At 48.7% G+C, this 72,089-nt stretch overlaps 1 long non-coding RNA gene across 2 annotated transcripts; it reads right to left on the bottom strand.

Moving 5' to 3' along the window:
- Positions 1-23,870: 23,870 nt before the first annotated feature.
- LOC128827605 (uncharacterized) lies at positions 23,871-65,553 on the bottom strand. 2 transcript variants are annotated; one of them, XR_008443024.1, is made up of 3 exons: positions 65,287-65,553; positions 63,807-64,385; positions 23,871-23,943 (listed from the first exon to the last, which is right to left on the bottom strand). It is a non-coding gene; the product is annotated as an uncharacterized LOC128827605 (long non-coding RNA). The 2 variants fall into 2 exon arrangements; XR_008443023.1 differs by lacking the exon at positions 23,871-23,943 and adding an exon at positions 40,941-41,377.
- Positions 65,554-72,089: the final 6,536 nt, after the last annotated feature.

Genomic DNA, 72,089 nt, shown 5'->3' with positions numbered 1-72,089 from the left:
CTAACACGGCTACCCCTCTGATACTTAACTGATTAAAAGAGCTTTAAACTAGGAATTCAGGGGAGACAGGCAGTAGAATGACTGCACTCAGTTGCGTGAGGAGTCTGGGCGAAGCCAAGCAGAAACAACTAAAAGTATAGCACTGCAAGGAGCCTAGGTAATAAAATGGAGGAACTAGAACTACTGGTGCAGGAAGTGAAACCAGATATTATAGGGATAACAGAAACATGGTGGAATAGTAGTTGTGATTGGAGTACAGGGATTGAAGGGTATGTGCTATTCAGGAAAGACAGAAATCAAGGTAAAGGTGGTGGAGTAGCAATGTATATTAATGATGAGGCAGACTGTAAGGAAATTAGACGTGATGGAGTGGAGAAAACAGAGTTTGTTTGGGTTAAAATCACTTTGGGGAAGAACGTTACCAGAGGCTCCTCTGGGATAGTGCTTGGGGTCTGCTACAGACCCCTGGATCTGATTTGGATATGGATAGAGACCCATTTAATGACTTTTAATTAAATAAATACTACTGGGAATTGTGTGGTTATGGGAGACTTTAACTTCCTAGATATAGATTGGCAGATAAGTGCTACTAATAATGGTAGGGCCCAGATTTTCCTGGATGTGATAGCAGACAGATTTATTCACCAAACAGTTGCCAAACCAACTAGAGGCGATGCCATTTTAGATTTGGTATTGGTGAGTAATGAGGAGCTCATAGAAGAACTGGTTGTAGGGGACAACCTTGATTCAAGTGATTATGAGCTAATTCAGTTTAAACTAAATGGAAGGCTAAACAAAATTAGACCTGGAGCTAGGGTCCTTGATTTCAAAAGGGCAAACTAAAAAATGAAGGGAATTAGTTAGGGAAGTGGACTGGGTCTGAATGTGGAGATGGCTTTGAATGACTTTAAGTCCAAGTGCAGAAGCTATCTGAAGCCTGCATCCCAAGCTAGGGGAAACAATTCTTAGGGAATGGTTGCAGACCAAGATGGATGAACAAGCATCTCAAACAGGTTGTTAAGAGAAAGCAGAAAGCCTACAAGGAATGGAAGAAGGGATGGAACAGCAAGGAACACGACCTCTTGGAGGTCAGAAAGTGTAGGGAAAAAGTGAGAACTGCCAAAAGCCAAGCAGAGTTGGACCTTGCAAAGGAAATTAAAACCAATAGTAAAAGGCTCTATAGCCATATAAATAAACAAGGAATGAAGAAACTAAGCACTGACAATGGGGTGGAGATTAAAGAAAAGCTAGGCAAGGCCCAGCACCTGAAGAAATACTTAGCCTCAATTTTGAATAAGGGGAATGAGAAGTTTAGGGGGAGTGGCTGAGTGGCTAATGAAAATGAGGATATGGAAGTAGAAATGATCACATCTGAGGTGGAAGTCAAATGAAAAAAGTTTAATGGGACTAAATCAGGAGACCCGGATAATCTCCATCCAAGTATATTAAAGGAACTGGTACATGAAATTGCAAGCCCAATAGCAAGGATTTTTAATGACTCTAAACTGAGGGTCATACCCTATGCCTGGAGAATTGTTAATAGAGTACCTATTTCTCATACAGGAAGATCTAGATGGCATTGAAAACTGGAGTAATAGAAGTGGGATGAAATTTAATACTACAAAGTCATGCACTTAGGGACTAACAACAAGAATTTTTGCTATAAACGGAGATGTTATCAGTTGGAAGTGACAGAGGGGAAAAAAGAGCTGGGTGTATTGGTTGATCACAGGATGACTATGAGCCACCGATTTGATGTGGCTGTAAAAAAGGTGAATGCAGTCCTAGGATGCATCAAGTGAGGTATTTCCAGGAGAGAAAGGGGAATGTTTTAGCTATTATACCAGGCATTGGTGAGACTTCATCTGAAATACTGTGTGCAATTCTGCTCCTCCATGTTTAAGAAAGATGAATTCAGGGTGCAACAGGTGCAGAGAAGGGCTACGAGGATGATCAGAGGAATGGAAAACTTACCTTATGAGAGGAGACTCAACGAGCTTGGCTTGTTTAGCCTAACCAACCAAAGGCTGAGGGGAGATATGATTGCTGTCTATAAATACATCAGAAGGATAAATACCAGGGAGGGACAGGAGTTATTTAAATTAAGGGCCAATGTTGGCACAAGAACAAATGGATATAAACTGGCCATCAATAAGTTTAGGCTTGAAATTAGATGAAGATTTCTAACCATCGGAGGAGTGAAGTTCTGGAACAGCCTTCCATGGGGAGCAGTGGGGGCAAAAAACCTAACTGGCTTCAAGACTGAGCTTGATAAGTGTATGGAGGGGATGGTATGATGAGACTCCCTACAATGGTATGTAGCCGATCTGCAGCTGCCAACAGCAAGTATCTTCTACAGCCAGGGATGGGACACTAGCTGGGGAGGGCTCTGAGTTACTACAGAGAATTCTTTCCCAGGTGCCTAGCTGGTGGGTCTTGCCCATGTGCTCAGGGTCTAACTGATCGCTATATTTGGGGTGGGGAAGGAATTTTCCCCTGGGTCAGATTGGCAGAGACCCTGGGCATAGGCGCCTGCTTTCTAATTTCCCATAGGCTGCTCGACCCCTACCCCACCCTAGGCCTTGCCCCCTCTCTGCCCCTTTCCCTAAAGCCCCACCCTGCCTCTTCCCGCCCCACCCCGATCCACTCCGCCTCGCCTCTTCCTGTCCCGTTCCACCCCCTTCCCCCAGCACGCCCCGCCCTTGCTCTGCCCCTTCTTCCCTAGAGCCTCCTGCATGCCACTGAGCAGCTGATCTGCGGAGGGCGGGAGGTGCTGGGGGGGAGGTGGAGGAGCTGATCAGGGGGCTGTTGGTGGGTGCTAAACACCCACTATATGTTTTTCGTGGGTGCTCCAGCCCCGGAGCATCCTCAGAGTTGGTGCCTATGACCCTGGGGGGGTTTTCACCTTCCTCTGCAGCTTGGGGCATGGGTCACCAGCAGGTTTAAATTAGTGTTAATGGTAGATTTTCTGTAACTTGAAGTCTTTAAACCATATTTGGAGGACTTCAGTAACTCAGCCTGAGGTTAGGGGTATCTTACAGGTGGGCAAGGTTCTGTGGCCTGCGATTTGCAGGAGGTCAGACTAGATGACTACGATGGTCCCTTCTGGCCTAAAAGTCTATGAGTCTAAATGGAACCATCCAGGTCTCCCCAAGAGGTCTGGGTCTGGCCGAGAGCCGCAGTTCCTCTGGGGAAGGTGTCAGTCACTGACCTACCTGCAGATACTGTTGTGCAGTATTACTGGAGCAAAGTGGCTACTGAGTTCCAGCTCAGAGGCAGCTGTTTTCAGGCCTGGCTGATGTGCTCCCAGTACACAAAGTGTTTTAGGATCCCTGGGATGAATGGAGCAAGGGAAATTGCCCATTAAACCTGGGTCTATTCTGACACCCTCTGAATAGAAAAGAGACATCTGCTCTGTCCACTTTTACCTAGAATGCTACAGATAACACAAGTAATGGATTCTGGAGACTGGGAATCCCAAGATGTGGCATATTTTATTATACATTACCCAGCTATTTTGCTTCAGGACAGCAACTCTGTCCACATAAGGGAGTATAATGTAAGTGAGCCAGTTCAGTCAGAGCTACCTTTCTCATGAAGGGTGGAGAGGTATCATGGTGGCACAACCATTCATCTCCTTGCTCGGCTCAACACGACAAGCGATATTATAAAGATTATATGTATCACCTTGAGCTTAGCTCCAGATTCGAGCTGGCTGAAAATGATTTTTTTCCATTGGAAAATGCCACTTTGTCAAAAGGGCAATGTTTCTGAATGCACGCCACTTTCTACAAATTGTCACTGGGCAGCTTCCTCAGGTGAGAGAGAGACACATGCCTCACCCCAAGCTATCCAATAGCCTGTCAGGAACAGGGCAGCCATGAGGAAGATGCAGCTTCAGAGACCTCTTTTGGAGGGGCGATTTGAACGTGGGTCTCTCATCTCTGAAGCTGATACCCTAACTGCTGGGAAAATAGCTACCCTGGGGGGAGAGCCCTCTGGCTTGCTGGGCCAATGAGTATTAACGATTTATACAAAGCAGTGGGACTGTAGCACCGGAGTTCGACTTTGCAGCCTTGTGGTCAGACTGCTCCCCTGGGTGACCCAGTGTCAAGTCCTTGTTCTGTAGCAGGCAGAGCTGTGACTTCACCTTGCTGTTTACCCTGGGCTATTAGCTGCATGGGGCTCTTATTCACCCTGCCTTGTGTGAAAAATTTCAAAAGGTCTCAGATTCATTCTTCATCAGAACAAAAACAAATTCCAGAACCTCAACGTTTTTTGTGAAATGGCATTGTATTCAAGCCAACCCTTCTCCAGCCCCAAGCCAGCCATGGGAAGCACAGGAGAAGAGCTGGTCTTGTTTAGAAATATATTAAAATGTAAATCAAGGTGTTCAGGAGTAGTAGAGCAGGGATGGGGTGGGAGCGAGGGTGCTTTCCCTCAGTATGGCTGGACTCTTATCAACACAACTCCCCTCCGCTCACAGGCCATTGCTGCTTGCCCACTCGACTCCAGCTGTTGTAACAAGACCCCAGTGGAAAGTGTCATAAGCCAGATCAAGACTGAAAATGTCCCCAAAGGCCGGGTCTCTGGGTTTGATTAAGGGCCAGCTCTGATAGCTTGGCTGAGTGAGTGGGAAATGGTGACCTCCAGTGATCTGGCCCACAGAGCCTCAAAAGGAGCTGTTTGGGAGCTTTTCCTTTAGCACAAGTAGTTGAAGCCTGCCTTATTGGTTGCTAAAGGTCAAGGGATCTAGTCCTGCTCCCCACCTGTGTGTGTAATTTATTTGGTAAATGGGCTTTTTATTTGCAGCTCATGAATTCTCTGCAGAGTGATGGAAAGGGCCTATTAATTCACTAAGTCTAACCCCCTGGAGAGCACAGGGTTCTCAGATGTGAGACTTGTTTAGTTTTAAATATGGGAGGTGAAACTCCCATTGACTGCAGTGGGTCCAGGATATGACCAAAAGTTCAAAGCTAGCGCTCCACAGTGAGCTGGGACGAGTGATCTACTTGTGGACACTGCCTTCTGGTTTAGTCAAAAACATGAGGTGAAAATGTAAATCCTTTTTGCTTTCCCTCAATGCAGTCAAGCCCAGGCTTTATCCCTGGGCAAGCGTTTGGAATCTGGGTTTTGCGTAACCTGACCCAGCCTCCCGCTGATTTGCTCTGCACAGAGGATTTGCCTTCTGTTGACATTGCAGCCATTTCCACAGCAAGGTGCCCTTGGGCCAGGAGAAATGGGAGGATCCAAAGGTCAAGGCACGGGGGAAACTGCAGATTTTACACTATAACCTTTTGGGATGGAAAATAGCTTTGACCATCAAAGAAGGGAATTTTAATGATGCATTTCTTACGTCTGAATGAGCATCTCAAAGCACAAGATCATTTAAGACCATGTGATTAAGTCCAGCCAGTTAGAAAGCCCATATTATCTCATTCTACATTAACACATATATTTACATTTTGGAGCTTGAATTTCACTGTTATGCTCTTGGAACGAGAAATTAACCTTCTATTCTCTCAACCCCCCAACCACCCATGAATATTAAAGGAAGTGGCCAGAAACAGATCCCATTTGCGGAGAAATTATGAATTAATTAAATGTAGTTTCCCTTCCCTGCAGCTTCATTCAACCTTTATATCAAAAATGATATGAAATGCATCTGTATTAATTTGTTTTAAAAAATCCTTTAAATGTATTTCCCTCTTCTTTTAACTTAAAAAATGACTTGCAAAGAAGATAACAAAAAACCTTCTGTACATGAATACAATGAATAATTAACTTCTAATCAGATCTGCATGAAGATTGTCAAGTTAGATATTGGTTTTCCATATGACCTGTTTTTTCTAATTATTGTATTTTTCCTGGCTCTGATTTTATAAATAGTGGCACCTCTCCCCTTCGCTTGCTCAAAAAGAGGTTTGTTTAATCTTTGACATTTCGGATTTCACAGGCTTTCTTGCAAGTATCACACAATAGGGCTTTGTTGGTTTCAGTTTAATTAAACACAATCACTGTGCTTTAAGTATGAGGAGCTAGCACTTAAAAAAGTTCTGACTCAAACAGTTCCTGTTCTACTTGAGAAATAATACAGTGTCAGGGAATAATTAAGAAGTAATCAGAATTAATTAACATCTCGCCGCTTTTAATTTTCTCAAGTTTCTTTACTTCTGAACTTTTCTTTTTGGCGACTGCTTTGTCTATGACATCATACATAGCCATGGATAGAGACCCTCTGATGTCCTACCTTTCCAAGCAACAGTGATATGTTTTTAAGCTATAAAATAATGTTTCAAAGCCACATGTACTATCAAAGGCTGTGCTCCCTATTCCCTGTGCATATGGAGAACTTGGGCTCCTAGCACCTTCAACTCCCATTGAAGTCAGAGTGAGCAGAGGGCATTCAGCACCTTGCAAGTTTGAGCCCCTAATGAGCCAGAGCTATTCTAAGGCCCCGTCTACACTGGGAAGTTTGTGCACAGTAAAGCAGCTTTGAGCGCTGTAACTCCTGAGGTCTACACACTGCCAAGCCACGTAGTGCGCAGAAACTGCGCAGATGCAGCGCTCTAAAAAACCCACCTCGACGAGAGGCGTACAGCTTTCTGTGCCGTGGCTACAGCACTGCGGTGCCAGTGTAGACACTGTGGTAATTACAGCGCTGCCATTGGCCTCCGGGAGGTGTTCCACAATGCCTGTTCTCACCCAGTGTTTTCCCCAGGAATTGAAATGGGGGGGGGGTGAATTTACGGGGGGGTGTCAGGGTCGATGAGGGGGTGAGACAGTGAGGGTGACGGTGGGCTGAATGGCACCATAGTAAAAACTGAAAAATGTGTCATGACCATTTTATTAGATTTAACTCGTGTTTTAAAATCATCACACAAATTAAAGTTCGCTACTCAAGCCTACTATGAAGCACTACAGCTACATCCTTCTTGGTTTCTTGTTATAATGTTGCACAACTCTGTTAATGAACTTCTTGAAGCAATGCGTTCATCTTCGGTGGCTTCTCGTGTGTCCGATACTTCCACTCCTTCAATTGATAGGCTCATTAGTTCATTCACATGATCAGGCAGAAGACTTCTTTCAGAACACAAAATTCTAATCAATGATGAAAAAGAATGCTCAATTGTAGCCGTTGTGACTGGGAGTAGCAAGAGATGAATTCCTACTACTTTCATCCCAGTAAATATAGCACAGAGAGCGGGTCGAGCCACTAGTGATGATAAAAAAGACGTTGAAGGCAAATCTTAGAATCATAGAATCATAGAATATCAGAGTTGGAAGGGACCTCAAGAGGTCATCTAGTCCAACCCCCTGCTCAAAGCAGGACCAATTCCCAGCTAAATCATCCCAGCCAGGGCTTTGTCAAGCCGGGCCTTAAAAACCTCCAAGGAAGGAGACTCCACCACCTCCCTAGGTAACGCATTCCAGTGTTTCACCACCCTCCTAGTGAAATAGTTTTTCCTGATATCCAACCTGGACCTCCCCCACTGCAACTTGAGACCATTGCTCCTTGTTCTGTCATCTGCCACCACTGAGAACAGCCGAGCTCCATCCTCTTTGGAACCCCCCTTCAGGTAGTTGAAGGCTGCTATCAAATCCCCCCTCATTCTTCTCTTCTGGAGACTAAACAATCCCAGTTCTCTCAGCCTCTCCTCATAAGTCATGTGCTCCAGACCCCTAATCATTTTTGTTGCCCTCCGCTGGACTCTTTCCAATTTTTCCACATCCTTCTTGTAGTGTGGGGACCAAAACTGGACACAGTATTCCAGATGAGGCCTCACCAATGTCGAATAAAGGGGAACGATCACGTTCCTCGATCTGCTGGCAATGCCCCTACTTATACAGCCCAAAATGCCGTTAGCCTTCTTGGCAACAAGAGCACACTGTTGACTCATATCCAGCTTCTCGTCCACTGTGACCCCTAGGTCCTTTTCAGTAGAACTGCTACCTAGCCATTCGGTCCCTAGTCTGTAGCAGTGCATGGGATTCTTCCGTCCTAAGTGCAGGACTCTGCACTTGTCCTTGTTGAACCTCATCAGGTTTTTTTCTGCCCAATCCTCTAATTTGTCTAGGTCCCTCTGTATCCGATCCCTACCCTCTAGTGTATCTACCACGCCTCCTAGTTTAGTGTCATCTGCAAACTTGCTGAGAGTGCAGTCCACACCATCCTCCAGATCATTAATAAAGATATTAAACAAAACCGGCCCCAGGACCGACCCTTGGGGCACTCCACTTGAAACCGGCTGCCAACTAGACATGGAGCCATTGATCACTACCCGTTGAGCCCGACGATCTAGCCAGCTTTCTATCCACCTTACAGTCCATTCATCCAGCCCATACTTCTTTAACTTGGTGGCAAGAATACTGTGGGAGACAGTATCAAAAGCTTTGCTAAAGTCAAGAAATAACACATCCACTGCTTTCCCCTCATCCACAGAGCCAGTTATCTCATCATAGAAGGCAATTAGGTTAGTCAGGCACGACTTCCCCTTCGTGAATCCATGCTGACTGTTCCTGATCACTTTCCTCTCCTCTAAATGTTTCATAATTGATTCCTTGAGGACCTGCTCCATGATTTTTCCAGGGACTGAGGTGAGGCTGACTGGCCTGTAGTTCCCCGGATCCTCCTTCTTCCCTTTTTTAAAGATGGGCACTACATTAGCCTTTTTCCAGTCATCTGGGACCTCCCCCGATCGCCATGAGTTTTCAAAAATAATGGCTAATGGCTCTGCAATCTCACCCGCCAACTCCTTTAGCACCCTCGGATGCAGCGCATCCGGCCCCATGGACTTGTGCACGTCCAGTTTTTCTAAATAGTCCCGAACCACTTCTTTCTCCACAGAGGGTTGGCCACCTTCTCCCCATGCTGTACTGCCCAGTGCAGCAATCTGGGAGCTGACCTTGTGCGTGAAGACAGAGGCAAAAAAATCATTGAGTACATTAGCTTTTTCCACATCCTCGGTCACTAGGTTGCCTCCCTCATTCAGTAAGGGGCCCACACTTTCCTTGATTTTCTTCTTGTTGCTAACATACCTGAAGAAACCCTTCTTGTTACTCTTAACATCTCTTGCTAACTGCAACTCCAAGTGTGATTTGGCCTTCCTGATTTCACTCCTGCACGCCTGAGCAATATTTTTATACTCCTCCCTGGTCATTTGTCCAATCTTCCACTCCTTATAAGCCTCTTTTTTGCGTTTAAGATCAGCAAGGATTTCACTGTTTAGCCAAGCTGGTCGCCTGCCATATTTACTATTCTTTCTACACATCGGGATGGTTTGTTCCTGCAACCTCAATAAGGATTCTTTAAAATACAGCCAGCTCTCCTGGACCCCTTTGCCCTTCATGTTATTCTCCCAGGGGATCCTGCCCATCTGTTCCCTGAGGGAGTCAAAGTCTGCTTTTCTGAAGTCCAGGGTCCGTATTCTGCTGCTCTCCTTTCTTCCTTGTGTCAGGATCCTGAACTCGACCATCTCATGGTCACTGCCTCCCAGGTTCCCATCCACTTTTGCTTCCCCTACTAGTTCTTCCCTGTTTGTGAGCAGCAGGTCAAGAAAAGCTTTGCCCCTAGTTGGTTCCTCCAGCACTTGCACCAGGAAATTGTCCCCTACACTTTCCAAAAATTTCCTGGATTGCCTGTGCACCGCTGTATTGCTCTCCCAGCAGATATCAGGGTGATTAAAGTCTCCCATGAGAACCAGGGCCTGTGATCTAGCAACTTCTGCTAGTTGCCAGAAGAAAGCCTCGTCCACCTTGTCCCCCTGGTCTGGTGGTCTATAGCAGACTCCAACCACGACATCACCCTTGTTGCTCACACTTCTCAACTTTATCCAGAGACTCTCAGGTTTTTCTGCAGTATCATACCGGAGCTCTGAGCAGTCATACTCCTCTCTTACATACAACGCAACTCCCCCACCTTTTCTGCCCTGCCTGTCCTTCCTGAACAGTTTATATCCATCCATGACAGTACTCCAGTCATGTGAGTTATCCCACCAAGTCTCTGTTATTCCAATCACATCATAGTTCCCTGACTGTGCCAGGACTTCCAGTTCTCCCTGCTTGTTTCCCAGGCTTCTTGCATTTGTGTATAGGCACTTAAGATAACTCAACGATCGTCCCTCTTTCTCAGCATGAGACAGGAGTCCTCCCCTGTTGCGCTCTCCTGCTTGTGCTTCCTCCCAGGATCCCATTTCCCCACTTACCTCAGGGCTTTGGTCTCCTTCCCCCGGTGAACCTAGTTTAAAGCCCTCCTCACTAGGTTAGCCAGCTTGCTGGCGAAGATGCTCTTCCCTCTCTTCGTTAGGTGGAGCCCGTCTCTGCCTAGCACTCCTTCTTCTTGGAACACCATCCCATGGTCGAAGAATCCAAAGCCTTCTCTCCGACACCACCTGCGTAGCCATTCGTTGACTTCCACGATTCGACGGTCTCTACCCCGGCCTTTTCCTTGCACAGGGAGGATGGACGAGAACACCACTTGCGCCTCAAACTCCTTTATCCTTCTTCCCAGAGCCACGTAGTCTGCAGTGATCCGCTCAAGGTCATTCTTGGCAGTATCATTGGTGCCCACGTGGAGAAGCAGGAAGGGGTAGCGATCCGAGGGCTTGATGAGTCTCGGCAGTCTCTCCGTCACATCGTGTATCCTAGCTCCTGGCAAGCAGCAGACCTCTCGGTTTTCCCGGTCAGGACGGCAGATAGATTCATTTGTCGTATGATATTCCACTCTGTGTTCAAATTCTCTATTCTGTCCTGAGCACATGGCAGCCCCATTGCTGCTAGTGCCGCACTCCACTCAACTGTTGGTGTTTTATAGGACAGGGATCTGTAAAACCTATGTAGAGGCTGAGTAGAATCTAGAAGTCGCTGTTGTAGATTTTTAAGAATTAAGTCTGTGTACTTTTTCAGTTGTCTTAACAAACACTTCTTATCCTCTTCACTTCAGGATTCAATATAAATGCCTTCATTAGTCAACTTCTTGTCTGAAGTCTTTGCTTCTTCCAGTACTTTTTCAATGGATAGCTCTCTGATTGATCCAAATGTAGCTTCTATTGCTGGACAAAGATCTACTACTGTTGTAGCAGATGCCTGGATGGCATTGTGTAATGATCCAAGTGGTTTCAACAGTAGAATTACATGAGAGAGAATGGCAATAGTCTTCTCTGAACATAGTAGCAAAAGTAATCCACCAGCCTCACTACTTAGATCCATCCCATCTTGGTAGATAGTTTCCAAAGCCAGTAATAACGGCTGGAGTAATTTTAAGACAACAGCCAAGGATCACCCATGAGAAAGCCAGCAGGTTTTCCCAGGTTGGACTAATTTGAACTTCAGTCCCAATGTATTGTCTATATTTTCCAAGATATTCAGTCTTTTTAGACTCATGCTGAAAAAAGAATATAATGAAGACATTAAATTTATAGCTTTTTTAGTGTCTTTTGAAGAGTCTGCTGCTCATACTTGTGCTAGTTGGAGTAGATGGCCTCTGCAGTGTGTATAGGAGAGATTAGGGTTACACTTTTCTCTGAAAAAAGAACAGGAGTACTTGTGGCACCTTAGAGACTAATAAATTTATTAGAGCATAAGCTTTCGTGGACTGCAGCCCACTTCTTCGGATGCATATAGAGTGGAACATATATTGAGGGGATATATATACACATACAGAGAGCATGAACAGGTGGGAGTTGTCTTACCAACTCTGAGAGGCCAATTAAGTAAGAGAAAAAAACTTTTGAAGTGATAATCAAGATAGCCCAGTACAGACAGTTTGATAAGAAGTGTGAGAATACTTACAAGGGGAGATAGATTCAATGTTTGTAATGGCTCAGCCATTCCCAGTCCTTATTCAATCCTGAGTTGATTGTATCTAGTTTGCATATCAATTCCAGCTCAGCAGTCTCTCGTTGGAGTCTGTTTTTGAAGTTTTTCTGTTGTAAGATAGCCACCCGCAGGTCTGTCATTGAATGGCCAGACAGGTTAAAGTGTTCTCACACTGGTTTTTGAGTATTAGGATTCCTGATGTCAGATTTGTGTCCATTAATTCTTTTGCGTAGAGACTGTCCGGTTTGGCCAATGTACATGGCAGAGGGGCATTGCTGGCACATGATGGCATATATCACATTGGTAGATGTGCAGGTGAACGAGCCCCTGATGGTATGGCTGATGTGATTAGGTCCTATGATGATGTCACTTGAATAGATATGTGGACAGAGTTGGCATCGGGCTTTGTTACAAGGATAGGTTCCTGGGTCAGTTAACCTCCCAAACAGGGCCAGCCTTATGGATGGGTGCCATGGTCAGGGGGGTGAGGCTTGATGCATTTAACTTAATGCACTAGGACAGGCCCCTGCCAGCAGCCCTCCTGACCCCCAACTTCCTCCTCCTCCTCGCCCCGCAGTGCCAGCTGTTTGGCAGTGCTGGCAGAGCCCGCACTGCTGCATGTCTCTGTGTGGTGCAGCGGGGAAGCGGGAGCCTGGCATGCAGCATCTCCTCACACCATGAAATACGGTGGGGACAGCAGCACCAGCCCAGCAGGAAGGTGGCCACAGCAGCACCAGGAGGCACCAGAAAATCTGTGGCATCAAGATCAGCTGCAACAGCTGGGGCTCCCCCACTAAGCTGGCAGCCCAGGTAGTGCACAGCCCATGAGTGCTCACCACCCCAGGCGGGGAGAGGGAGCCAGCAAGCCAGGGGAACTGGTTTCAGTGTGTGTGTGTGTGTGTGTGTGTGCCACACCTGTCAGCCCCTCTCACACTCTGCATTTATCGTGCATTTTTGATATGGTCTCCCACAGTATTCTTTGGATACGGTCTCCCACAGTATTCTTGCCGCCAAGTTAAAGAAGTATGGGCTGGATGAATGGACTATAAGGCGGATAGAAAGCTGGCTAGATCGTCGGGCTCAACGGGTAGTGATCAACGGCTCCATGTCTAGTTGGCAGCCAGTTTCAAGTGGAGTGCCCCAGGGGTCGGTCCTGGGGCTGGTTTTGTTCAATATCTTCATTAATGACCTGGAGGATGCCGTGACTGCACCCTCAGCAAGTTTGCAGATGACACTAAACTAGGAGGCGTGGTAGATACACTAGAGGGTAGGGATCGGATACAGAGGGACCTAGACAAATTAGAGGATTGGGCCAAAAAAAAAAACCTGATGAGGTTCAACAAGGACAAGTGCAGAGTCCTGCACTTAGGACGGAAGAATCCCATGCACTGCTACAGACTAGGGACCGAATGGCTAGGTAGCAGTTCTGCAGAAAAGGACCCAGGTGTCACAGTGGACAAGAAGCTGGATATGAGTGAACAGTGTGCTCTTGTTGCCAAGAAGGCTAACGGCATTTTGGGCTCTATAAGTAGGGGCATTGCCAGCAGATCGAAGAACGTGATCCTTCCCCTTTATTCGACATTGGTGAGGCCTCATCTGGAATACTGTGTCCAGTTTTGGGCCCCACACTACAAGAAGGATGTGGAAAAATTGGAAAGAGTCCAGCGGAGGGCAACAAAAATGATTAGGGGTCTGGAGCACATGACGTATGAGGAGAGGCTGAGGGAACTGGGATTGTTTAGTCTCCAGAAGAGAAGAATGAGGGGGGATTTGATAGCAGCCTTCAACTACCTGAAAGGGGGTTCCAAAGAGGATGGAGCTCGGCTGTTCTCAGTGGTGGCAGATGACAGAACAAGGAGCAATGGTCTCAAGTTGCAGTGGGGGAGGTCCAGGTTGGATATTAGGAAACACTATTTCACTAGGAGTGTGGTGAAGCACTGGAATGCGTTACCTAGGGAGGTGGTGGAGTCTCCTTCCTTGGAGGTTTTTAAGGCCCGGCTTGACAAAGCCCTGGCTGGGAAGATTTAGTTGGGAATTGGTCCTGCTTTGAGCAGGGGGTTGGACTAGATGACCTCTTGAGGTCCCTTCCAACCCTGATATTCTATGATTTTATGATTCTTATCTATTCTTTTTATGCAACCCATAGATTCTTATACACTGTACTGTCAATATTCTGTCCTTTTGTTTGCAGTGCTGTTGTAGCCGTGTTGGTACCAGGATATAAGAGAGGCAAGGACCAGATGGAGGAGGTAATATCTTTTATTGGACCAACATCTGTTGTGGAAGAGACAAGCTTTTGAACTTCAAAGAACTATTCTTCTGGTCTGGGGATGGTAACCAGAGAATACAGTATTCTCAGGGTTAGCCTGATGGCTCAAATGTTGGGGAGTGGAATTGCATCAGGAATGTCGGCATGCAAGTGAACAAGATTCAGCCCTAAAAAGGACTTTGAATGTGGTGTGCTGGTTAGATCATCAGTTTTCCCAGTCTGAACTGAGTAATCACAGAGTGCATGATGAGAAAGCTGATCCTAATGTGTAGAAAAGACAAATGAACAGTCTATTCCAGGGGTCGGCAACCTTTCAGAAGTGGGGTGCCGAGTCTTCATTTATTCACTCTGATTTAAGGTTTCGCATGCCAGTCATACATTTTAATGTTTTTAGAAGGTCTCTTTCTATAAGTCTATAATATATAACTAAACTATTGTTGTATGTAAAGTAAATAAGGTTTTTTAAATGTTTAAGAAGCTTCATTTAAAATTAAATTAAAATGCAGAGCCCCACGGACCAGTGGCCAGGACCTGGGCAGTGAGAGTGCCACTGAAAATCAGCTCGCATGCCGCTTTTGGCACACGTGCCATAGGTTGCCTACCCCTGGTCTATTCCAAGGCTCTGTGCTGGCACCAACACTTTTCAACCTGTACACAAACAACCTTCTGCTTACCGAATCCCACAAGCTCACATACTCAGATGACATTTGCTCAGGCATCCAAACAGTCATTCCCAGAACTTGAAGACACCCTCAACTTGATTAAGATGGCCAAATACTGTAGTCAGTGACATTTACAACCAAGTGTGATCAAAACAATTTTGAGTGTGCTCCATCTTTACAATGCCTGAGCAGCCAAAGAACTGAATATTTTTCTCAATGGACATCGCTTGAAACATGAATCCCACTCAGTCTACTTTGAAGTAACCCTTTGAAGTAGACAGATCTCTCCCATATTTTAACCACCTGAGGAAACCGTGCTTAGGTGAGGACATGTAACAACGTTGTAAACAGATTGGCTGCCACTTCATGTGGCGGAAACACTCAAACTCTCTGACTATCCGGTTTAGCCCTCTGTTATGTTGCAGCAGCATACTATGCTCAGATCTGGCTCATTCGTTGCACGTCAAGTTAATTGATACACAACTACACTCAACCATGTACATTGTAACTGGGACACTGAGCCAAACACCAGCAGCATGTCTCCCCATGCTATGCAACATCACTCCTCCACATGTCCATTGCAAGGACACGACAGCCAGAATGGTTGAGAAGATCAGGGCAAACCCAAGCCCAGACTAACCCAGAGCTCAAAGCAGTTGCCTGAAAGGGGTAAGACCCCGTACAAATCCTTTCTCCCCCACAGGCATAGAGGAAACAGAACCTGTTGTGATACTGTATGATTAAAATATGACCACGTAGATCATTGTTGCTACCACTGTTATATAATTGCAACAAATCTTGTACAAAGTGTGTCATGTAAGCTGTCAATGGAAAAGTTATGGTTAGCCGAATATGATTATTCTATTTGTATTCATGTATCATTTTCATATTGAAGTTATGAATATTGACTATGTACCAGTATTTCAAATGTGTTTGCTCCTGGTTAGCACCCATAAGGTAGTTTACAGTCTGGTCAGCACATTGTGAATGGACTATTCAAGTTAATGGCCCATCAACGAACACAATGGGCCATGCAAGAAGCTTATCCCCACCTGCTGGACTTTCCTGTGGACATTCCAGCCAGAATATGGGTAATGGCTATGACTCAGCAAAGGATGCAAGGGCATGTGACCAGCTCATGTGACACTGGACTCCATCTTGTGCCTGTACTTTCCCACAAACTGTGCTGGGGAAATACAGCTTGTAACAATGAGATTCCCTTCACATGTTAGAAGCTATAAAAGGCCCTGGAAGCATCTCTATTTTGCCTCTTTCCTGCTCTGATCTTTGGACTATGGACTTATACTAATAGGAGCATTCAAACCAAGAGATTGAGGACTTTCCAATCATTTGGAAGCACCCAGAGACTTGACTTAAGCCAGCAGTTTATGCCATCACTGCTACAAGCCTGATCCAAGAACTTTGCAATTGTTGTATGTATTCAATTTCAATTTTAACTCTCACCTCTTTCTTTTTTCTTATAAATTAATCATCAGATATTAGATACTAAAGTATTGGCAACAGCATGATTATTGGGTAAAATCTGAGGTATATATTGACCTGGGTATGTGGCTGGTTCTTTGGGATCAGAAGAAGCTTTGGTTGATGAAGTAGGGGTCTACTACAGATTACCAAACCAGGAAGAAGAAGTGGATGAGGCTTTTTTTAAACAACTAACAAAATCATCCAAAGCACAAGATTTGGTGCTAATGGGGGACTTCAACTACCCAGACATCTGTTGGGAAAATAACACAGCAAGGCACAGATTATCCAACAAGTTATTGGAATGTATTGGAGACAATTTTTTATTTCAGAAAGTGGAGAAAGCTACTACGGGGAGGCTGTTCTAGATTTAATTTGATAAATAGGGAGGAACTGGTTGAGAATATGAAAGTGGAAGGCAACTTGGAGGAAAGTGATTTTAAGGAATGGTAGGAGGGAGAACAGCACAATAAAGACACTGGATTTCAAGGCGGGAGAATTGAGCAAACTCAGGGAGTTGGTAGGTAAAATCCCATGGGAAGCAAGTCTAAGGGGAAAAATAACTGAAGACAGTTCGCAGTTTTTCAAAGAGACATTACTAAGGGCACAAGAGCAAACTATCCCACTGCGTAGGAAAGATAGGAACAGATAGGAACCTTACCCACCGCAAAGCACACAGCTGCGTAGGGCACCACATTTCCTGGTGCCCTGTGCAGCTGTGTGCTGCTCCAGCCCCTGCTCCGGCTCTTCCCCATGGCCCCCAACCCTGCTCCTTCCCTCCCCTGCCCAGCCCCGCCCCCACTCCCCTGAACTCTGCAGCAGCCAGCATGGCCGGGCCTGCACTCCCGGTGGCAGGAAGTGCAGACCCGGCCCCAGCTGTGCCGCTGGGGAGTGCTGGGGAGTGGTTCCCCTCTGTTAGGGTGACCAGACGTCCCGATTTTATCGGGACTGTCCCGATATTTCCTTGTTTGTCCCGCACGTCGGTCGGGACACTGGACAAACAAGGAAATGCGCCGGAGCCTGGAGCCCGGAAGTGCTCGCACCCCCCCCCCCCGCCCCGACTCCACCCCCTCCTCCCCCATTGGCTCCCTCCCCGAATCCCCGCCTCTTCCCCGGGCTCACCATTCCTCCCCCCTCCGCAAGCGCTGGAGGGAGGCCCGGGAGACGCAGGGGATTCCCTGCGGGACGGGGGCCTGGGGCCTGCTGCCCCCACTCCGGGGCCTCCGCGGAATAGCACCAGCTGGGCAGCAGCCCAGACGCGACTGGCCAGGGGCTGGGCGCAGCGTGCGCGCTGCTGGGTCCCCGCAGCAGGCCCGGGCTCGGGGGGTTCGGGGGCGCCGCAGCTGCCGAGCGCCATGGCCGCTTCCTCCCCTGTGGCAGTGGGAGCTGCAGCAGCGGCTGCTCCCGAGTCCCGCTGACCGGGGGGGGGGGAGAACAGCCGCCGCCTGGCCCCGCGGGCCGCCCCCCTCCTCTCCCTACCACCCAACTGAGTCCTGCCTGCTCGGGGCCAGGTCGGACTCTTACTCACCCCGGCCCCGCGCTTCCCCTGCGTCTCCCGGGCCTCCCTCCAGCGCTTGCGGAGGAAGGGTTGTTTTTTTTTTTTTTTGGCCACGCCCCCCCCCCCCCCGCGTCACCCTCCCCCCCTCCCCCTGCGTCCCGATATTTGACTTGGGTTGGGTGATCTGGTCACCCTACCCTCTGTCCCCCAAGCCCATTCCCCTGCACAGGCCTGGGGCCCACTCATTGCCCGCACCCCCCCCCCCCCCCCCGTGGAGGCCTGGGGCCCGCTCCTCGCCTGCCCTGGGCTGCATAGGGCTCCAGAATAGCTAGGGTCGACCCTGGATAGGAAGTATGTCAAGAGACCACCTTGGGTTAACCAGGTGATCTTCAATGATCTAAAACTGAAAAGAAGAGTCCTACAAAAAATGGAAAATTCGGTCAAATTGATGAATATAAACAAATAAAGGATGAATATAAACAAATAACACAAGTATGCAGGGACAAAATTAGAAAGGCCAAGCCTAGGGTGACCAGACGTCCTGATAAAATTGGGACCGTCCCGATTTTTCAGTGTTTGTCCCGTGTCCCGACCGACCTCTTTTTTTTTGCTCCACTGGCAGCACTCGGTTTTTGGTTTTTTTTTGCTCTGCCGGTGGACCCCCCTCTTCCCTCTCCCCCCTCCCACCCCCCCAGTGTCCTGATATTTTCTTCCTCTCATCTGGTCACCCTAGCCAAGGCACAAAACAAGATCAAACTAGCTAGGGAATATAAAGGGTAACAAGAAAACATTCTACAAATACATTAGAAGCAAGAGGAAGACCAAGGACAGAGTAGGCCCATTATTCAATGAGGGGGGAAGACAATAATGGAAAATGTGGAAATGGCAGAGGTGCTTAATGATTCCTTTGTTTCAGTTTTCACCAAGAAGGTTGTTGGCAACTGGATGTCTAAAATAGTGAATGCCAATGAAAATGAGGTAGGATCAGAGTCTAAAATAGGGGAAGAACAAGTCAAAAATTACTTAGACAAGTTAGATATCTTCAAATCACCAGGGCCTGATGGAATACATCATAGAATACTCATGGAGCTGACTGATGAAATATCTGAGTCATTAGCAATTATCTTTGAAAAGTCATGGAAGACGAGAGACATTCCAGAACACTGGAAAAGGGCAAATATAGTGTCCATCTATAAAAAGGGAAATAAGGACAACCCAGGGAATTATAGACCAGTCAGCTTAGAATCATAGAATCTCAGGGTTGGAAGGGACCTCAGGAGATCATCTAGTCCAACCCCCCTGCTCAAAGCAAGACCAATCCCCAGACAGATTTTTACCCCAGTTCCCTAAATGGCCCCCTCAAGGATTGAATGCACAACCCTGGGCTTAGCAGGTCAATGCTCAAACCACTGAGCTATCCCCCCCTGCGCCCCCAAAGCTTAACTTTTGCACCCAGAAAGATAATGGAGCAAATAAGTAAGCAATCAATTTGCAAACACCTAGAAGATAATAAGGTGATAAATAACAGTCAGCATGGATTTGTCAAGAACAAATCATGTCAGACCAACCTGATAGCTTTCTTTGACAGGGTAACAAGCCTTGTGGATAGGGAGGAAGCGGTAGAAGTGGTCTATCTTGACTTTAGTAAGGCTTTTGATACTGTCTCGCATGACCTTCTCATAAACAAACTATGGAAATACAACCTAGATGGAGCTACTATAAGGTGGGTGCATAACTGGTTGGAAACCAGTTCCCAGAGAGTAGTTATCAGTGGTTCACCATCATGCTGGAAGGGCCTAACAAGTGGGGTCCTGCAGGGATCAGTTCTGGGTCTGGATCTGTTCAATATCTTCATCAATGATTTAGATAATGGTATTGAGAGTACACTTATAAAGTTTGCGGATGATACCAAGCTGGAAGGGGTTGCAAGTGTTTTGGAGGATAGGATTACAATTCAAAATGATCTGGACAAACTGGAGAAATGGTCTGAAGTAAATAGGATGAAATTCATTATGGACAAATGCAAAGTACTACACTTAGGAAGGAACAATCAGTTGCACACATACAAAATGGGAAATGACTGCCTAGGAAGGAGTACTGCGGAAAGGGATCTGGGGGTCATAGCGGATCACAAGCTAAATATGAGTCAACAGTGTAACGCTGTTGCAAAAAAAGCAAACATCATTCTGGGATGTATTAGCAGGAGCTTTGTAAGCAAGACATGAGAAGTAATTATTCTGCTCTACTCCGCGCTGATTAGGCCTCAACTGGAGTATTGTGTCCAGTTCTGGGTGCCACATTTCAGGAAAGATATGGACAAATTGGAGAAAGTACAGAGAAGAGCAACAAAAATGATTAAATGTCTAGAAAACATGACCTATGAGGGAAGATTGAAAAAATTGGGTTTGTTTAGTCTGGAGAAGAGAAGACTGAGAGGGGACATAGAATCATAGAACTGGCAGGGACCTTGAGAGGTCATCTAGTCCAGTCCCCTGCACTCAAGGCAGGACTAAGTATTATCTAGACCACCCCGACAGGTGTTTGTCCAACCTGCTCTTAAAGATCCCCAATGATGGAGATTCCACAACCTCCTTAGGCAATTTATTCCAATGCTCAACCACTCTGCCATTTAGGAAGCTTTTCCTAATGTGCAACCTAAACCACCCTTGCTGCAATTTAAGCCCATTGCTTCTTGTCCTAGCCTCAGAGGTTAAGAAGAACAATTTTTCTCCCTCCTCCTTGTAACAACCTTTTATGTACTTAAAAACTGTTATCATGTCCCCTCTCAGTCATAGCTCCATTGTCACTGGTGTGCAGTGATGGGGACTTGACAGGACCTCTGCTGCAGACACTCTGTAATTTCACATGCTACCCCAGCCTTGCGAGACGTGGAAGGGCTAAGCCATCTGGGAGGATGGATGTTCTTATGGCAGAAAGCCCAGACCAGGTGTGACGGGTTGTCACCCCCGGGGTACAGTCTGGGAACCGCTGTGCCTCTCTAACCACCCAACTGGGCTGACCCTGCTCATAGTGCTTTGTTGGAGATACAGGCAGTTTTCCCCATTCCACTTATCACCCAATGCGACAGCAGGTGGCACCACACACCCAAATTGAGCTACCTGAGTGCTTTACCTAAATCATTGAAAGAGAGGCAGGAGACAACATCCAATTTCCCAACTCCTCCGCCTTGCACCCTTGCTGGAGTATAAATCCAAAATTATACTGTCTTGCACTGCACAGGGATCTGTATAATGTAAGCACAATAATAAAGTTTGCCTTCCCCTCGACGTGGGAAGGATATGCAACAGCTTTTGCTCACAGAGCTGAGATTTTACCCAGACACTTCATTTGAAACACACTGGTTAGGATAAAGCATAAAACAACTTTATTAACTAGAGAAAGATAGATTTTAAGTGATTGTAAGTGATAGCAAACAGATCAAAATAGATTACATAGAAAATAAACAAAACCACAAACTAAGCTTAACATACTAGATAGATTGGATATTCTCACCCTGACTGATGATACAAGCAGTCAACCAAGTTTCCATACACAGTTTAGAAATCCCTTAAGCCTGGGACCAGCACTTCCCCCAGTTCAGTCTTTATTCCTCAGGTGTTTCCAGGAGTTCTCTTGTGTGGTGATTGAGGCCCTGAGATGATGTCACACCCCACCTTATATAGCTTCTCCATACAGTGGAAAGCCTCTGTTCCAAACTCAGTTCCCAGCCCAGTTTGTGGAAAAATGCAGGTACCAAAATGGAGTTCAGTGTCATGTGGTCTGGTCACATGCCCTTGCTGAGTCATGGCAGACATTACTTACAGGCTGGCTGGAGTGTTCTCAGGAAGGCTAAGCTCTTCCATGGTCCATTGTCTTTGCTGATGGGCCATCAGCACTGTCTAGCTTCTTCATTGTTGTACCTGAAAGGCTAGCTGTGGGTTTTCCAGAGTAAGCACATTTGAAATATAGATACCTAGTCAATATTCATAACTTCAGATACAAAATTATACATGCATACAAATAGGCTAATCATATTCAGCAAATCATAACTTTTCCAGGGACACCTCACAAGGCATATCTTGTACAAGATGCATTGTAATTATGTCACAGTCATATCATAATGATACCACTATGATGAATATGGGGTGTAGTGTTACAGTGGGGACTCCGGAGACCTTGTTTCTGTTTATTGCTGTATCAGATTCATTGTGTGGCTGTGGTCAAGTCACTTCCCCTCCCTCAGCCTTGTGTTCCTCACCTCCCTGGTCACAAGGTGTTGGAAGGCTTTATTCATTGCCGGCTCTGGGCCAAGCCTCCTGCGTTGCTCACATGAATCTTAGTTTGGGCCGACCTTAAATGTTACAGAGATTTCTGTGCAATAGCTTTGACCAAAGTGGCAGGATTCTGCAGACCTGTTATCCAGGCCTGAATCTATTCTGGGGCACTGCTCTGATGGCCCAGTGCCCCCTGAGCCAGCCTAGCCCCTGTGCAGATTCCATTAGCTCTTGTCACCTGTACTGGGGGATACTGACTCCTTTCTTTATTGTCCCTTGTGATGGTCACAGGTGAATTACCGTCTGCTTCTCAAGTGTATTCCAAGCAGCACCCCTGGATACTCAGTAACCAGCAACTAAACTAGTTAACATGCATTACAAATGTACAACACACTGTGACTGCAACGCCAATTTCAGGACATTGCATTAGATGGAAACCTTGAAATTATCTTAACTGAAGCCTTCCACCTCCATGCCGCACTGTTAAACACCTGTATAAACAGCAACACAAACCCTGCACCAGCGCTGCCTAGATGTGTCCATTGTAGTCATCCCCTGAAGCAAAGTGCTACATTTCTGGCTAGTAAACGGAGCAACTCCTGGCCCAGGTGGAGTGATCAGTGAGCACCTCTTGTGCCTTCTCTGGGGCACTCTCTGGTACTTTAGTCCCTTCTGAGAAGATCCCTGCTCACCTGCATGGCGGAGAAGGACATTGGCATGTTAGTTTCTCTCCAATCCCCTTGGCATTTAACTGTGATTCATGCTCTGTCACCTTATGTCACAGCATATTGGTACCTAGGACACCCTGTAACAGTGGCTACAGTTTCAATAGGACCAATTTCCATTTGGGAAAGTCAGTGTCCCCAGTAAGTGAACCTCTGTGCAGTTTAGGACTTCTTTGAACCCTCCCTTGGCTGATTGTAAGATCACTGCTCAGATTGGGAGGGGGGGCACCAATGTGTAAGCAATCACACAGCACTCACACATATACACTCACTTGCACATGCTGCACATGCACACACAAACATACCCTTACAAACTTAAACACACACATGTATACACCATATATGCACACGTGCACGTACACACACACACAGATCTTGAATTGCCCTAAAGTAGCAGAAAATGTGAGCAGTGAGAGTTTCACCTCATTTTACATCAGTGAGACTTCCTAAGATGATAGGCCAAACAATTTCTTAGAGCCAAACAATGTGGGTGATTGGTTCAATGAACAGGTAGCTTATCCCAGCTGGTTGGGCTGCATTCCCAAAAACCTGACTTTGACTCCAGGCGCTAAAGTGAGCAGCCAGGCTGGCCTTGGCTGAGGACTGCAGGTGCTGTCAAGTTTGGGTGGTCCCACTCTCAGAGGTAATCTTACCACAGTGAGGCTTCCAGCTCTCTGGATTTTATCATATGTGTGGGGCAATCTCAGCCTTGCAGATATAAGAAGTAGATGTTAAAGTTTCAGTCATTGTTCTAGGGTAAAGTTAGCGATATAGAACCAACAATAAACTACTTGTCTGCTGTGGACTCTGACAAACAGCTTTGAAAAGAAGGCAATGCTTTCCTTAGATAACTGATAATAGTCCTGGCATAATGTGCAGCCAATGTAATACTTAGCAGCTTTACCCCTCTAGCAGGTGTTTGTTTAAGAGAGACTTCACAGTGCAGAGAAAGGGAAATAGCAGATTTCCTCAGGCTCATTAGGCAACGTTTCATTTTCTAATGCACAAGGTTTTATTCATTAAACGGCTTGACTTGATTTCCAAGTTCTTTTCTCCCTTATCAAGGATTTACTTAATACACTGGAAGTTCCACATCTGCAGGGAAGAACGGTGGGTACATTTCTTCTCCTAACAGGTATATTTTCTAAATCCAGAAACGACCCCTTTCACACTCTTCATCAGAAGCTTCATGTTCTCTGGGCAAATTGATTTTTATCTGAAAGAAAAAGGGAATGTTTGAAATGTTGCACTTTTTGGCTTGAAAGTAGGAATATTGACAGAGCTAAGAAAGGAAACATCATGGAGTTTGCCTTTTTTTTTTCTAAGCTAACCCAGTTTAGGAAATTCAGAAGAGAATGCAAAGTGCTTGGGGTTGTGGTTAGAACCTTTCTCAGATTTATTTATATGTAATGTATAAATGTATCCTATCAAGGGGGGAGGGATAGCTCAGTGGTTTGAGCATTGCCCTGCTAAACCCAGGGTTATGAGTTCAATCCTTGAGGGGGCCAGTTAGGGAACCAGCATAAAAATATGTCTGGGGATTGGTCCCCCTTTGAGCAAGGGGGTGGGACTAGATGACCTCCTGAGGGCCCTTCCAACCCTGATATTTAAAAAAAAAAAAAAAGGCCTTGATTGTACAAATGCTTATGCACAGAACTTTATGCCTATGATGCTTCACTGAAATCTGTAGGACAACTCACATGTGCCAACTGCATGTACACAAGTGGCTGCAGGATGGGTCTGACTGCTTAGAGCCAGCACAACACCTGATTAAAAAGCAGATGCAAACAGGAAGAGCTGGGCAAACCCATTGGGCTTTAGATACATTAGCTGCAAAGTTTTGAGACTAACTGACAAATTGTTTCTTGGGGGATCATTCTTGCCTGTTCTGTGTATTGGGCTGAGTTTGGCCCTGAGCCTGCACGCACTTCCCCAGGTGTTTAGCTTTACATGCGAGAGCAGGGCATCGGAGTCAACAGCAGGGCCGGTGTAACCACTAGGTGGCCGCCTAGGGCGCCAAGATTTGAGGGCGCCAAAAAGCGGTGCCCCAAATTTTTTTTTACACTATTGCTGGAAAACAAATGACTAAAGAAAAGAGAAACGTCGCTGAACTTGTATTTTAACTTGTCGTTCTTCTCTTGTACATTTCAGCTATAGCCTACGCGAGCTCTGCGTTGTGGCACAAGCGAACTGCTTCACGACAGGACAAAGCAGCAATGACGTCATTTTTCTTGTCGTGCAGCCGTTACCCGGTCTGACAGGCGTTTATAACGCTATAATACTCGTTTTTGGAGGTTGTCGACTGAGGCAACTATTTGTGTTGAGTTGTTTCAGATCTAAGACTCTGGCAATTGCTGCTGCATCATTTTGCTAATACTTTGTGTCAATTGTGTGTGTATGTGACGTATTTGAGTGTATATGTTAATCATGTGCGACTATGCGTGTGCAGGTTGTTGAAATTTGTCATATTAATATTGTCATTTGTTGTTGATGACGGAGTATCTGCCATTCTAATTTTATACATTTTATTAATAACAATAATTGGATAGTCTAAAGGTAGAAGAAAATGTAGTAGATTTTGATATGAAAGAATGAAGGAAGTATACATGAACAATGCCACATTACGCAGTATTCATTTTTGAAAGTTTATAATAAGTGATGCTCCGGGGGGAAGGGCAGGGGGAGGGGGGACGCAAGGTGGAAGTTTTGCCTAGGGCGCAAAATATCCTAGCACCCGCCCTGGAACAGGATACTGTTGCATGTAAGGCTATGCAGCTGCATCAGGGCCTTAGTATGCAAGGTGCTCCCCGCAGGTCCTGAGCTGTATGTCCCGTAAGGAGTCCCATGCATTTACAGGCTCTATACAGGATCATAATCAGATTCTAGTGGTTATCACCTCTCACCCTCTACAGGCTGGAGACCTACAAAAATACATGGCCAGATACTCAGCCCCCGTTCAGGACCCTTTGACCAACTGAGTGTCACAGAGGGGCTGAAATCGCCACTGCCACAGCCAACAGCTGGAGGGTTCCCCCAGCAGAAAGGAATTCTTGGGTCGTGTGCCAATGGCCACCCACCCTTCATTGGCCATGTTGGGAGGTGAAGGGGGCAGAAATCTCTGCTCTGCCAGTTCAAAGCTACTGAGCTTCCCTTAGGGATCACAGCCTGTCATAAATTAGAGCAGCCCCCAGGCTGTTCTAACCTGTATTGGACTCAGGACAGTACGAGAACTCAGGAGCTGTAATCAGCTCCCTGAAGCCCCCTCACTTCTCTCCTGCACCCAGTGGATCTCGGTGCAGGAGAAAACGTGACCCTTATGCATTAATGCCACTGACAATGAATGGAGATTCATCTTTAAGGGGGAGGCCTGTGGAATCCACATTGTATTTCCCACTCTGAGGCACAGTGCAGCATCTATTGCCATGTCAACAGGCCATGGGGACGTGGGGCACTGTCCTGGCCATACCTGTCCCTGGTGCCCTGATTTCTACAGGGTAATTGTTCCAGCTTTCCCACTCAGAGAGAGGAAAGGTTGGCCTCTTGGGTCCTGCTGGGATTTGCTGAACTGAAAGACAGCTGTAAGACAAGAATGAAAACAAACTGGAGAGAGCAGCGCATCCTTATCTGGGAATACATGGGGTTATCTCTGCATATCCCATAAAGCCATGAGCAAGGGCCAGGGCCGACTCCAGGGGTTTTGCCGCCCCAAGCGGCGCAAAATAAATAAATAAATAAAACCGCGATTGCGATCTGCAGCGGCAATTCAGCTGGAGGTCCTTCGCTCCGAGCGGGAGGGAGGGACCGTCCGCCGAATAGCTGGACGTGCCGCCCCTCTCCGAGTGGCCGCCCCAAGCACCTGCTTGGCAAGCTGGTGCCTGGAGCTGACCCTGGCAAGGGCGTTCATTGTGCCTCTAATCTGCACACTCAGTCACAGGGCTCTTGGTACAGGAATGGGAAAGTAGGTGTTTGCCTTTCTGGTGCTTCTCTGAAGGGACCCTGCCCATCTGATCCCATTGACCCTCTGCCCACAGCTGAGAATAATGGTGGAAACGCAAACAGAAGAAGTTGGGGGGCTTCACATGCTTTATTGCTACTCAGAAATAGTTTTCTAGATGAACGTTGAGCTCATTGCTTTATGCCCCCATGAATTGTATCATGATTTTAATATGCAAATGTCGTGCTCACATGCACCAACCAAAAAGACTTGATACACCAGAATAGCTCCAGAAATATTACCCTGGTTTATGCACGACTGATCCACCAGCTAAGAAGAATTTGCACCCATTAGGGTTCAAAGGAATCGTTACTCCCCTTGAGCCAATAATCTGCATTTAAAAATACATAGCTCCTGCTCAGAAGCTGAATTTGCAAAGGTCTCTACATTCACATTTAAATGACAGATCAGCCATAATGGTTCTACTGTGTCATCTAGCCTGCACTTCCGTGGGATAATTATATTTACTCTGAGAACAGCGTGATACAGCTTTGAATTGACAACCATATTATGTGGCAATAGCGTATTAAAATTCCTGATCAAAGAAAGATTAATGGCCCAGATGCACAAAAGCAGCAAACAAACAGATGCTTCCTGTTTGTACACTCAACATTTCTATGAACCAGTGAAGCGAGGGTAACGAGCGTCAGGATGAGACCCTCGAGTCACAACACTGAGGAAGCTGCAGTAAAGCCCTCATCTCCAGTACAACATATTAATAAATAGTAATAATATCTAACAATATTAATAACAACACTTCCATCATGTCCTTTATCCTAGGATGGCTCAAATATATCGTATTCGGATTACATTGGAGGCAAATAAATTAAGCCTCCAGTGGCTCTCTTAGAGATAGGTAAGATTATTAGAGCATTAATCTCATCAAGGCTGTTGTTGTTTGCTGTTGTATTTCAGTATCACCCACCAAGTGCCGGGTGTCAGCAGACACCCAAGAAGACACACTTCCTGAATTTGAAACACCTGTAAAAAATTTTCAGTTCCCGGACTGGAACAATTTTCTAAAAATACAAAAATGTCCATAAAGCTGAGAAATGCAGGAATCACTGAGTCATCAGTTTTAAATAAAAAATGGCGCATTCATTCCTTTTCTTTTAAAATTTTAACTTTTGCAAATCCTGGAAGAGGGGGCTGGTGCCCACCCATAGCCAGGCAGTCTCCCCACCGCCCTGAATAACGCTTGCGCTCATGCAACCCCCAGCTTAACAACTCATTTAAGCACATGCTTAACTTTAGGCCCTTGCTTAAGTCACTGACTTGTGGAATTGGGGCCTCCACACTTTCCAAGTATGAGCCCAGGTACTCAGCGGGTGTAAATTGGCAGAGGTGAACTACGCCAGCTAGGGATCTGGCCCAGCTCTTAATTCTGAAGGAGGGTAAAATTCTATGAGACACAGAAGAGAACTTCTAGGTGAGAGGGGGAGCGGCACTAAGGTGGATTTAACTCTCCTTTGTGCCCACTTTCTTCTGGGCTGCTCCTAAGTCATGGAAGCCTCCCTGGGCTGCCCTATATGTGTTGTAGCTGCCTGGAATCTCCACAGCATGGCATGCTATGGCCCCACCTCCTGACAACCTTCTACCCCTAGCCAGGAGTGCTGGAAGCTCTTTAGAAGTGGGGGGCCCACCCAGTCCATGGCTCCACTCCCTGCTCTGCCCTTCCCCTCCCCCAAGGCCCTGCTCCCGCCCCAGCTCTAGTCCCCCTCCCCCTGATGAGGAGACAGGGTTTGAACAGGGCTCCACTACTGCTCAGGGAACTGCCCTAACCACTGGGCTAAGGGCTACTCTGATGCAGGGCCCTGTTCCACTGTGGATAAATTATGAATGGCCACTGGGAGAAAGAAAGAACACATGCCCTTGATTGTATAGTCCAGCAGTTAGAGCAGTCACACAGGACATGGGACTTCAGTGTTCAGTACCCTCTCCCCCCCCATGACTCTTCTATTATTTAGATCAACAGGAGCAACCGAGGGAGCCCCCCCCCCCCCAGCAGACGATCCCATAACACAGTAGTTAGGACTCTCATCGGAGAGGTGGCAGTTCTCGGTTTAAATCCCATTTTCTCCCCCAAGGCAGAAGGGGGACTTGAACTGGGGCCTCCCTCATCCCACGAAAGTGCCCTAACCAGTGGGCTGAATGTCATGAGGGCATCCTTTGTCCTCCTCCCCAACATCTTGCACAGACTGACACCAGGAAATGGTTCGAAGCTGAGAATCACACACAGAACTAGGGCCCTCCCAGCAGCCCGGACTTAAGCACCTGCCTCTGTGAGGGGGCGGGGCCCAGGACACACCTCTCTTGTCAGCAGCTCCCATTGGCTAGCATGTTGCTTTTTGTGAATCGCAAGTCTAAGTTGCCTAGCTCTCCCATTCATGGGCTAGGAGCCTGGCGCCTCACTTAGGCTTTGTGAATCGTAGTGTGGAACATAGTGTGATTATCTAGGCACCTTGTTGGGCAATGCAGTGCCCAGTGTTCCAGCATCTAAGTCTCTTTGCAAACCTCACTGGCATTTCTAAGGCTCTTAGTCCATAATGGGGACACTAAACCCCTTCTGCTTTTTTTAAAATTTAGAAATGGCTGTGTTAATATTTTTGTGAATCAGCTCTGATCATGCAGATGACTCCTTCCAAATGGTGTGTAATATGCATACCTGTATTAGCCAAATGGCAGCTCTATGACAGGAACTGACAGGATACAGCAGACTGTACACAGCGTCTGTCGACTGGGTAATATGCATTTTATAAATTCTCTGATTATTTATGTGCATTATAGGCCAGACTTGCATATCCCTGGTTTGTTTAATTTTCTGTAACATTACTAGAAAAAAAATCAAAGGAGATTAAACTGCTAACACTGCAGTAACCCAAAGAACAAAGTGATGTCTGCACCCTGCGATGGAGAATTGCCAACATCAGCTCTCCACCCTGTTCCAGGATTTTGCAGATCACCCCAAGCCCAGCTGCAATAACCTGAGGGGGAGGAGAAATTTCACCCAGAGGGCACCATATCAGAGGGGATGGATGGCCTAGCACATGCAATGGGGTCCTAAAGCATGGGCCTCGACATCCTGTCACGCGCAGCCTGACACTAGGGGTTGATACTGCTTCCAGTGAAACCGCGGATTCCCATGGGAGCAGGGTCAAATACTGGTGACCCTGCTTTACCCATGTGTGTGACATGGTGCCTCACGCCTCAGCTGACCATGCCTGTGATTAGCTGAGTCCAGTAACTGTTGATATTTGTCTTATTTCCTTGTACTTCATTTCCCCACCTTTTTCTTTCCTTGTTTACACTGGGCTAGATCCATTCTCATTAGTGCGAGGGCCTAGAAATCACAGCTTCTCTGTGCTCCAGGAAAGGACAGCCAATCTTTGCACTTGCCCTCTGGATTTACAACGGGGGTAGGAGCTTTAGCTTCCCGTCCAAGGAAGCTGCATCAAGGATGTGTTGAATCAGCACTTCCCCTGGCCAGCGCAGGCAAATGTTTAGGCAATGCTGAGCATCCTACAGGCCTCTGGCTAAGGACTGTGAAAACTCTCTCTGCTGTGCTGACCTCCCGCTTCAGATGGCTCCAAACACACCACTGAAGTCAGCAGAGGGACACCAGGATGAATCTGGCCCTGAGTCTTCGGCTCCAAAAACACATGCTGCTACTCAGCTACAGACGAGCTTTCTCTGACTGTACCATGAATGGTTCCATGTGTGCAGATCTGCCACTGCCAGTAGAGGTCACTGCTGCACGCACACACAAGCCAACACGTCCCAACATGTGCACACGGAGCCTGGAAATGGTGGATTAACTAATTTCCAGGACAATTAAACATTCCTTTCCTCTGCCACTCAATGCCAACAATTAAGGACAACAGCTTTCCAAACACAGAGTGAAACTCTGCAACAAACAACCCAGGAAACAGATTCCCTCTAGCAGGGACCCTGCAAGATTCCCTGTAACAGTCCATCCAATTCCTCATCAATACATCCAGGGGGACGTAGGGTGACCAGATGTCCTGATTTTGGGGTCTTTGCTACAGCCCACTTCTTCGGATGCATAGACTGGAACATATAGTAAGGAGATATATATACATACAGAACATGAGAAGGTGGAAGTTGCCCTACCAACTTTAAGAGGCTAATCCCTGCCCCAAAGGGTTTACAACCTAAAATGACCAGACAAACACAAGCGACTTGTTTAAGGTCATGCAGCGGAGCTGGGAGTAGAATCCAGATCTCCAAACTAGCTGGCCAGGGCCCTTTCCACCAGGTCAGGCTGCTGCTCCATGTGTAGAATTCTGGTCATTAGAAGATGAATTCAGCTAGATGGTTTGGCACAAAAAGCAAAGCTCATCTCCATGCTGAGCTTAGGAGGTAAATATCTTATTTCACAGCAACGAGAGAGAGCGAGAGAGTGCAATGGAGAGAACTGTCGGGCCGCGACGTTAGAAAACAAGCTGGTGAGTGGGAGCTGAGGGGGGGTGGGAGCTGGCTGTTCAGCTCACTAGGAGCTTTCTAGCCATTCCTGATTTTTTTCTTCTTTGATTACAGAAAGTCACCCCAGATACAAACACCAGCCTTGTGATTCCTGCTATTCTTGGCCGAGGTTGGTGGTGGGTGTTTGAGAGCAACTATTTTTGTGAATGAGTCTCAGGTTCTCTCCCATGGTTTGCAGAGTGGATGCTGTGGGACTGAAAGTCATGTTGCTTTTGTTGGGTTGAGCCTTCCTGGCCCTGACCTGCGGAGCAGCTGTCTCTCATCTGGGTCACACATCACCAGGGACTGTAACAGGCTGTTATTTATGTCAAGCCTGCCTGATTAACTGATTAGTGGGAATCCAGAGGGGTTAAGATAGCTGAGGTTCAGGTCTCTGAGCCGGGAGGTGATACAGAGCTCCAGGCTCCCCTTTCAGCACTGCAGGCTGCTTTAGGAGGGATTATTCCAAACCTTGGTTAGGGCAGGACATGCCCTATGTGGGTCAGTGCTCTGTAGCCAGGCTGCCAGGAGCTCTGCATGGAAACACAGCAGCAGGCTGATGCTGAGGACTTTCCCCTCCTCCCCCCGTCAAGAACAAACATGAGTTTGAAGAGCCCAGCGGCTCTTCTCTGTGCCTGTATAAACAAAGGAGCCGGGAAACCTGCCAGGGAGGAACAGAGACGAGGGCTGAATGAGAGAGGCTCAGCAGCAAGGCTGAATGGGAAATGTATTGGGCCTTATCCCCACCCACGCCCGCACTTCCCCCTGCTGCTACATTAGCTCCAGCCATCACCCCCTGGTTTGGCTTGTCAGCTGGCTGGGGCTGCATGGAGCCCTCATTCTCCCTTGGGACAGCGGGGGGCAGGCTAGCCCTAGACTCAGGGGCAGACAACCTGCATGTAGTTCCCAGCTGCATGTCCTCGGTGACCTGGGGCGAGTGACTTTTCCTACCTTGTGCCTCTGTTCCCTGCATGCGAAGCACGGCTAATACATCCTGCCTCCCAGGGCTATGGCGAGGATAAAAGCTAGTAGTGATTGCAAGGTGCTCAGACTGCAGGTAATGAGGGGCATATTAATAAGTGCATAGCTAAGGGCGGGCCCCTTCTCGTTTATTGCTCTCTCTCACCAGCTACATGATTCTGTGTTTGCTTCCAGCTGTTCCCTGCTCAGCCTTTAGTTCACTGTGAACTGCAATATGGTGAGTGTGTCTTGGACTCCATGAGCCCAGTGAGCCTGGGTTCTCCCCCGGGTTCTCTGGCTGGTGTGTAGAGTGGCCCATGTTTTAGCAGAGCACCCCTCTTCTCCTCCCATTCACAATCATGTGACATCTCTGGGGTCACTACAGCAATTGCTGCTGTGATAAAGGATGATGAGGAAAGTATTGGTGCAGCTGAGATTCCTTCAGAGGGACAACGTAGCAGGAAACACAGAGAAGCCAGCACTCTGTGAACAGCTGGTCTTGTTCGCCCAAGAGCAAGTGCACCGCGGAGACCATTTTGAGAAGCTCTGTTCTCATCCAGAGATTTACCCTTTCCCCAGTGTTCTTCCTATCTGTTCTCCCCCACAAATCCCCTCTCATCCACCTACCCACCCCTTCACCACAAATTCCCATCCATCCATCCATCCATCCATCCATCCATCCATCCATCCATCCTTTTCCACAAATCCCCTCTCTTCAATCCAACCATCCCTTCCCCACAAATCCCCCATCTCTCCTTCAGCATTTGATTTAGTTGGTGTTGGTCCTGCTTTGAGCAGGGGGTTGGACTAGATGACCTCCTGAGGTCTCTTCCAATCCTAATCTTCTATGATTCTATGATCACCGCTACTACCACCCTACTTGTAGGCCCCTCATGTCTCTTTTTCTACTTCCTCCATTCTCCTTTCCTTTCTCAAGATCTTCGTGTTCTCCCACTCTGCCGCTGGGTTCTGAGGACTGGGGTACCGGAAGGCTGACACTGCTTAATGCAGAATTCCTCACTTTGTTGCAGACAGGCTGTTGTTCAGCCCATAGGATCCATCTAGCCATGACAGACTAAGACTTTGTGACACAGGAAGTAGAACTATAGAAAACTGATAAGGGGAGCAAAAGGACACAAGGAGAAATCTATGGTCAGCAGAGTTAGGGAGAATATGAAGAAGTTTTCAAAGTACATTAGAAACAAAAACAATCCCAACAATGATATTAGAATCATAGAATCATAGAAGATTAGGGTTGGAAGAGGCCTCAGAAGGTCATCTAGTCCAACCCCCTGCTCAAAGCAGGACGAACACCAACTAAATCATCCCAGCCAGGGTTTTGTCAAGCCGGGCCATAAAAACATCTAAGGATGAAGATTCCATCACCTCCCTAGGTAACCCATTCCAGTGCTTCACCACACTCCTAATGAAATAGTGTTTCCTAATATCCAACCTAGACCTCCTCCACTTCAACTTGAGACCATTGCTCCTTGTTCTGTCATCTGCCACCACTGAGAACAGCCAAGCTCCATCCTCTTTGGAACCCTTTCAGGTAGTTGAAGGCTGCTATCAAATCCCCCCTCACTCTTCTCTTCTGAAGACTAAACAAGCACAGTTCCCTCAGCCTCTCCTCGTAAGTCATGTGCCCCAGCCCCCTGATCAGTTTTGATGCAATTATTGGTCCATTGCTAGATGGAAATGCTAGAATTATCAATAATAATGTAGAAAAGACAGAAGTGTTCAATAAATATTTGTTTTGTATTTGAGAAAAAACAGATGATGTAGGCATGTGATAACACTCTTTACATTCCACTGACATCTCAGGAGGATGTTAAACAGCAGCTATTAAAGTTAGACCTTTTTAAAATCAGTACATTCAGATAACTAACATTCAAGAGTTTTAAAAGAGCTGGCTAAGGAGATCACTTAACCGATAATGCTGATTTTCAATAAGTATTGGAATACTGGGGAAGTTCCAGAAGACTGGAAGAAAGCTAGTATTGTGCCAATATTTAAAAAGGGTAAATGGGATGACCTGGGTAATTATAGGCTGTCAGTTTAACATTGATCCTGGGCAAAATAATGGAGTGGCTGATGCAGGACTTGATTAATAAAGAATTAAAGGAGGGTAATATAATTAATGTAAATCAACATGGTGTAGTGATTCAGTGTGGCTCCCCTCCTGCCCAGCAGAGGGAGCACCCTTGCCGACACCCGAGTGGGCGGAGCCACCGCCGCCTGTTCCCGCCCCCCGGAAGTCAAGGGGCGGGACAGGGAGTATAAAAGCCGGCCGCCGGAGCTCAGTCAGAGCCCAGCTGCCGCAGGGGGCAGACGTACCGCCGGGAGCTCGCGGCCGGGAGACCTCTGAGACCTGAGACCGTTGCCCTAACTGGCCAGACCTGCCCCGAGCCCACTACGAGGAGGAGCCACAGGAGCCCCCCCAAACCCGGTATTGGGAGGAGCCATCGGGCCTGCCTCGCGCCAACTACGAAGGCGAGGAGCCCCCAGAACTCCTCCGCCCCTGCTGTTATCCAGAGGAGCCGCCCGAGCCCCAGTGGCCGGATTTCCCCGAGGAGCTGCCAGACCTGCCCCCAAGCCCCGGACCAGAGGAACCGATGCTGCTGGACTGGCCCGAACCCGGCGTCACCAATGAGGTAGGCCCTGAGGGGGAACACAGAAGTAGCCCGGGGGTAGCCGACCCCAGTCAGGCTGTAGACACATGTGAGCCGATGTCAGTGTGTTTCGGTCAGGACACCCCACGGACCAGCAGCGACACGAGCCGCTGCTAGGGCCCCGGGCTGGGATGCAGTGGAGTGGGTGGGCCTGCGTCCCCCCCTGCCACCCCTGCTCATGGGTGGCAGGCTTCCCCCTCACCCGACGCTCAGGTATAGGGACCTGCGCCCCTGAACATACTGCTTGTCTGCTCAGCCCCTGCCCCAGAGGGCCTGAGCCCCTGAACTGACTGTTGCTCAGCCCCTGCCTGAGGGCCTGAGCCCTGAACTAGCTGATTGTTTGCTCAGCCCTGCCTGAGGGCCTGAGCTCCCAGAACTGTGGGCCACTCAGCCCTGCACCAAAGGGCCTGGGTGTTGACTGTCTGTGCTTATAGTGAGTCGGTGTGGCTCCCCTCCGTCCAGGAGGGTCGAGCCCCGGCACAAACCTACTACACATGGATTTATGGAAAATGGATCATGTCAAACTCGCTGTATTTTAAAGAATCCTCGTTGAGGTTGCACGAACAAACCATCCCGATGTGTAGAAAGAATAGTAAATATGGCAGGCGACCAGCTTGGCTAAACAGTGAAATCCTTGCTGATCTTAAACACAAAAAAGAAGCTTACAAGAAGTGGAAGATTGGACGAATGACCAGGGAGGAGTATAAAAATATTGCTCAGGCATGCAGGAGCGAAATCAGGAAGGCCAAATCACACTTGGAGTTGCAGCTAGCGAGAGATGTTAAGAGTAACAAGAAGGGTTTCTTCAGGTATGTTAGCAACAAGAAGAAAGGCAAGGAAAGTGTGGGCCCCCTTGCTGAATGAGGGAGGCAACCTAGTGACAGAGGATGTGGAAAAAGCTAATGTACTCAATGCTTTTTTTGCCTCTGTCTTCACGAACAAAGTAAGCTCCCAGTCTGCTGCACTGGGCAGCACAGCATGACCAGCCCTCTGTGGAGAAAGAAGTGGTTCGGGACTATTTAGAAAAGCTGAATGAGCACAAATCCATGGGGCCGGATGCGCTGCATCCGAGGGTGCTAAAGGAGTTGGCGGATGTCATTGCAGAGCCATTGGCCATTATCTTTGAAAACTCCTAGAGATCGGGGGAGGTCCCGGATGACTGGAAAAAGGCTAATGTAGTGCCCATCTTTAAAAAAGGGAAGAAGGAGGATCCGGGGAACTACAGACCAGTCAGCCTCACCTCAGTCCCTGGAAAAATCATGGAGCAGGTCCTCAAGGAATCAATTCTGAAGCACTTAAAGGAGAGGAAAGTGATCAGAAACAGTCAGCATGGATTCACCAAGGGCAAGTCATGCCTGACTAACCTAATGGCCTTCTATGACGAGATAACTGGGTCTGTGGATGAGGAGAAAGCAGTGGATGTGTTATTCCTTGACTTTAGCAAAGCTTTTGATACGGTCTCCCACATTATTCTTGCCAGCAAGTTAAAGAAGTATGGGCTGGATGAATGGAGTATAAGGTGGATAGAAAGCTGGCTAGATCGTCAGGTTAAACGGGTAGTGATCAATGGCTCCATGTCTAGTTGGCAGCCGGTATCAAGTGGAGTGCCCCAAGGGTCGGTCCTGGGGCTGGTTTTGTTTAATATCTTCATTAATGATCTGGAGGATGGCATGGACTGCATCCTCAGCAAGTGTGCAGATGACACTAAACTGGGAGGAGTGGTAGATACGCTGGAGGGTAGGGATAGGATACAGAGGGACCTAGACAAATTAGAGGATTGGGCCAAAAGAAACCTGATGAGGTTCAACAAGGACAAGTGCAGAGTCCTGCACTTAGGACGGAAGAATCCCATGCACTGCTACAGACTAGGGACCGAATGGCTAGGCAGCAGTTCTGTAGAAAAGGACCTAGGGGTTACAGTGGATGAGAAGCTGGATATGAGTCAACAGTGTGCCCTTGTTGCCAAGAAGGCTAACGGCATTTTGGGCTCTATAAGTAGGGGCATTGCCAGCAGATCGAGGGACGTGATCATTCCCCTCTATTCGACATTGGTGAGGCCTCATCTGGAGTACTGTGTCCAGTTTTGGGCCCCACACTACAAGAAGGATGTGGAAAAATTGGAAAGAGTCCAGCGGAGGGCAACAAACATGATTAGGGGGCTAATCATGGCTTATGAGGAGAGGCTGAGGGAACTGGGATTGTTTAGTCTGCAGAAGAGAAGAATGAGGGGAGATTTGATAGCAGCCTTCAACTACCTGAAGGGGGGTTCCAAAGAGGATGGATCTAGACTGTTCTCACTGCTACCAGATGACAGAACAAGGAGTAATGGTCTCAAGTTGCAGTGGGGGCGGTTTAGGTTGGATATTAGGAAAAACTTTTTCACTAGGAGGGTGGTGAAGCACTGGAATGGGTTACCTAGGGAGGTGGTGGGATCTCCTTCCTTAGAGGTTTTTAATGTCAGGCTTGACAAAGCCCTGGCTGGGATGATTTAGTTGTGAATTGATACTGCTTTGAGCAGGGGGTTGGACTAGATGACCTCCTGAGGTCCCTTCCAACCCTGATATTCTATTCTATTCTATTCTATTCTATGATAGATTCTCATTTATTTGAAGTTTTAAAACCTGGTTGTGAGATCTGTTTCAAAAAGATCTGCTTTAGCTCAACCAGAAGTTATTGGACTCAGTGAGGGAATTTTGGGGTGAGATTTTCTGGGCTGTGTTATGGAGAAGGTTGGACCAGGTGATCACAATGGTCTCTTCTAACCTTAATATCTATGAATCTATGAACAAATATCCTATGCTACATAGCACAATAACTTGTAGCTTGTATTTGTGGGCTGAATACCTATAGCTGAACATCTACTGGAATAATGATACGTACAAAATATCATAACACTCATACTACCCTACTTGCACAAACTACCTCATATACAGACTTCTTATCTTAGACTCTTTCAGATATTACATCTATTTTCTATGTATTAAAAGTTCATTCTGCCACATATTGATTAGAAAAAGACACCCATGACTTTATAGCTCACAACAGTATGTTCATGGTGTTCTGTGAAAGAGGCCTGCTCCATCTGACAAAACCAGGACAGAACATCTTAGGCACTGACTTGCCAACGAGGTTTGAAGAGGGCTGCTAAAAAACGCCCATTGGTAGATAAAAATAGTGCTCTGGACAAAGGGGTGAACGCTTGGGATAGGGATGGGAAACTGCAATAGGATCATAAGAGAGACAAGAGAAAACTGGGGGACAACCTGCCAAACAACCTAGATGCCCATACACTGATTCAAGAAGTATGGGAAATAAACAGGAAGAACTGGAACTATTAATACGCAAACATAATTCCCCCAGGAGTAATATATACACTTGCTTTCAAGTCCAGAAAGAGGGGACATTCATTCCTGTTGAAAGTCTCTGGATGAAGATAAATGGGGAGAAAAACAGGGTCAGTGTTATGGAAGTTCAGGAGAGCTGGCAGTCTCTCAGAGACAATATTTAAGGCACAAGAGCAAACTATCCCGATGCAGAGGACAGATAGGAAGAATAGTAAGAGACCAAAAGACTCCTACAAAAAATGTACAAGGCCAAATTGTAAAGGATGAATACAAAAGAATGGCACAAACATGTAGGGACAAAATCAGAAAGGCTAAGGCACAAGATGAGTTATACCTAGCAAGGCAAGTGTATGCCTGTGTATGGCAAGTTATACCTAACAAAGGCAAGTGTAGGTCCATTGCTTAATGGGGAACGAGAGCAAATAACGGATGACACAGAGGAGGCTGAGGTGTTTGATGCCTTTTTTGCTTCAGTCTTCACTAAAAAATTGTGACCAGATGCTTAACACACCAAAAGCTAGGAATGACTTTGGGCCAGAATAAGGAGATTTAGGTTAGATATTAGGAACCCTCTGCTCGGCTCCCCACAGCCCTCTACCAGACCTGCTCCACAAGGGCTCCTTGCAGGGTTCTACTCCCCCAGGCCTCCCTGCCTGCAAGTCCTATCACTGCTCAGGGAATGTGTCTCCTGCACGAGGACACCCCTCAGTGTCCCATGCAGCCAGGCCTCCTTTCCTGTGGGTCCTACTCCTGTTCTGGGGAGCCACCCTCCAGCAGCAAAGCTCTTGTTTCCAGGTGCACCCCCTGACCAAGCTGATTCTTGCCCTTTGCCCCAGGGCCTTTGCATGAGATCCCCTGCAGCTCAGCAGTGCTCCCCAGTTCAGGCCAGTCTTCCCCGACAAACTTCTGTTCTTCCCAACAGCTCTCTGTGTCAGCTCTCTTCACCATTAGCTCTCTCACCTGCATCTCCTGTGGCTTTCCCCAGTAGCTCTTGCCAGCTCTCTGCTGCTCCTCTGTCTCCAGCCACTCTCCCCTGCTGCTCCTGTCTCTCTGGGTCCCATCCTTCTTGTCTCTTTCCCTAGGACCCAGGTGCCCAGTTGGGAAGCAACTCACCAGTCACAGGTGCACTGGCTTCTTCCCTCTTAAAGGGGCCGGTGCCATGGGGCAATTGTATTCCCTGGTTTGTTGAGTTTGAGCTTTGTGGTATTTTCTCTTAGGCCTGGTCTACACTATGAGTTTAATTCGAATTTAGCAGTGTTAAATGGAATTAACCCTGCACCCATCCACACAACGAAGCCATTTATTTCGAAATAAAAGGCTCTTAACATTGATTTCTGTACTCCTCCCCGACGAGTGGAGTAGCGCCAAAATCGATATTGTCATTTCGAATTAGGGTTAGTGTGGCTTCAATTCGATGGTATTGGCTTCCAGGAGCTATCCCACAGTGCACCATTGTGACCGCTCTGGACAGCAATCTGAACTCGGATGCACTGGCCAGGTAGACAGGAAAAGCCCCGCGAACATTTGAATTTCATTTCCTGTTTGCCCAGCACAGGAAAGCACAGGTGACCACAGAGAGCTCATCAGCACAGGTAACCATGCAGGCCGATAATCGAAAAAGAGCACCAGCATGGACCATATGGGAGGTACTGGATCTGATCGCTATATGGGGAGAGGATTCAGTGCTAGCAGAACTTCATTCGAAAAGACGAAATGCTAAAACTTTTGAAAAAATCTCCAAGGGCATGATGGAGAGAGGCCACAATAGAGACTCAGAGCAGTGCCGCGTGAAAGTCAAGGAGCTCAGACAAGCCTATCAGAAAACAAAGGAGGCAAACGGTCGCTCCGGGTCAGAGACGCAGACATGCCGCTTCTACGCCGAGCTGCATGCAATTCTAGGGGGGGCCGCCACCACTACCCCACCTCTGATCGTGGATTCTGAGGCGGGGGTAATCTCATCAGCCACACCTGAGGATTCTGCAGACAGGGAAGAGGAGGAGCTTGCAGAGAGCACACAGCACTCCGTTCTCCCCAACAGCCAGGATCTTTTTCTCAGCCTGACTGAAGTACCCTCCCAACCCTCCCAAGCCAGTATCCAAGACCATGACCCCATGGAAGGGACCTCAGGTGAGTTTACCTTTTAAAATATAAAACATGGTTTAAAAGCAAGCGTTTTTTAATGATTAATTTGCCCTGAGGACTTGGGATGCATTCGCGGCCAGTACAGCTACTGGAAAAGTCTGTTAACGTGTCTGGGGATGGAGCGGAAATCCTCCAGGGACATCTCCATGAAGCTCTCCTGGAGGTACTCCAAAAGCCTTTGCAGAAGGTTTCTGGGCAGTGCAGCCTTATTCCATCCTCCATGGTAGGACACTTGACCACACCATGCTAGTAGCAAGTAATCTGGTATCATTGCAAGACAAAGCCTGGCACCGTATGGTCCCGGTGTTTGCTGGCATTCAAGCAACATCCGTTCTTTATCTCGCTGTGTAATCCTCAGGAGAGTGATATCGCTCATGGTAACCTGGTTGAAATACGGGAATTTAATTAAGGGGACAGAGGAGGCCCTTCCTACTGGGCTGTTTGCTTGTGGATGAAAATAAATCCTTCCCTGTAGTAAGCCAAGCGCGGGGGGGGGGGGGGGAGAGGAGGGGGATTGGCTCTGAGGTTTTCACGTGTGGCTAGCAGAAATCTTCCCTGATACCAGCCACGTGGTGGGGGGAGGGATAAAGTGATCATCCCAGAGAATTGGATGGGGGGGGGGTTAGTTTGTTTTCTGCTGCTGAAGGTTAACAGGAAAACCACAGCATTCAACGAGCTTTGCTTGGTATGTGAGAAAGAGGGCTCAGAAGCCAAAAGACAATGGCTTACCATGGCCGCATGCAAGCCGAATTCTGTTGCCTGGACCTGCGTCTGTGATCTCTAGCAGCAAAGCCACAGGCACTCAATATTAAGAGGCAAAATGCGACCTTGCACAGAAATCACATGTGCTATGTAACGTGAATAGTGTTGTTCACCATGAAAGAGGATAAGCATTGTTCTGTAAAATGTATCTTTTTAAAAAATTCTCCTTTTTTCCCTTCCTCCAGCAGCTGCAAATTTTTCAAGCCTCCCTCCTCCGTCCCAAAGGCTATCTCAGATAAGGCGTCGGAAAAAGAGGATGCGAGATGAGATGTTTGCAGAAATCTTGGAATCCACCTGCAATGAAAGAGCTCATGTGAATGAGTGGAAGGACACGGTTTCAAAGTATAGGAAAGATGCCAGTGAACGTGAGGACAGAAGGGACCAATGTGAGGACAGAAGGGACCAACGTGAGGACAGAAGGGACGCTTGAGATGAGAGGTGGCGGCAGGAAGGTCAGAGGAGGCAGGATGCAACGCTGGGGCTGCTGCGTGAGCAAACAGACATGCTCCGGCGTCTGCTGGAGCTTCAGGAACGGCAGAAGGATCACAGACTGCCACTGCAGCCCCTGTATAACCACCCTCCCCCCTCACCATGTTCCATAACCTAAGTGTAAGAACGCGGGGGAGGGGGGAGGGAGGCTCCGTGCACCCTCCCATTCCATCCCAGTGGACAGCCCAAGCAAAAGGCTGTCATTATTTTAACCTTTTTTTAGTGGCCTTTTCCTTCCCTCCGATCCTCCTCCCAAACTCCACCCAGGCTACCTTCTCAGTTCTCTCCCTCTTTTTATAATCAATTAATAAAGAATACATGATTTTTAAATGATAGTGACTTTATTTCCTTTGAAAGCAAGCTGTGATCGAAGGGGGAGAGTGGGTTGCCTACAGAGAATGAGTCAATAAAAGGAGTAGGTTTTCATCAAGGAGAAACAAACAGAACTTTCACACGGTAGCCTGGCCAGTCATGAAACCGGTTTTCAAAGCTTCTCTGATGCGCCGCGCTTCCTGTGTGCTCTTCTAATCGCCCTGGTGTCTGGCTGCGTGTAATCAGCAGCCAGGCGATTTGCCTCAGCCTCCCACCCCGCCATAAAAGTCTCCCCCTTACTGTCACAGAGATTGTGGAGCACACAGCAAGCAGCAATAACAATGGGAATATTGGTTTGGCTGAGGTCTGAGCGAGTCAATAAAGTGCGCCAGCGACCTTTTAAGCGGCCAAATGCACATTCCACCACCATTCTGCACTTGCTCAGCCTGTAGTTGAACAGCTCCTGACTCCTGTCCAGGCTGCCTGTGTATGGCTTCATGAGCCATGGCATTAAGGGGTAGGCTGGGTCCCCAAGGATAACTATAGGCATTTCAACATCCCCAACGGTTATTTTCTGGTCCAGGAAGTAAGTCCCTTGCTGTAGCCGTTTAAACAGAGTAGTGTTCCTGAAGACGCGAGCGTCATGAACCCTTCCTGGCCAGCGCACGTTGATGTTGGTGAAATGTCCCCTGTGATCCACCAGTGCTTGCAGCACCATTGAAAAGTAACCCTTGCGGTTTATGTACTGAGTACCCTGGTGCACCGGTGCCAAGATTGGTATATGGGTTCCATCTATCGCCCCACCCACAGTTAGGGAATCCCATTGCAGCAAAGCCATCCACTATGGCCTGCACATTTCCCAGAGTCACTACCTTTCGTAGCAGCAGCTCAATGATTGCTTTGGCTACTTGCATGACAGCAGCCCCCACAGTAGATTTGCCCACTCCAAATTGATTCCCAACTGACCGGTAGCTGTCTGACGTTGCAAGCTTCCATAGGGCTATCGCCACTCGCTTCTCAACTGTGAGGGCTGCTCTCATCCTGGTATTCTGGCGCTTCAGGGCAGGGGAAAGCAAGTCACAAAGTTCCATGAAAGTGCCCTTACGCATGTGAAACTTTTGCAGCCACTGGGAATCGTCCCACACCTGCAACATTATGCGGTCCCACCAGTCTGTGCTTGTTTCCCGGGCCCAGAATCGGCGTTCCACGGATAGAACCTGCTTCATCAACAACATGATCTCCAAAGCGCCGGGACCCGCGGTTTGAGAGAAGTCTGTGTCCATGTCTTCATCACTCTCATCACCGTGCTGCCATCGCTGCCTCCTCCTTGCCTCGTTTTTCTGGTCCTGGTTCAGCATAAACTGCACAATAATGCGCGAGGTGTTTACAATGTTCATGACTGCTGTCTTGAGCTGAGTGGGCTCCATGCTTGCCGTGGTATGGCGTCTGCTGTGTTCACCCAGGAAAAAAGGCGCAAAACGGTTGTCTGCCGTTGCTTTCATGGAGGGAGGGGTGAGGCTATACCCAGAACAACCTGCGACAATGGTTTTTGCCCCATCAGGCACTGGGATCTCAACCCAGAATTCCAATGGGCGGGGGAGACTGCAGGAACTATGGGATAGCTATGGGATAACTACCCACAGTGCAACGCTCCAGAAATCGACACTAGCCCCGGTACATGGACGCACACCGCCGAATTAATGTGCTTAGTGTGGCTGCATACATTCGACTTTATACAATCTGTTTCCAAAATTCAAATTCTGTAAATTTGGATTAATCCCGTAGTGTAGACATACCCTTAGCAACCTAATTGGTTTTCACAAACATTTTACCTTTGCATGAAAGAAGGCCTCGATATCAGGTGCTGCAATGATTAAATATTAAAAGTTAGGTCAGAAATGGTTGTGTGACCACACAAGAAACATGCAGCCCTCCAGCTAATGCAGAGAGCTGATGAGTCTCATCCTTTCTCCTAAAATGAAACTTAAGATGTCTGTGCTCAGGTCTGAAACAGGGAAGCTGCAGATGAACCACTATCTTGGTGTACTTCTGCACTGCAATACAGAATGGTGAAACATCCACCAGCTTAGCTTTTATTGATATTACTAGTTGAATGACTAGAAAAATGGCCTGGAAGTTTTTAATGCTATGGACAACTGTGGCCCTATTGGTGTGCCCAACAGGACACCTACAGACACAAGAATTGGAACTGGAAAAGGTTCAGAAAAGGGCAACAAAAATTATTAAAGGTATGGAACAGCTTCTGTATGAGGAGAGATTAATAAGACTGGGACTTTTTATCTTGGAAAAGAGACAACTAAGGGGGGATATGATAGAGGTCTATAAAATCATGACTGGTGTGGAGAAGGTAAATAAGGAAGTGTTATTTACTCCTTCTCATAACACACGAACTAGGGGTCACCAAATCAAATTAATAGGCAGCAGGTCTAAAACAAACAAAAGGAAGTATTTCTTTACATAATGCACAGTCAACTTGTGGAACTCCTCGCAAGAGAATATTGTGAAGGCCAAGACTATAACAGGGTTCAAAAAAGAGGAGGGGGTTGGACTAGATAACCTCCTGAGGTCCCTTCCAACCCTGATATTCTAAGAACTAGATACATTCATGGAAGATAGGTCCATCAATGGCTATTAGCCAGGATGGGCAGGGATGGTGTCCCTAGCCTCTGTTTGCCAGAATCTGGAATGGGCGACAGGGGATGGATCACTTGATGATTACCTGTTCTGTTCATTCCCTCTGGGGCACCTGGCATTGGCCACTGTCGGTAGACAGGATATTGGGCTAGATGGACCTTTGGTCTGACCCAGTATGGCCGTTCAACTGGGGTTACTCTCTCTCTCTCGCTCTGGTTTCTGATACTCTTTCTTTCTGTCTTTGCAGTTCTCCAGCACTAGGACAGAACTTTTGCCATTACTGAACAGTATACTCGGAAAGATGAGTACATGCCATAACTATCAACGTCTTAAGTCTTAACTGCAACCAGTAAAGAGAGCTGGAGCTTTCAGAAGCACACATAGCCAATGTACCCACACTTGCTTATTTTTTATCTCATGGCCTCTCTTCCCTTATTGCTCCCTGTGCTATGTGTTGTCTAGCTTGCTTTCTTGAGTCTAATCTCACAGCATTGTCTCCAGGGAGCTGGGAGGTGTATTTCCAGCTCAGGCAGACCTACTGGTGTTAGCACTGGTTGAGCTGGTATGCTGAAGATAGAAGTGTAGGCACAGCAGTGGGAGAAGCAGGAGGGGCTGGCTGCCCACGTGTGCACCGAGTGTCTTGGTTAGGATCATACCTGGGTGCTTCCTGCTCCCCTCCTCCTCTCCCTCCCCAATACAGAATCCCTACTGCCTCCCCAGAGGAAGCCCCTGCACCCCCCACAAGTGGCTCTGCAGCGGTTCCTGAGGCATCCATCTGGCCAGGATCCATGAGGAGCCAGTGGGGAACCTGCCTGCATGCGCTCACAGCCCTCGCACCTACAGTGATACAGAGCTTTCCCATGTGCCAAGTGCTTTGCAGGCATTTTGCAGCCCGCACATGCGCTTGGGGGGCAGAGAATGATCACAGTCAGATGGGAAATGAACACTTTGTGTGACAAATTTGTGTTGAATTTTTGACCAGCTCCAGCATTTCTAAGTGCTATTATCCCCATGTTACCAGTGGAGGGACTGAGACCTTGGTCATACAATCATAGAAATGTAGGGCTGGAAGGGACCTCAAGAGGTCACGTAGTCCAACCCCTTGCACTGAGGGGGGCCAAATATACCTAGATCATCCCTGACAGGTCCAACATGTTCTTAAAACTCTCCAATGACGGGGATTCCACAACCTCCCTTGGAAGCCTGTTCCAGAACTTAACTACTGTTACAGTTCAAAAGTTTTTCCTTATATTGAACCTAAATCTTCCTTGCTGTAGATTAACCCCATTACTTCTCATCCTCCCTTCAGTGAACATGGAAACAATTGATCACCATCCTCTTTATAACAGCTCTTAACATATTTGAAGACTATCAGGTCCCCCCTCAATCTTCTTTTGTTAAGATTAAACATGCTCAGGGTTTTTAATCTTTCCTCATAGGTCAGGTTTTCTAAACCTTTGACCAGTTCTGTTGCTCTACTCTGAACTCTCTTCAAATTGTTCAAATATATAGGATTAGAATTCAAAATGACCTTGACAAATTGTAGAACTGGTCTGAAATCAACAAGATGAAATTCAATAAAGACAAGTGCAAAGTACTACACTTAGGAAGGAAAAATCAAATGTGCGAATACAAAGTAGGGAGTAGCTGGCTGTGTGGCAGTAGTGCTGAAAAGGGCCTGGAGGTTATAGCAGACCACAAACCGAATATGTCAACAATGGGATGCAGATGCAAAAAAATCTAATGTCATTCTGGAGTGTATTAACAGCAGTGTCGTATGTAAGACACTGGAGGTAATTGTTCTGCTGTCTTGGCACTGCTGAGGCTAAAATACTGAGTCCAGTTCTGGATGCCAAGAGAGCAGGACAATTACCTCCAGTGTCTTACATACGACACTGCTGTTAATACACTCCAGAATGACATTCGCCTTTTTTGCATCTGCATCCCATTGTCCTGTCCTCCAAAATGCTAGCAACCCCTCCCAGCTTGGTGTCATCTGCAAATTTTATGTGCATACTCTCCGCTCCATTATCCAAGTCATTAACGAAAATATTGAATAGTACCAGACCCAGAACAAACCCCTGCATAGGGTGACCAGATGTCCCGATTTTATAGGGACAGTCCCGATTTTAGGGACTTTTTCTTATATAGGCTCCTATTTACCCTCCCCCTCCCCCCTGTCCCGATTTTTTACACTTGCTATCTGGTCACCCTACCCCTGCAGGACACCACCAGATACAGCCTCCCAGTTTGACAGCGAACCATTGATAACTACTCTCTGAGTATGGTCTTTCAACCAGTTGTGCACCCTCCTCATATAATTTCATCTAGATTACATTTCCCTAATTTTTTTATGAGAATGTCATGTGGGACTGTGTTAAAAGCCTTAATAAAATCAGGATATATCATGTCTACTGCTCCCTCCCCCACCATTCACTAGGCCAGCAACCCTGTCAAAGAGGGGAAATTGGTTGGTTTGGCATGATTCGTTCTTGACAGTTCCATGCTGGCTATTCCTTATAACCCTATTGTCCTCTTGATGCTTACAAATTGATGGTTTTAATAATTTGTTCCCGTATCTTTCCAGGTATTGAAGTTCTGGGGTGCTCGGACAGGATCGTGTGTGTGTTTTCAAAAGAACCAATGGGAGTTAGAATGTGACTTTACAACAGAGATTCTTGATTTCTGTGCCAAAGGTTTCACATTCCAAAGAACAGGAAAATATTATTGTTATGTCATCTTACAAAGATATTTAACTAATGTTTCACTTTCTGAAGAAGCCACCTTCTCCACTGCCAGGTTGTCCAATATTAGGTAATAAACATTTTGAATATGCCATCTCTAAAGCCATGCTCTGAGGGATAGTGTGGAAAAAAAGGATAAACACAGCAGTGCCTCTGACAGAGAAGCAATTCGTTTCGTAATCCGTGCATAAATACACATACAGAAACCAGCGCAGGGCCATGGCAAGCAGGCAGTGGGAGCATGATCACTAAAGCAGAACAAAAAATAGATTTTTCAGTTTGGGAGGGTGAACTGAACCCCCCCCCCCCCAAATCAGTTTGGTTCAAACCAAAATTGATTTTTTTTGTTCAGTTTTCTCACCAAAATAAAAAACCAAATCAACCAAACAAAAATAGTTTCAGGTTGCACACAATGTTTAGTTTGATTTGAAATTATTTTCTTTCTTTCTTTTTTTTCCCATTTTAGGTAATTTTCAAGTGTTCTCATTCTTTGTTGGTTGATCATTTGTTGTTTTTTTTTTAAAGTAGCTAACTTTCAAAATGAAAAGTTGAAATGTTTAGTTTCAAAATGGTTGAAACAATTTAGACCTTCTCAAAAACATTTTCCTGGTTGGGGGGGGGAAACTATTTGTGGAATTTTATCCAAATTCACAAACAGTTTTGGTGCCCCCCAAATGAATTTTTTTGCAAATTTACTATTCACCAAGGTAATTTTGCCCAGGTCTAATGATTGCTACCTACAGGTCAGTGAAAACGAGCAGGATGCAGGTTTATAGCAATTAGACTGGGATGGACAGAAAGCTAAATAAGGGATTTCCACGGGAATCAATGTGCAGAGGAATGAATGTACCAACATTATTAAATATGTCCACTGTCACAGCACAAGGGATGAAGATAAACCAGGGAGAGGGGTAGATAATGGTCACAACACTGATATATGGAGAAATGTGCATGAAGTTGTATGTGCATCTTGTTGGTTCTTCTTTGGTTAAATATCATTTTCAATAACTACTTCTATCACATTCCGGTCTATGCATGCAGACGGGGATGGAGGTCAGTGATGAAAGGCAGAGGTAAACTGTAATTGGGATAAAATATAACATGGTTTTACAAAAAGTAGATCATGCCAGACCAACCTGATCTCTTTCTTTGAGACGTTAACCAATTTTCTAGGCAAATGAAATGAAGTTGATTTAATGTACGTGGATTTCAGCAAAATATTCGATACAGTTCCACATGGGAAATTATATGGGGTCATGTTGAAAGGTGAACTGTCAGACTGGAAGGAGGTTATTTGTGGAGTTCCTCAAGGATTGGTCTTGGGAGCAATCTTATTTAACATTTTAATTAATGATTTTTGCACAAACAGTGGGAGTGTGCTAATAAAATTTGCGGATGACACAAAGTTGGGAGGTACCAGGCTTCAGTTGGCCTCTTCTCGGAAATGCTGGGCGGACTTTCAGTTTAGCAAGAGTGGGCAACTGGAGCTGAAGGCACTGATATCTGACGTTTGTGATCCTGACATGAGTTATGGTCCTTGAGTAACATAGTCCATGGGGAAGTATTTGATTTAAGCCCATGCACCCCTTACTGGTTGTATGGCTGTTTAAGTAATACGATGGATTGACTGATCGTTATTAACCCTACAGAGTGGGCAGTGTTAGGGAGATTTCAGAATGTTTTGCTCTGTCAGGTGTTAGAGGGACACTGGTTAAAACCAGTCCCTTCCCCATATGATAAAAATGTCTGTAAACAGTGAGCCATTCTTGGATATTACCTCTCCCCAATGGATCACAAAACCATGCCAGCTTTGTAACATATTTAAATGGAAGCCTTCGCCATCTGTTCCGTCCCGAATTATGATTGGGAAAAGAATATAGTTAAAATATTATATAAGTAAAAAGGTTGCGGTTATTTAAATTCATGGCAATTCACCAAGCACTTCTGCTATAGCAGGGGCTGCTTAGTGTCGTTATTTATGGGCATCTCTGTGCCGCTCCCGCCCCACTCCAGCATGCTGTCTGGCAGGGTGTGGGAGTGTAGGATGGCACGAGCATGGCATGCAGAAAGGCGCTCAGCTGAGCAGGTGCACCATAGCTGCTGGAACTAGTGGTGCTGGAGGTGCTGCTGTACCCCCTGGCTTGAAGTAGTTCCCATCACATGCAGGGTTTACAGTTTGGTCAATGGCTCTCAGCTCCCCCACTGTACAAACTGTTCCTGCACCCCTGGGGTGCACTGCATTGCCTGTGTCACCAACCCAATAGCACCAGCACTTGGGAATAAAGATGTTTCCAGCAGGACAGCATGCTCAGCAGCCACAAGGGGATGCTGTGAGACCTGTATCATTGCACCCATGGGGAGATGGGGCTCGTGGACAATGACAGTGCAGGTGCCACTATGTTCACAGGCAGCCACAGGATTGAACACTGACTGACCGAGGAACTGAATACAGGAACGATGGCAGCGGCTCAGAGGCAGGGAAAGTGCAGCTATCCTAAGGTGACCAGATGTCCCGATTTTATAGGGACAGTCCCGATTTTTGGGTCTTTTTCTTATATAGGCCCCCCACCCCCGTCCCGATTTTTCACATTTGCTGTCTGGTCACCCTAAGCTATCCTGTCTGCAGGTATCATAGAATCATAGAATATCAGGGTTGGAAGGGACCTCAGGAGGTCATCTAGTCCAACCCCCTGCTCAAAGCAGGACCAATCCCAACTAAATCATCCCAGCCAGACCTTTGTCAAGCCAGGCCTTAAAAACCTCTAAGGATGGTGATTCCTCCACCTCCCTAGGTAACCCATTCCAGTGCTTCACCACCCTCCTAGTGAAATAGTGTTTCCTACTATCCAACCTAAACCTCCCCCACTGCTACTTGAGACAATTGCACCCTGTCCTGTCATCTGCTACCACTGAGAACAGTCTAGATCCATCCTCTTTGGAACCCCCTTTCAGGTAGTTGAAAGCAGCTATCAAATCCCCCCTCATTCTTCTCTTCTGCAGACTAAATAATCCCAGTTCCCTCAGCCTCCCCTCATAAATCATGTGCTTCAGCCCCTTAATCATTTTTGTTGCCCTCCGCTGGACCCTTTCCAATTTTTCCATATCCTTCTTGTAGGGTGGGGACCAAAACTGGACACAGTACTCCAGATGAGGCCTCACCAGTGCCGAATAGAGAGGAATGATCACGTCCCTCAATCTGCTAGCAATGCTCCTACGTATACAGCCCAAAATGCCGGTAGCCTTCTTGGCAACAAGGGCACACTGTTGACTTGTAACAATAGGACAAGACACTGGAGGGACCATAGCCATCTTCTCATGCCCTGTTGCAGATCCATTCCAAACACTGGTTCTCTTGCAACAGAGGCTGAAAAGCTGGCAGGAATCTGCTGTAACAAATTATGCAGGGCTGCCATGCTGGAGGCCATGACAGAATGGACCATAGCCAATGTACACTCTGTTATGGGGATCATCCTTCAAGAGTCTGTTCCTGTGTCCAGCCTGGAAAACCAATATCCCAGGCTGGGCTCACTGAATCAGTTACCCCTGAGCTTATCCCCCCACAAAGCATCTGGTTTGTCCAAGTCACTCTGCACCTGCTAGGATGTTCTGTGGATTAAATTCATAGAATTGTTCATAGATTTTAAGGCCATTTTGATCATCTGGTCTGATCTCCTACATAACAGTCAAAAACCCTCACCCAGTAATATCTGCACCAAGCCCATAACTTCTGCTTGAGCTAGAGTGTGTCTTCTAGAAAGACATCCAGTGTTGATTTCAGGCCAGCCGACGGGTGGTGGGGGGGAGGGGCAAAGGGGACAATTGCCCAGGGGCCTGGGTGATTTAAAATGGCCTAGGGGCCCCTGGCAGCCACCACGCAGCAGCTGGTGTGCGAGACCACTCCAGGCCCCGCTGTTTGGGAAGCCCTGTGGGCTGGCATGGGCAGTCCCAGAAGAGACAGATTCGTCACTTCTACCCTGGGACCCACTCCCGCCCTGGGACCCACTCCCGCCCAGGAACGGCCCTGGCCCTGGGACCCAGAATTTCTGGCGGCAGGCCTGGTTGATTCAAACCAGGTAGATAGAAGGCTAGCTAGATCATCGGGCTCAACGGGTAGTGATCAATGGCTCCATGTCTAGTTGGCAGCTGGTATCAAGCAGAGTGCCCCATGGGTTGGTCCTGGGGCCGGTTTTGTTCAATATCTTCATTAATGATCTGGAGGATGGCGTGGACAGCACCCTCAGCAAGTTTGCAGATGACACTAAACCGGGAGGAGTGGTAGATACGCTGGAGGGTAGGGATAGGATACAGAGGGACCTAGACAAATTAGAGGATTGGGCCAAAAGAAACCTGATGAGGTTCAACAAGGACAAGTGCAGAGTCCTGAACTTAGGATGGAAGAATCCCATGCACTGCTATAGACTAGGGACCGAATGGCTAGGCAGCAGTTCTGCAGAAAAGGACCTAGGGGTTACAGTGGATGAGAAGCTGGATATGAGTCGACAGTATGCCCTTGTTGCCAAGAAAGCTAACAGCATTTTGGGAAATGTAGCAACTCTGGCAGTGAAAGGTTGGCTGCCAACAGCTGCTACCATTAGGGTCCCAGGGCCGGAACCTGGAGTAGAGGGCGGGCCCGGGTTCCCCCAACCCACCACTACAGGAACACCTCCTGGGAGGGGAAGTCAGGCCCCTGTCAGAACAGGAGGCTAAACTGTTCCAAAACAAGCCCTAGGGAAACAGAGACTGTGGGAGTTCTCTCACCAACCTCCTTGCTGGCTTATGATGAAAAGGGCTCAGTGGTCTGTAACCCTGGCCCTAGAGAGAGAAGGGCTACGTGGACGGTCATAGAGAGCCACTGAGGCTAGCATATACTGCCTAGAAGCGCAGGACCCACGGGGACAAGGTCAGAGCTCTGCCACAACTGGTGTCAGGAGTGGGATCGTGATTGTTCACAGCGTGGCGGAACAAAGAGGTTTTTACTAAAAAAAAAAAAAAAAGTGCACTGGGGTTTTTGGTTTTGGGTTTTTGTTTGTACCACCATGGAGGAGGTGGTGAGAGCGCTGGTGCAAGCCACAGCGGCCCAGCAGGATGCAACCCGGGCTCAGGCGATGGTGCAACAGGAGTCCATGAGGTTACAGCAAGAAACCAACCAATTACACTGGTCTACAATTTTTGAGAAGTCGTCTGCTTCAGAGATAAAATGTGCTATTTATTATGTATTTTGATGTGCTGAATTCAAATATGACAATTAAAACAACTGATTGGCTACTGTTTCTAAGATATTTAAGTTTTTACATTTTATGTCTATGTATATTGTGTAGATAGTAGAGTTTTAATCATAAATTGTAAACCTAGGTCTTTTCATGTGTTTATGGTTGCTTTACATGATAGTATTTCACCTGTCCTGTTTATGTAACGCTTTAAAAATCAGCAAAAGGGTTATATAAATAGAATTTATTATGAAACAAAAGGCAAAAAACTATTATGTACATAGTTTAGTCCTATTCAGTGTCTACTCGACGCTTCTTGGCTTGTCTCTTGTATTCATTAAATGGAGCATCTCTTGTCACTGTCCAGCAATAGTCTGCAAGCATTGATGGGCTCCATTTGCCCTGATAGCGTTTCTCCATTGTTGCAATGTCCTGGTGAAATCGCTCGCCATGCTCGTCGCTCACTGCTCCGCAGTTCAGTGGAAAAAAATCTAGATGAGAGTGCAAAAAATGTATCTTTAGTGACATGTTACAACCAAGGCTTTTGTATGCCTTGAGGAGGTTCTCCACCAACAACCTGTAGTTGTCTGCCTTGTTGTTTCCGAGAAAATGTATTGCCACTAACTGGAAGGCTTTCCATGCCGTCTTTTCCTTGTCATGCAGTGCATGGTCAAATGCATCATTTCGAAGAAGCTCATGAATCTGAGGACCAACAAAGACACCTTCCTTTATCTTAGCTTCACTTAACCTTGGAAATTTTCCACGGAGGTACTTGAAAGCTGCTTGTGTTTTGTCAATGGCCTTGACAAAGTTCTTCATCAGACCCAGCTTGATGTGTAAGGGTGGTAACAAAATCTTCCTTGATTCAACAAGTGGTGGATGCTGAACACTTTTCCTCCCAGGCTCCAATGACTGTCCAAGGACTGTCATCAATCTTTCTTGATGTAGTGGGAATCTCTTGCACAACTATCCCATTTGCAGAGAAAACAGCAGTACTTTGTGTATCCAGTCTGCAGACCAAGCAAGAGAGCAACAACCTTCAAATCGCCACAAAGCTGCCACTGATGTTGGTCATAGTTTATGCACCTCAAAAGTTGTTTCATGTTGTCATAGGTTTCCTTCATATGGACTACCTGACCAACTGGAATTGATGGCAAAACATTGCCATTATGCAGTAAAACAGCTTTAAGACTCGTCTTCGATGAATCAATGAACAGTCTCCACTCATCTGGATCGTGAACAATGTTGAGGGCTGCCATCACACCATCGATGTTGTTGCAGGCTACAAGATCACCTTCCATGAAGAAGAATTAGACAAGATCCCTTTGATGGTCACGGAACATGGAAACCCTAACATCACCTGCCAGGAGATTCCACTGCTGTAGTCTGGAGCCCAACAGCTCTGCCTTACTCTTGGGTAGTTCCAAATCCCTGACAAGGTCATTCAGTTCACCTTGTGTTATGAGGTGTGGTTCAGAGGAGGAGGATGGGAGAAAATGTGGGTCCTGTGAAATTGATGGTTCAGGACCAGAAGTTTCATCCTCTTCCTCGTCTGACTCAAGTGAGAATGATTCTGGTGCATCAGGAACCGGCAGTCCTTCTCCATGGCGTATGGGGCGTATAGCTGATGGAATGTTTGGATAATGCACAGTCCACTTTTTCTTCTTTGACACACCTTTCCCAACTGGAGGCACCATGCAGAAGTAACAATTGCTGGTATGATCTGTTGGCTCTCTCCAAATCATTGGCACTGCAAAAGGCATAGATTTCCTTTTCCTGTTCAACAACTGGCGAAGATTTGTTGCACAAGTGTTGCAGCATATGTGTGGGGCCCACCTCTTGTCCTGATCTCCAATTTTGCAGCCAAAATAAAGGTGATAGACTTTCTTAACCATAGTGGTTATACTGCGCTTTTGTGATGCAAAAGTCACTTCACCACAAACATAGCAGAAGTTATCTGCACTGTTCACACAAGTATGAGGCATCTCTGCTCACTTTGGCTAAACAGAAATGTGTCCCTTTGCAAAATCAAACACTGACAAATAAGAGAGCATGACACTGTATGATTTGTAGAGCTGATATAGGGCAATTTGTTCAGCAGAGTAATGTAAGCTTCGTTATGATTGCATCATCCATGACTTCTAGTAATAATATGATGCAATTCATATCCTGTATGATGCAATACCAGCTTCAGATTGCATCATTCATTGTTTTGCCTAAAAAGCAAGTACTGTCCAAACCCAGTCATAGATTTATTCATAGATCCAGTCAAAGATGTATTTTAGTCATTCCTGGTTTAAATTGAGATCCCTTCCCTTTATAACTCACTTATCCTCCGCCATTCCCAAGTCAAGGGTCGTATATACTGACCCAATAGCATATCTTGAAAACTAGAGCCAATCAGCAATTTTAAGCATCATTTTCGTTCTCAGTGACCCAGAATTAGTAAAGTTTGACTACATTTATTTCAGAAGCATTTTGGCTGTAGAGCAGTGTAATTTGTATTGTCCAGGAGAGGGCTGGGCAGTTCAGGACATACATTTCTGGGGGAAATCTAAGCCTGGGGGTGTGTTGGGGTCACCCTGCAGTAAAACTAAGGCTGGTGAGAACCGGAGTGCAGCCAAGTGGGCTGGCAGGCTGCAGTTACACCCAGATACTCAGGGTGTGGCTTGCCTGCGTTTGGCTGTTGGAAGGCTACACTGCTAGGCATTGTAAAGGGCACCCAAGGTTGCAGGGCAGAGATGACACAGCTACTCAGAGTCTGGATTGTACCCTGGTGTGTCACCCCCTCCCTCCGCTGCAGGAGCTCTTGCTGCAGGACCCAGCTAAGATCAAATTACACACACGTACAAAGTGCTGTCTGATGGTGTGGAGCTTCCAGCTTCTCCGCAAACCGCCAAACTCTAATGAGTTAATGCTCTGTCCCCCCACCCCTACACCTGCCCACCCCCAGCCCAGCAATTAGTTATGCACCCACCCAACCCATCAGTTCTGCCTCCCCATGGTTCACAGGAGGGAGGGGGGCTGCCCTGAGATATGCGGGTCTCTTTTTGCTCACTTACTGCAAGTCTCCTCTGGGCTCCTGAGGGCGGTGGGAGAGGGTTCTGCCTACCTCCTGCAGCAGCTGCTCTTCCCCAGGAGGTAGGGCAGTGGGGAAGGGCAGCCAATCAGAGGGCAATTCCCCGTGTCAGGGCAGAAGCTCCCATGCGTGCTTGGCTGGGAGAGTAACTCCAGCAGGGCTGGAGTGACTTGTCTGGCTGCTCCGGGCTGGCTCCTGGCACACAGACCAGGCCGGGAATGGGCCATGTGTGCTAAGCAGCACTCTGAGACCAGCAGCAGGTCCCCGCACTGGCCGCACCGTGCCCCGTGGTGCTGCAGAGCCTGGGGCGGGTCTAAGCCCTGCCTCTCATCCCCTTGGTGAGGGAAGCGAAAGCCTTCTGTAGAGACGCCACCATGCACACAGGAGCCTCACACTGGGTCTTGGGCCAAGACACCCCTGGCCCTTACAGTTTCCAGCCCTCTGAGCACTGGCAGGTGGGCAGGATCCTGAGGTCCCTTCCATCATACCCCATTCCCACTTTCCCAGCTGCGACTCTATCACAGCTGACTCCACTCCCCTGCTGCCTCCAGGAGACTTTGCTTCAGTCTGGACAGCATTTCCGTCCTCGTGGCCTGTTCACACCTAGATGGGTGGCTCCTCCCTGCACTGGGCTCTTTCCTAAATTTGCCCTAGACATACAAGCAAATGGACTGACACACAAATCTGACCCTATAGCCCAGAGGGTTTGCAATACACCAGGTGTCCTCTGGGGCAGACTCCCCAATATGACAGTTCCCCAGTGGCTGAGTCAGGGCACTGGGCCTGGGCAACAGGGAAGGGCTCTAACTGGTGGAGTGGGCAAAGGTGGTGGGGAAGGGGAGCCCCCGCCCAGCTGCCAGGGGAAGGCAGTGTCGCAGTGTAGCCAGTTCATGAACTGGTCACAAGTTATGGGCTTTTGGTGCCTTCAGGAGGAGCTGTTGTGATGACACAAGAAGCTCCTTCGATCCCATGATTTTCAGGGTTGGGCACATGGGCAGAGCTCTGTGAGAGAACCTCCAGGCTGAGGACACAGGTATGCCCTGCCACTGGGCCCTGCCTACGTGTATGGCCCTAGAGCAGAGAGAGCGTCCTGAGGCCGTGGTAGGCAGGGAAGTGTGGAGTTGTGGGGAAGTGCTGCTGGGATCCGGCAAAGGAGAAGCACTGGGGCTGCGGGAAAGGGGGAGCTGGGGAAGTGGTGCCACGGGCCCCAGGGAAAGAAGTTCTGGGGCAGCAGGAGGTAAAGGAATGTTGCTGCTGGTCAAGAAAGTAGTAAGATGTGGATGTATGCCGCGTTGGTGGAGCCAGACCTGGTGATAAGGGTTGAGGCCTGTAAAAAGAGGCTCCAAAGAGATAGGGTTGCTCGATGTCTGGTTTTCAACTGGAACACCTGCTCGAAAAGGGACCCTGGTGGGCCGTTAAAAGTCTGGTCAGTGGCACAGTGGAGCTAAGGCAGGCTCCCTGTCTGCCCAGCTCCACGCAGCTCCTGGAAGCAGCCGGCATGTTCGGCTCCTAGGTGTAGGGGCAGTTAGGGGGGCTCTGCACGCTGCTCCCACCCCCTAAGTGCCAGCTCCGCAGCTCCCATTGGCTGGGAACTGAGGCCAATGGGCACTGCAGGGGCAGTGCCTGTGGGTGAGGGCAACATGAGAGCCCTCTGCCCCTCCTCCCAGGAGCCGAGTGACATGTCACCACTTCTGGGAGCCACCTGCACCAAACCCCTGCCTAAGCCCTGAGCCCCCTCCCACACCCAAACTCCCTCCCGGAGCCCCCTCACACACCTTGAACCCCTCATTTCCTGTCCCATCCTGGAGCCCGCACACCCAGCCCAGAGCCCATATCCCTTCCCACACCCCAACCCTCTGACTCAGCCCGGAGATCCCTCCCACATTCCAAACCCCTCGGCCCCACTCCCCAGCCTGGAGCCACCTCCTGCACCCCAAACCCCTCATCTCCGGCCACACCCCAGTGCCCGCACCCCCAGCCAGAGCCCTCACCCCTTCCTGCACCCCAACCCCCTGCCTCAGCCTGGTGAAAATGAGGCGGGAGGTTGGGGGCCTTGGAAAGGGGCCGGGGCAGGGGTGGGGCCTCAGGGAAGGGGCAGGGCAGGGGCAGTGCAATGGTATTTGATTTTCTGTTGGATTTAAAGTTGGCAACCCTAAAAAGAGGCTTTATCTAAAGAGCCCGTTTTAGTCAGTCCCGATCTCAGCAAACCCGCTGTGCTGTGTGCTGATGCTTCTAACATTGGGCTAGGTGCAGTGCTAATGCAGGCTGGGGCGGGGGGGCGGGAAGAGGTCCCCCATCGCCTTCTGAAGTAAAAAACTGACCCCCACTGAACAGAACTATGCTGTCTTGGGAAGGGACTGTTATGCCCTACTTACACAACTTAAGACTTATCTGTATAATAGAAAATATGAAGTGTGAACAGACAACTCCCTGCTCAAATGGTTGTGCCAAACCAAAGGGACCAATTCCAGACTATTATGCTGGAGCTTAGATCTACAGGAATAGGACATAGAAACAGCCCAGATCAAAGGAAAATAAAATATCATGGCAGGTGCCTTGTCAAGAACAGGGGGACCCTGAGGCATGCTCAGGGGTGTCATGGACACCCCTTCCTACTCCATTTTTGTGTTGGGGGTGTGACACTAGCAGACCAGGTGCCAGATCATGCCAAAGTCCCCATGTCTCCACTGAACATTGACAAATACATGGCTGGAGCCAGTCTGGCTCACCTGTGTGTTAGTGTTGTTAAAAATGGCATTAAAATGACAAGAAATTGTTTCGTGTTTAGCCTTTATGGAATGCTTGTGAGTTGCTGCCGGCATTCATCTACTTACAGCAGCTGTAGCCCATCTTGGTAATATTTGAGCATTTGCACTGTGAGCCTCTGTGACTGTGTAAGTCATCAGACAGGAGAGAGACATTACCTGGTGGGAAATGCTGCTCTCCAACAGAAGGTGTTATGTCCTGCCTCACTAGGAAGACCCAGCGACACCAGACAGATTAGAGTGGAACATTAAAGAGGACAAAAGATTTTGTTGTTCACTCTCTCCTCCTGCTGCATGAAGAGGAGTCTTGCAAGTGAATTCCACCCATCAGCTGATGCAACTCAAAGCAGAAGGAAGGAAGGGATGAAAACCCCTATCAAGGAGGAACTAGATCTTTATGCTGCTTGGACTGAGGGCCAGGATTACTAGGCATAAGCAAAAGATCCCCAGTGCTTAGCCTGGGTTAACCCTAAAGGACATATAGAGCTTGCTTATTATAGATGCCTTCTACTACTTTTTTAAACTTAAGACTGGAACTCATTTATGATATCTATGTTCATAGGTGCCAACTTCCCCTCTACCCGGGGGTGCTCGACCCCCCCCACTCCACCCCAGACCCTGCCCCCGACCCTGCCCCATCTCTTTCCCCCCATCCCCTGAGCGCGCTGTGTCCCCACTCCCCTCCCTCCCTCCTGGTGCCGACCTGCATGCCTCAAAACAGCTGATCGCAGTGGGTGGGAGGTGCTGGGAGGAGTGATCAGCAGGGCAGGTGAGAGGTGCTGGGGGGGTGGGGAGGGAGAGTTGGGAGCGTGGCTGCCGGTGTGTGCTAATTTTTCTCTGTGGGTGCTCCAGCCCTGGAGCCTATGTCTGTGTTTGTAAATAATTCTCGTTTCCTTTTCCTAGTTAATAAAACTTCAGATCGTTTATTATAAGATTGGAATAAGCGTTGTCTTTAGTGTGAGATCTAAAGGACAACTAACCTGGCACAGGTGACTGGTCCTTTGAGACTGAGAATAACCTGAATATTTGTGTGATCCTCAGTGTAAGGGACCATCTGTCACAAAGGTTCACCTGGGTGGTGAGACAGATCGGGGTCTCCAAGGGGACTGCCTGTGACTCCATGGTTTGGCTGTCACACAGCTTGAGGAGTTTACACTTAATAGTGGTTAGTGAAATCCAAATAGAGAACTCACAGCCAAACTGGGCTTTGTGCATGTTTCTGAACAGTCTGCCCCGAGTCTGCCTTGCTACGCATGCTCTTGAATCACTGACAGACAGCCTGGCCTAGCTGTGTTGGTCCCAGGATATTAGGGAGACAAGGTGGGTGAGGTGACAGCTTTTAGAAGCTGGTCCTATCAAAGATATTACCTCACCCACCTTGTCTCCATAAGAAATGGGTGGCAGCTTGCCCGTCTTAGGGCTGAGCAGAGGGTAAGTGGAGTCTGTGTTTGAGCACCCAGGGAGAGAGGTGTGGTTTTGTGTATACTAAAGGATGTTTTTTCAACCAGAAATGATCACACACACATTGGCAGAAGACTAGAGTGGAGTTAAAAAGTTAAAAGATGAACTAAAACACAATTTGATTTTTTTAATCTCACAGTTTTGGGGGCCAATCTCAGGGTTTTGGGGGGTCTAGCTTGTGATTTTTTCTCTCTTGAGGAGCTCTGATGTATCATTTTTGTTCTCTGGAGGTTGGCAATGCTGTGAGATTCCAGCTGATGCTGGACCACACCACCTCCCGTGACAGCAGGAAGAAATGTATCTTCTCTATTACAAAGATTACACCTGGGGACAGAATTTCTCAGTACCCCAGGGTACAATTGCAGGAGGGAATATTCCAGAGCTACAATGGCCAAAGTGCTAGAGATGAGGACAAAGCACACCGGAAGCAGTAACTCATTTAACTTCAGTCGTATAATAGCCACCTGGTGTGCTCCACATGGAACCTACAACATGAGCAGATGGATGCTAAAATAATAATTGATCATTATTGGCATTGGCAACCTCAGATCACATAGGAAGGTAAATGTTGTGGTCTCTATTTAACAGATCTGGAAACTGAGGCACAAAGCCCTTATAGGACTTTCAATCCATCCACACTACAACACACTCCATCTTAACATTAACTCATGACTTTAACCTCTGAACTCAGACAAACACCTATCTCTAGCACAGATGTGGGCAAACTACGGCCCGCGGGCCACATCCGGCCCATGGGACCATCCTGCCCCGCCCCTGAGCTCCCTGTCAGGGGGCGGGGGTGTGGATAGGGGTCAGGGCAGTCAGAGGACAGGGAGCAGGGGGGGTTGGATAAAGGGGTGGGATCCCGGGGGGCAGTTAGGGGCGGGGGGGTCCGGGAGGGGGCGGTCAGGGGACGAGGAGCAGAGGGCGGTTGGATAGGGGGTGGGGGCCCCAGGGGGGCTGTCAGGGGGTGGGGGTGTGGATAGGGGTCAGGGAAGTCAGGGGACAGGGAGCAGGGGGAGGGTTGGATGGGGGTGGAGTCCCAGGGGGGTGGTCAGGGGCAGGGGGGTTGGGAGCTCTGAGGGGGGCAGTCAGGGGGCGAGAAGTGGGAGGGGGCAGATAGGGAGCGGGGGCCAGGCTGTTTGGGGGGCACAGCCTTCCCTACCCGGTCCTCCATACGCAATCCCGAATGTGGCCCTCAGGCCAAAAAGTTTGCCCACCCCTGCTCTTGCATCTAGCACTCCCACCTAGTGGTGGACGAATGAAAAGAATCCTAGCAACCATTGTTCTTGCAGAAAACTCCCCTCCAATAGAAGTTCTCTTCAAAGCCTAATGGGCATGTGGGATAGGTCTGGACAGCTGCAGGCAACTGCTATTAGCTGTGACCCTCTCTACTGGGTCTATTTAACCCGTTGTCTTATTAGGGAGACAAAGGTGCAATTTCCAGAAAGGTCTGTTGGTTTTGAGCGGCCCTGACCATCCAACAGATGAGAGGGGATCTCGCTTTGATTTGGCTTTCTCTATCTTTCGGGATTGAAATGCACGTAGCCCTAGGAATTTATGATCCCATCCATTAGATGTGCTTTGAGGTTAGTATATCTGACTTCCAGGGTAAGCAATCATGCCTGCTCTTGTTTACCAGGGATACTTAAGGGGCTTGTAGCTGAGCTGAGCCATTACAATGAGTGGATCCCTGCCAGCATGGGGCTGCAAAGGCATTTTGCCCACCTTCAGCAAAAACTGAACAATGCACTGGGGTTTGCAATGTGAATTAGCTGTCAAGGCTGAGTTATCTCTCTTGCCCTGAAGGGAGTGGGAAGAGGAAAGGTGGGGAATAACCTATCTAAACAAGTTTATACACGCATAGGATTTTGTAATGCCCTGCCCAGAAGAGACACGCAGCTGCTTGGTGAAAAAGCATAAAGATTGTATTATAAAGTTCCAAGCTAGATCCTCCTTGCAGCCTATGGATAAATAATGCATGGGTCTTTCCTCCCAGAGTAATACTTGTACTTGGTTCCACCTCTGCATCCCTCTTGTTACATGTGAGTGTAGTTGGATAGCTAGCACAGCCTCACAGAAACAGCCCAGACCCAAAAAATGAGGTACTGCCTTCCTCACTTCCCCTGCAGAAATTCCATGGGGGTGAGGAAGGTGGGGCAGGGCGGGATCGTAAGGTAATTCCTTCTTGCTGCTATTTTCCCATGTAGGTAAATCACAGCACAGGAGGGGATTTCAGCACAGGGCATGCTCTCTTTTGGGGAGAGACCAGATGGAGAGCAGCGATCAGGGCTCTCCCATTAGGAGTAGGGAAGGGGACCACCCTACCAACTGGAATACATAAAATAACAATAACGATTGAGACTGGGAGGAGGGGGTAGGAGGATCCTGGGTTCTAATCCCAGCTGAGGGACTGGCTTCCTGGAAAATCCTGAGGGAAGTTCTCGGGTGGGGAATGAGGTAAGAGCCAGGCACCACCCTGAAAACCAGCCTCAGCAGTGGAGATGAGCTTTCCTGGGGAATTCCACCTCTCCCCCCACATATGACACATGAATAGTCAGCAGATAGGCAGGCAGTTTATAAATACCACAGCTAGAAGATTTGGTTGGAGATGCATGTCCTGAGACCAGATGCTGATGCACAACTGAATTTTCTCAGGAAATGCACTGTGTTTTCAAACCCATTTCACTGCTAAATTATCTCATTTGCAAATTGCTTTGCCCAAATTCAGGTTCCATTGGTTGGCACAAGGTGAGTATTGGTACCTCAGTACCAAGGGGATCCTCTGGGGGATGAGACAGGATGCTCTGGTATCTCTGATGCCTGGCCACCTGCATGACTCCCTTTACCAGAGCGTCTGGGTGCCTTGCAATCTCTAACGTATGTATTCTTCCTCACAACCCTGCTGGGGGGGAGGGCAGTGCAACCAGCCCCACTTTACAGATGGGGACCTAAGGCCAGAGATGAGGTGACTTGTGCTAAGGTCAGACAGGACAGATGAACCCAGGCCAGTGTCTTAAACCATGGTGACACCCTCTGCTTCCTTCACCAGAAGGTTCCACATGTGCCAGCCCAGATTGAACTGTATCATATAAGGTCAAATGAGATCCTGCTCTCAACCCTGACCTTCCTCCCACCTTGCAGGACCAGCTGGCACAGATGGGAGCATGCACACACTAGGGCTGAGCTGTGGGGAAGGGATGGGGAGCTGCCTTGCTTTGAAGCTAACTAACTTGGGCTGTTTACCCCTTTGGGCATAGATGAGACTCACAGCCAGAGGGACCCTACAGGATTCCAGCTCTGCACCCCAGCACCCAACCCAGGTAGGAACACACAAGAGCTGCCCAAACCTTTCCCCATTCTTAGAATGACACTGGAACCACCCCCACCACCCCGTCACCACATTCTGAGCGACTCAGATATGTTTCTGGCCACAGCCAGCACCATCTGGAAGAATTTAAGTCCCATTATAAAGGCTTTTTGGCAGTGTCTCTATGGGACTACCTGGTTACATCTGGCACCCCCACATGCCCCAAAGGGGAGTAGGGGAGGCAGCCACTTGCAGATGGTGAATGTTGGGGAAGAAACCTACTACCAGCCCCCAGAAGGTTCCCAGGTGTCCTGTCCCTTTTGCCTTCCCTGTCTCTGTCTTACCTATGTAGGGTGTAAGCTCTCAGGGCAGGGACTCTGCTACTTTGTGTTTGTGCAGCAGTGAGCACATCAGGGGCTGGTCCCTACCACCACCCTCAGAGACATATTTTTTATGAATTACAACAGAAACAAGAGGGGAGCAGACCAGAGTGTCGCCCAAAATGGGTGTTGGAGGCAGAGCAGCTTCTGGCTGGCACCAGAGGCTGCTAGATGGGAAGCAGTGACCTCATCACCCCCAGACAAGGGAGCAGAGGCTGCAGCGGGAGGGGAGCTGGGGCCTTTTGTGGGAGAAGGGCTATGGAGGTTTCCTTAGCTTGTGCTTCTTCACCCAGAGTTCCAGTCATTCAGCAAAATGCTTACCTGAAGCAAACCCAAACTCCAAGCCTGGCAGGAATCACTGGTCCCTGAGCAGCACAAACACTCAGCCTCCGGGACATGTGGTACCAAGTGATGATCCTTTGAAAGCCAGAGAGAAACCTGAAGGAGGAATGCCCCACAGAGAGTGTCAGAAGCTCAGGGCAGTCTTGTCTCATCAGCAACCTGTGTGGAGAGACAACCAGTCTATGGCAGGTGCAACTCTACCACCTAACTGGCCTTAACTTCGAATCACTCTGCGGAAGCCTGTGGGATGAGTGGAAGCTTGGTTGTTCTTTGATGCAAATAGATTGGCCCAGGTTGTGTGAACTCTGATTTGGGACCAAGTGTTCCAGCGAGACCCACTCTGCTTGACTTGGAGCTAGTGAACCAGGCAGGTAGGTAGATCTGTCCAACAGCCACTTGCTCCACCTCCTGCTGCTGCTTCTGGATCCTTCATGTCAACATCTCCATTTTATTAATGAGCCCAGCTGCTCTGGCTCTGATGTAGCCACCAACATGGCAAATGGGAATCCAGGCGCCATTCGTGACAAAGGCAGGACCGTGTCCTCCACATCCTGAGGCCTGAGGAAGAAAAGAGAAGCCAATGAAGTAAACTGCTGGTGATGGCAGTAGCATCTCACCTCTGCTGATGTGATGCAGCTGCAGCCCCAGCAAGAGGTTAAGAGAAGAAAGTGACAGGTCATGTCACCAGTATAATGAATACAGGGGTCTAGGGAGCTGGAGCAGTGGCACTGGGGATGTCAGGCAGAGAGAAGTGGGATAATGCCCAGAACACTTAGTGGGTCTTGCTGACACTTGACAGGAGATCCTGGAACCCCCCAGGAAGACTGTTATAGTTTTTTGCCTGGAGGCGTGTGCTGGGGAAGGGCTGCCGGCTCACCCTGTGGCACTAGCACCAGAGGGAAGTAATACGCCATCAGGGGCCAGAGCACATTTTGTACACTACCTGGGATGTGCTCCAGGTTCACATCAGCCAGAGGAGATTGCAGGTGGCATTGCTTCATCCCCAGTGAGGAGAGGTCTTTCCAGGGGCCTGTGGACTTTCACCAGTCTTACCATGAGTCAGTTTTACAAATGGCTTTGCCTTCAACTCCCATTCCCTTCAGAAGTGCATTTTAAGACTAGGAAATGTGCGGCACCTGCTCCCACTCCGGGTCTTTGGCAGCACCTTCCATGGCTATTTAATCAGCATGAGAGTCAGCTTCTGGTACTGCAGATGCTGGGAACTCTAATGACCTTGGACAAGCAGGCTTGGGACATGCCTGGAGTTGTGGGGTGCTGGTGGTGGCACCCCAATGTTCCAAAAGGCAGGCTTGCTCATTGCTAATAGTCCTACTAACCAATCTGGGAGCTTGTTGGGCTGTGGATGTACCAGGCAGACTCTCCCTGTGGGAGCTATCACATCTCTGCAGTGCGCAGGCATGTGTGATTGCATTGAGAACATGCAGACTCTAGGTGGTACCTGTATGTTTCATGCTTGTAAATGACCGTCTAATAGTAGTGTCCTTGTTAAAAGTGAACGGTGAATGCCCGGCTCATCTGTCCTGCAATCAATGTGCATGATTCTGCATTTCGCAGTAGTCAGCAGGGTCCATCCTCTGGCTGCTGTGACTTCCACTCAGGAAGGGTTAATATTTCTACAGTGCACTGGTAGAATGTGCTAGGGCTCTGCTATACCACACTGCAGCCACCTAAATGCAGGATCTGATTCACTAATGCAGGCCTGCACAACTCGTAAAGCGGCGAGGGCCATATTACTCCAAAGAAAACAACTGAGGGCCAAAACCCCCCAAGCGCCGCCAACCCCCCCCAGCACCACCCAGCCTCCCCTGAAACACAACACCTCCCCTCCCCCCAGCATCGCCCACCCCACGGAAACAACCTCCCCAGCGCCGCCGAACCCCCCCACACACACGCGCCATCTGCTCCACGGAATTAAACCCTCTTCCCCAGCGCCGCTCCACCGAAACAGCAGTATTGAACCTCGGTAATATGTTATAGCGGCCCCTATGGTAGTATAATTAAGGTAAAAGAAAAATGTCTTTTTGCTAGAAGTAGAATAAGATCTTCCCCCCCACTTTGTAATCGATTGCCCTGTTGAATGAATGAGGTGTGAATGAGGAAGGTGTGGAAGGCAGCACCTCCAGACAGCTGCAACGCTTGGAGAGGGCAGGGCCAGCTCTAGGATTTTTGCCGCCCCAAGCAAAAAAATTTTTGGCCGCCTCCCCTTTCTTTTTTGTGCCCCCGGCACCACCACAACTCCACCCCTTCCGAACCCCTTCCCCAAATCCCCAGCACTGCCTCCTCCCCTGGCGTGCTGCATTTCTCGCCCCCATTGCTTCCTACGGGCCCTCCGTGATGTCCCGCCCTAGCTCACCTCCACTCCGCCTGCTCCCCCGGGCATGCCGCCGCTCTGCTTCTCCCCTGTCCCTCTCAGGCGAGGGAGAGCGGAGAAGCGGAGCAGCGCGTTCAGGGGAGCAGGCGGAGCAGAGGTGAGCTAGGGTGGGGGGGCGCAGGAAGTAATGGGGGGGTTAGAGGAACCGCTCCCCACTCCAGCTCACCTCCGCTCCACCACCACCGCCTCCCCCGAGTGCCCCGCCGCTTGGCTTCTCCTCCCTCCCAGCCTTGCTGCGCAAAACAGCTGTTTCGCGCACAGCAAGCCTGGTAGGGAGGGAGAAGTGGAGCGGCGGTGGCGCGCTCAGGGGAGCAGGCGGAGGCGGAGCGGAGGCGAGCTGGGGCAGCGAGGGCACTTTTTTCCCATGCCCCGGAGTCGGCATCTATGATGGCCGGTGCCAGAATGCCGCCCCTAGAAATGTGCCGCCCCCAAGCACCTGCTTGTTTTGCTGGTGCCTGGAGCGGCCCTGGGAGAGGGGATGGGAGCCAGACCAGATCAGTAGAACAGGTCAGCAACCGACTCACCACTCGCCTCCTCAGCTCCCTTGCCCCGGCTCGCCGACTCACCCCCCGCCACTGCCTGCTCGCTCGCCTCCTCAGCCCCCCACCCTCCCTGGCTCGCCTCCTCAGCCCCCCACCCTCCCAGCTCGCCAACTCATTCCCTGCCACTGCCCACTCGCTCACCTACTCAGCCCCCCTCCCTCACCTGCCGCTTGTCTACTCACCCCCCCCCCTCCACTCGCGGGCCGCACAGTGAGCCCATCTACTCAACCCCCGCGGGCCGCATAATGAGCCCACGTGGGCCGCATGTGGCCCCCGGGCCGCATGTTGTGCAGGCCTGCACTAATGGGTCAGCTCAGCCATTCCTGGGTGACACACAAACCCTTAAGCTGCTGCCTGCCGCTGCATGGGCCTCTGGTTACAGTTAAGTTCCTGGTGTGATTCAGCATCATTCTCAGCCCTGTGAGTCCAGTTCTTGGGAACAATCCAAGTAATCAGAAGTTTTTCCCGTCTGCCTCTGCTCCCTTGGGCTTGGCTTTGACACAAACGGCTGCGGCCAATTTAATTTCATTCTGTTTCCACAAGCCTAATGAGTGGCTGAGAAGAGAGTTTGTTTTGCAATGGGTTGTTTGGTAACAGCCTCTGGCCCAGCCAGCACTGCTCAAAGTGCACAGGCTCAATCCCGTCTCGCACTAGTGACATCACGAGCAATGCCACTTGAGGCCAATGCACATCAGGAATAAGAGAGAGGAGAATCAGGCCCTTCCACCTCATTCTCCTTGGACCAGACAGACTTGTAATCTTCATCAGCACCACTTTCTGCTTGAAATGCTTTTCATTAGCTGCTCATTCAGTGATCACAACCAGTTCTGCTGCCTCAGCAGAACACACACCACACTTCTTGCTCCACAGCAAAAGGCGAACAGCTTCATTTAATCATAATCACTGGCATTTTCTGCAATGGTTCCCTGGTCTGCAGTCTCTTCTGACTGCCTCACTGTTACTCGACTGGTGGAGATGTGTGACTGACTCATGTCTAGTCCACTGCTCCGGTACCTCCTGACCCATTACAGTGGGCCTTCCCCAGCACCCAGGGGAGTCAATGGATAGAGCCCTTTGACCTCAGTGGCCTTTTGGATCCCAAGTGAGACAAGCTGAGCACGGTTCCTTGCAGGTTAGCTTGAAGACGTGACCCTTAGCTGAGACCTGCTCGGCACTCCCCATAGAATTCCATCCTTGGTGCAGTGAGTTGCTTTACTGCCCTTACTCACAGGGACATGGGTTCAAATTCTGATTGATCTCATGAGAGAAATGAGTCTGTAGCGGGAGGCTTGCATTGTGCTCACAGTGAGGTCAATGGGATGCTTCATCTTCTCAGGCCAGAAGTTTTGAGCCCCTGGAAAAGGGCAGTTACAATGGAAAAGCTTAGGCAACCAGGCACCAGGTGTCACTATGTGCTATAGCTATAATGGGCCTGATCCTTCCGGCACCTAAACCTACACTAGTGCAACTCACTTGATTTTGATGGAGTCACTCCTGATTTACCCCAGTGGAAGGGACAGGGGAGTCAGCCCCACTGTGTTTATAAAAGAACTGAGCGCTTTGGGGGAATTGACTGGGATTTATTATGCACAGTTTCCAAAAGAAGTGCCAGGCACTGAAACTCCATAGAAACCAAGAACAAAGGATCATCCCTTCAGGGTTCTGCTGCTTCCTTTAATGTTATGTGGAGTAGATCGCTGCCTAACGTAACCTAATCCTCCTCACTGCCCCTCCATGCTAAGCCATGCTCCGGCTGCTTTGTTGCAAGGTAACATTGAGTTAATTCATATGAAACTCCGGTGGGATTTCCCAGGCAATTCTCTCCTGCAGAGGGATTTTGCTGAATTTGCAGAAGAGTTTAGCGTGGGGGAGGGGGTGTTCGTATTCCCCCAAGTTTCCTAACTATCTCCTCTCCCTATTGACCCGTATGTCAATCAAGTGTGGGAGCTGACAAAGGACAGTGATACAGCCAGACTGTTTGCATTTAGGAACTTCTGAGCCACATCAATTATTCAGTGTCTTTCCCCAGGCTTCCTTCAAGGTCACATTGGTAGGTTGTGTGATCTGATGAAAGGGAACAAGAAAAACCAACAACCTGAAAACTGATCCAAGGCTCTCACTGCAGCCAGCAATGTAAGCCTGCTCCTTCTGTTCTGATTGGCTCACTCATTGCACTTACGAAGGACACGCTTTGGAGATGATTATGAAAGAAATGATGTATTCAGGTATTCAGAGACCTGGCTGACTCCTTCCTCCAGTGGAATCATATGGCCTGGTGCATGCTACCTATGTAAAGCATTGTGTAACCCTGGCCAGCTGCCGTGCTTGTGCTTCTGTCAGCTGAGGAGAGCCTAGAGCAGGGGTTTCAAACATGTGGCCCACGGGGTGATTTTCTGCGGCCCGCGAACCCCTCACAGCCCCCTCCCCCAGAGTTTACCAGAGCGGCAGCCGAACGTGCACCGGGAGCAGGGCATGCTCCCTGCCTGCCTGCCCTACCCTGCGCAACTCCGGGAAGAGGCTGGAACGTGGGGAAAGGGGGGCAGAGGGGCTGTGTGTGGCTGTTGCTTTAGGCAGCACCCCCAGCAGCTCCAATTGGCCGGGAACGGGGAACCGCGGCCAATGGGAGCTGCTGGCGGCGGTGCCTCAAGCAACAGAAACACACAGCCCCTCCGCCCCCCCTTCCCCACGTTCCAGCCTCTTGCGGGGCAAGGCAGGCAGGCAGGCAGGAAGGAAGCCTGCCCTGCCCCCAGTACGCACTGGGCCAGATCCTGCCCCCTGGACCCTCCTGCAGCTGAACCCCCTGCCCTGAGCCCCCTGCCGCACCCTGCACCCCGACCCCCTGCCTCACCCCACACCCCTCCTGCATCCCAACCCACTGCCGTACCCTGCACCCCTCCTGCACCCTGACCCCTGCCCTGAGCCCCCTGCCGCACCCTGCACCCTGACCCCCTGCCCTGAACCCCCTGCTGCACCCCGCACTCCTCTTGCACCCCAACCCCTTACCCTGAGCCCCCTGCTGCACCCTGCACCCTGACCCCTTGCTGTACCCATCACCCCTCCTGCACCCCACACCCCAACTCCCTGCCCTGAGCCCCCACCACACCCCCCCCTGGGGGCAGGGAGGGGGCAGAGTTGGGGTGGGGATTTCGGGGAAGGGGTTGGAATGGGGGCAGGGAAGGGGTGGGAAGAGGCGGGACAGGGGCGGGGCCTCATGGAAGGGGTGGAGTGGGGGCGGGGCCGAGGGCGGCGGGGGGGGGGAGGTGTCAGTAATGTGGCCCTCGGGCCAATGTACTAATCCTCATGTGGCCCTCATGGTCATTTGAGTTTGAGACCCCTGGACTAGAGAGAAAGGCAGTCCCAAAAACATCCAATTGGGCAGGGCAGTGCCCTGCTTGGGAGCTCTGAGGTACCAAAGTCCTGGAACTGCACCCTGAGCCTTTATAACCACTGATCAGAGGCAAACTCCTGCCTCCCCTGCCAGAATGCAGATGTCCCAGGATTCAGGGCTGACAAGTGAGGCCCACAGGGAGTTCTGCAATGCAGCCTATGGCTTCTCTCATCTTTAGAATGGAGATGCCCCCTGAGGAAAGTACGGACTCCAGCATGCACTCCCCACCTCCATCCAAAGAGCCTGGCTTCTGGGAACGAGGTGGAGCATGGTGCAGTGTGCTGGGGCCTGGGATCTGCACAAGTCCTACTGTGTAATATAAGGCGGCTGCAGCCTGCTCCAGTTTGTGGGAATTCAGTGTGGCCTTTGAGCTCCTAGCAGGGCAAATTTGGGGCATCCCCATCACAAGGGCAGAAACCTGCTAACTTTACTGCACCTTTGCTGTAATATTCTCTTTCCCCTGCAGTGAACTGCTGGTGCTCTGGCCTCATTTAGTACAGAATTCACTGCTAGAAGCTCTGTACCCACACTCAGCTCAGACCGGCTCTCCCCTGGCTAACGAGGCGGGGGGCTGCAGGGGCTCATTTCATGGTTACACCTCCACATGCTGATGCTTATAAGATAAGAAACTAGTTGTGTGAACGAGTGTGAAAAAGCTGGAGCGGAGAGGGAGAGCGATAATGTCTGTAATAACGACAGGGCGAAGGAGTATGAAGTTGCACCAGGGTGCACGTGCTTAATAAAAGCTGACAGCGAGAGAGGCTGCTTTTACCCAGCCAGGCAGCAGCACAAGAAAGTGCTTGGGGCCCCGCGAGTCGACGCACATGGCTCCTCTCACATCCCACATCTCCCTGCAGAGCATGCCCGCTGAAGCCTAGGGAACCAGGAAAGGGACAGCAATGGTCTAGCCTGGCATGGCCTTTCTGGGCCAGAGACGGCCTGGGCTTTGTTTAGCTCCAGCGCTTTGTAAGGAAGTCCCAACAGATTAACGGGAGGCGGGGCGAGGAAAACCTGCAGCACAGGAGTCACTGCCAAGGGTGTAAATAGCTCCCAAGATCCCTGCTATTGCCCAGGATTCAAAGCTGCCCCCTGCAGAGGTTGGGTAAATGGGCTTGGGCCAGAGGGCGCTGCATGGAAGATCGAATCCTCCCCCAGCCACTGCATAGCTGTTACTGTAGTGTGTGGGCTGTGGCCATCTCCAAACTACCTATGCTCCCCAAGGGGATCCATGCTGGCCCAGATCATATGCCATCCGTAGTCCAGTACCCTCCCTGCACCACCCCTGCCCGAGCAGAGAGGCAGCGCTAAGCCCCAGTGCTGCTTCAGTGCCTCATCTGCGGCCAGGGTGCACAAACCTCCTGTGCCTGTCTGCACTGGGGTGAATTTGCTAACTCCCCTGCATGGAGCTCAGTGGACTGGAACTGCAGCCTTTCCTGCACAGCCTCCCCCGGGGTGATGCATCCAGAACAGCTCCCGAGCAGCATGTCAGCAACGGCTCCAAGGGCTCGTCTTCACTACAGAGACACACAGGAGAAAGGGCCCAGAACACAGGAGGAAACAACTGAGATGCGCTAGAAACGCTCCTAGGAGCTCTGCACTGTGAGGGCTGGGAAAGCCAGACAAGGGTCTTTGGGCCCTGGTCACACTCTTGCTGGGCACGTTGTGTAGCCATTTGCCCCAGTACAAAGCTGAGACTAGATGAACACAGTGGTCCCTTATGGCATTAGAATATAGAATCATTCATTCATGCAAGAGTGTAATGTTCAGCTCTTCTGATTTCCTTCATCCTTCACATTTATTATTATTTAGTGACCACAGATATTCTATATTTACACTGTGCTCCTCAGTCCCGATTAGTCAGATGAACGACATGCTACGTTCTGTTCGTTTGCTGGATGGATGCCAATGCACTTCCAGCAAGAATGCTGAAACTCACTTCC

Source organism: Malaclemys terrapin, chromosome 22, assembly GCF_027887155.1.
Source record: "Malaclemys terrapin pileata isolate rMalTer1 chromosome 22, rMalTer1.hap1, whole genome shotgun sequence".
In the NCBI taxonomy this organism is placed as follows: Eukaryota; Metazoa; Chordata; order Testudines; family Emydidae; genus Malaclemys; species Malaclemys terrapin.
Note: the sequence above shows the minus strand (reverse complement) of the source record. Positions and strands in the feature narration are given on the sequence as shown.